The sequence below is a fragment of the Lepisosteus oculatus genome, chromosome 4 (assembly GCF_040954835.1).
Source record: "Lepisosteus oculatus isolate fLepOcu1 chromosome 4, fLepOcu1.hap2, whole genome shotgun sequence".
NCBI lineage: Eukaryota > Metazoa > Chordata > Actinopteri > Semionotiformes > Lepisosteidae > Lepisosteus > Lepisosteus oculatus.
The window spans coordinates 56,257,452-56,308,023 of NC_090699.1; the positions used below are offsets into that span (position 1 = coordinate 56,257,452).

Here is a 50,572-nt window from a genome sequence, read left to right on the forward strand (position 1 = left end):
TAGACAGGAAGAAGGAGGACCAGCAATCACTGTAGAAGAAATTATTTAGACAATAGCGCAAGACTTGATAAATGCCTGGTAGATGACATTTATTGCAGACAAGTGCAGAGTGTTACATGTTTAGTAGGTAGCAGAAATAAAATATAAATGTAAGATGGAAAACACAGATTCATGAAGCTGCTTATAAAAACATTTATACGTTAACATAATTTAGATGTTCAAATCTACAGGAGGAGAGAAAGTTGTAAAAAGGTGAATGGAAGATTAGGATGTACTGTGTAGTTTAAAAATTGAGTTTAAATAATGATATTTTATGTAATTTATGTAAAAATTGTACACTGTACTAGTAAGACCTGATTTGGAATAATTGTAATAGTTTTGGTCACCATGTTACAAAAAAGATATTGCTGCTCTGGAGCCAGTCTAGAGAAAAGCTACCTGATACATTCCCAGGTTTAAGGGGATGTCCTACACTGAAAATAATTTTAGTCTTGAACAGAGAAGACTCTCAGGGACTTGATTGAAGTATTCAAAGTTCTCAACCAAATGGGCTTGTTCAGAATCAGTGAAAAACTAACTCGGAGACTCAGAGAAACTACGGGGAACTGTTTTTAATACTGACATCTGGAGGCACTTCTTTACAGGAAGTGTGGTAGAAGCATGGAACATTCCTGCAACCCATTCAAAGTGCTGACGCAGACATCTTGGCTTCTTTCAAGAACTGGCTTGAAAAAGTATGGATCACTCAGAAACTACTAACTTTACGTTCTCACGTGAATACAACTACCGGTCTTCTTTTTTTATGAAAGGAATTCATTCATTTCTTTAATCTGTCAGTAAAAGATGCATGAGATATTCATCAGACTATAAATTAATAATACATAAAAGAACAGTTTCAGAACCCTCCGCAGGTGCAGAACACGGATAATTGTACAGCACCTGTGGATAATTGTTAATTGTCCTTAATCACAGAATATTTTATTTAAAGAAAAACTAGAGTCTGCTGGTACAAGTGGAAAGTTGATTATGTATATAACGGAATATTTAAAGGATCAGTGGTGCATAAAACTGCAACTGATCAAAATTATGTCAAAATCCTATATACAATAAGGAAGAGTACTTGCTTTTTTCTTCAAATGTCTGTGATTTATAAAAGAACATGAACAGTTCACAAGAAAATCCAAATCAAACAGTTAAGATATATTGCCCTCTAGTGCAAGAAACGTGCTGTTACATTAAATGAGTAAGCCATTCTGTGATGTGTTAAAACAGTTTCTCCTCTGTAGGAAACCAATGTCTTTTTTCATTGAAATGAGTGAGATGACAATGGTCATGGGTGTCACTTCAATAAGAAAACCATCTGCTTCCTAATAATAAGCCACAGATAGACTCCTCAGATGTAGTGAGAGAGGAAAGACGCACAGGAAAGATCCAACATCAATCCGACATCAAAGTGACAACCAAGAAACGACAACAAAAATAATCACATACTCAGAGCAGGAACTTCCACAACTAATGAGAAACATGTAAGAAAGCACAAAGATAAGAAAGTACAATTGAAATGACCTTGTCCTGGAAATTCTGTTTGTACCCCCAAACAAAAAAGTTCTAAATAAGGTCAACGTGAAATGATAAAAATACAAAAATTAAACACATTGTGGTTTTGTAATTAAAATGAATAATTATCTGATATTCTAATATATACATGCATTCAGGAAATACATATTGATATCAAGTCACTTATTTTTCTGTGGTCTTTATTGCACTGAAAGGCATAGACTCAAAGATGATGGCAAAATGTTTTATTGTCTGTTTCTCAGACTATCTCTCTTGATCTCCAAATTGACTACCTCTCAGAGTGAGTTCGCAGTGAAACACGAATTTAAGGTACAAAATTAGGTTTAAAAAATAAAATAATACATTCAGTTATTCACATTGGACGAAGCAGTACTGCAGAGACCATTTGTTGATTTTCTCTATGAGGGACTGATGCGCCTCCAAACAGAGCCAAGGGGCATTTTTCTGGGGTTGTACGTTTCACTTGCCTGGGCGAACCCGGCTCTTGGCGTGCTCTGTACCTGTCGCTCTTGCTCCTGTGGAGAAACCTCCTCCCAGAGGAATCTGCGGGGCCCCTCCTTGCCATAGGGGTCACTGAGGTCAGGGAGGGGGTTGCTGGAAAGGAGGAGGCTGGTGCGGTCCTGGCTGAGCTGGAAGGAGCGGTACATCAGGCTGACCAGACGCGACTTCTGCAGGCGCCTCCTCAAGGCTTGGTTGCCCCTCAGACCCTCGGCCGAGGGGGTCTGTACAGAACAGCACACTCCAGCACCACTCATAGCAGAAGCACTATCATCACTTGTCAAGTTCACTAATAGCAGAAGCACTATCATCACTTGTCAAGTTCACTAATAGCAGAAGCACTATCATCTCTTGTCAAGTTCACCGGCTCACAAATGTAGACTTGTGATCCCTGGTTTCGTTTATCAGCCCAGTTTCCCCTGGGGTTTGCCACAAGCGACAAGAAGGTGTCCAATAGCTTACTGTTGTAAATCCTGACACAAAGCAACAAGTAATAAATCACAAGATCTGCAATTATTACTTCTAGTTATCTTTCATAGGCTTGATTTACAGTACTGCTTTAAATGCTTTTCAATAGGTTTCCTGAAACCTGAAGTGCCTCTTCTTGACTACCATTTTGAAACAGCTGGAAAACGGTCCACTGATTACATACTTAATAACTTATTTAACAATTTTCTCCTATATGGTTTATTGTTCTGTGACTGGACTAGATATTTATAGGACAACAGCTTCACATGTTAGGGGAGTTATGAAGTTATTAGAAAGAGCTTTGTAAATAAAAGGTGTAAATTTCAGCTCATAAACTGTATGATAAACAGTTGAAACAGTTGATACTCAAACTGTATGATGAGTGAGCCTAACAGTGAAACAATGCATCAACCAGCCTGTTTCCTGTTTATCTTAACAGTGTTGGATCAGATAAGACTCCAGGTCAATGACTTTACTGCAAGGGTAAAAATAGAGATGTACTTTTCATTAGTTTTTTAGTTACCTGAAAAGACAGAGGCTCCATTTTCATCAGCTGCAGATTAGACTGCTCTCTGAGAGCTCTCCACAGTGCTTCTCCACTCACCTGATCTGAAAAAGAACATTGTGTTGCTCATGACTACAGTATACTGCAGGAAAGGCAATTGCCTTACAAAGTGCCAAATGTAATTTAAGAATAAGAATTTCAGGGCTACAATAATTAAGCTTATTTGTTTCATTTGAAACTTTTTAATTATTCTGAACATCTTCCCTTCTCAAATCTCAAAATCCGTTTAATTTTATTGTGCTTTATAGGTCAATCCCAAATCAATCAAGAAGAATCAATATTTAGTTTAATATTGACAAACGCCACAAATTGAATGGAAAAAGGACAACGTCTCTCGTTTTCTTGTGAAGTCAACTGTAGAAAGAACCAAGTAGCCCGAGCTGTTGCCCCAGTGACCAGTTGCTATGACAAATAAGTGAGCAGCTTAAATACTTTCATTTCTCTTCATGCTCGTTAATGTTTAACTGGTGATGGATACGATTCAGTAGCATAAAGTCCTCTTGTAACTTTGCAATACACTATTTAAACAGTGTACTTCTAATGTCAGTCTCAAGAAATATGGGGCTGTTGCACAATAATAAGAAGAAAATACACAACTGCTCAAAAACGACTTGTCCATAATGGAAGTACTCCAGTATCAGACAGGTAAACGAACCAGAAAGACAGATCAGAGATATTCATCCCTGACATGCACTGGGTTCTGTTCCACCTGAGTTCTTATTTACACAACTGAACCCTTAAATGGCCTCACACAAGACTGATCTGAAGCCATTACTTGTTTTCAATTTGAAAACATGTTGGAGTTTGGCTTTTAACTGAAGATCACCAACCTTTGAGTACAAAACCACTTGCAAAGTTCTAACCAAGCTTGTTAATTAAGGATTCGATTAAGTAGAAAGCTTGGCTGGAATAAAGGATGGCAGGCGTGTGGATCCCTAGGAGCAGAGTTAAAAAAAAACACACTACCTTCCATCTGCTTCAGAACTCTGAGAACCCTGGGGCTGGGCACCATCTCCAGAGGGGAGGGCCTCAGAAAGTATTCAGCCGTTGCTCGTCCAAACAGCCTGCAGAGAGGAATCGGAAAGAGCGATAGACAGTTAAACAAAACGTCTGGACTGTGAGCAACTGCGCAACACCAGGCTCTCTTGTCTGAAAAATACACCCGTTCGTGTAGGATGTAGGTTGTAATACACAATCTGACTGCATTTGGAAAATAACGTATAATTTGATTGACTGGTCAAAACAGTGATCTAAAAAATGAACTGTCAAACTCGTGTAAATCATCCCTGATTCTGTTTTGCAGCTCTTTTGTGAAACAAAAATAAATATTTGAAAAATCATAACCTACAGTATGTGCCCTCTAGGGGCTGTCCACCTTTGATTCTGCCTAGACCAGAAGATTAGCTGAAATGAACTGATGAACTGAGCCTTTATTGCATTGCTGCTGTTATTTTTTCGCATCTTCAGAAGTCATTCACTTTCACCATAGAGTTCCCTGTAACCAGATACGAGCTGTCTAGCCAGGAGTGACTTGGAAAATGTATTTAGCCTTATACCGAGGGTGTCCAGTTGTGGTCCAGGAGGGCCTGCATCTCTGTAGGCTTTTTAGGTCTATGTGAAGAAGAAACACCTGAGGAGCTGGAAGAATCTGATAAAGTTGTTAAGATAAGCCTTTGACTAGTGGGTTTAGCTTGGGAAGAGTTGGAATAAAAACCCAGAGACCCACCAGCCTTTCAACACATGGACTGAACTTCTTTGCTCTATAGTGAAGGAACTGATCTAATAATATGTGTAATAACCAAGATACTTTGAACAAACAAGGAAGATATCAACATCTTTATGCATGTGTGCATAAGGAACACAACTATGTACATAGATAACCACATAATGATCTGAGTCAATATAGCCAAAATATGCTAGTAGAAAGCTTCAGCTTCTACTTAAGCCAGGATAACTCATTTTGAGACATTTTAACAACACATCCTGAGTACAACACACATGAACAAAAGGCTTAGTAGCTCATATTCCTCAATGACACAGGATCCCACAGGATGCCTTTTAAAGCAAGCTCCGTTTTACCTGTATAAGCATCTTTCAAAGCCTTGCTCCACAGCAGGCTCAGCTGGCAGGCTGTCAGACCGCTGGCTCTGTACTTCTCGTTCACTCCCACAGATTTCACTGTCTTGGAGCCAGAGTCTGGCTGAGACTCCCTGAGGCTGGTTCTCCATGGCTCACAGCAGCTAAACTTTAAAACAATCTGGCAGAAATAACACAGGGCATGTACAGTACTTCTGTCAACAAGTGCACCCCTAAATCATATGAACTGCACTGTGCACCTTGTGGCTGAAACCAGAAAACTGCTAAATTGATGGATTGAACATCTACAGCAGCGACTTATTATTATGAGTTGTGAAATTCTGCCACTAAAATAGTAATTACATTGCACAAATGTTTTGCCTGCTCTCCAGAACTACTCTAGGCTATAATGCATGAATTTAAAAAACAAATAAAAGTGGCCCCCAGGGAATTTCTTAACAACTAAACCATAAGATTAGAAAATGCTGGACTCGGTTTTCTGTTACATTTTCTGATCATCACTAAATTTGAACCTGTGTTAGTGCTAAAGAACCCAGCATAATCCAAAAGATGTTCAGTCCAAATATACAACATAAATCTAAAAGCAGCAAGAAAATAGCTAAGAAACTTTTTCTACACTTTTATAAAATGTATATACTACTGGACTAACACAATGCTTGAAATGAAAGCTTCTTAGACTACTATGAAGATTAAACTGTGCTGGGAAAGTCTCTGAAAATGTTATTAGTGTTGCTTTTGCCATTCATCTAATAATAGACTGGTGTTAATGACACAAGCCACACAAATGAAGCAAAACCTCATAAACAGACTACACAGTGGTGTGAGGCAGCGCTACAGTTGTTTCTAATGGGCTGTTACTGTTGCAACTGTTGGAGCAGCACTACTGTTTCCTTAATGGCAGTGCTAAATTAAAATCTGCATCTGTTCTAAGACATGAGCTAAACAGTCTGTGTAACAATAACACTAAATGAAAACGGAGTGGCATTTACAGTTTCAAGGGAGTGTTCAAATGAATCCCCCAAATTAACATCTTTATTCAAATTGAAAAGACCATTTCACCACACTTTACATTATTACATCTTTTGAAGCTGAAACGATGAAGCTCTTTTAGGCATTGTACTGCTAATGACACTTCATAAATGCGTAACAATCGACTACCATTCAAATATCCATTAATGAAGCCTTTACGCTTGAAGACAACAAATCATTTTTGATAAAGTTGCTACGAATTTCTTGACAGTTTGTAACTATCTATTGTGACCAGGCTATTAACGCTGTATTACTGCTCTTTTAATATATTGCATGTTATATCAAATGTTTTAGTAACATTTTCAAACATTGTGTTACCAAAGTGAGCATTTATTTTAATCCTACCTGGCAATAATCCTTTGTAAGTAATGCAGATGAGAAGCCAGAAACATGGAACCCTTCTCATCAGTAAAGCTTATAAGACTATTTGAAATCACTTTCCTCCCACTTCAGATTCCAGACAAGCTTGACTTGTCAGCACTTAACCCTTGGTTTTCCCACAGAGGCTTCAATAAATTAGAGGGAGATTTTAAACTAGGTACTACAGTATGATCCTGTGCCATTTTCCACATGGAGTATGGATCCCCCTGTGGCTTGGCCCTGGTATGGCTCTGGTGGTGGCAGGCTGAGGAATTTACGAGAAAGGGTTGCTGGGCTAAAAAAGACAGGAATCCTCCACTGAGCAGTGAACGCTGCTGTCCGATGGAGGATATATCTTTGTAGAGAGGGAGAGCAATGGGATTGTCCAATTGCATGTTTAATGATTGACACGCTGAGTGTGGGCTCAAAGCTCATCCCTTTAATTCCAAACTGACTTGGGGAGAGTCTTTAATCATTAACTCTGCGTAGCAGGCGGAGTTCAAAACACTTAAAAAGGTAAGAACATTGCATTGACTTGCTGTGAGGTTTTAGAATGATATTTACATTTCTGGGGTTTATGAAGCGAAGGTAAAATAAACTTGCTCTCTACTTGGGTGGCCTGATTTTATTATAAAAAATCGTACTTACACATGCCATGTGTAATCATGCTGAAATATGAAAATGACTTAATTAGCAACTGTTGTACCCAAATATAAGTTTCATAATAGTGTAGGGATAAGGCCTGTTATTTCACTTAGAATTAAGTGATATGAAGTATTTCTAACAATCTCTGTGTGTCTGGACCAAACAGCCTGTTGCCTGTCACAGGAATGTATAATAATGTATATTGTTTCTTTATTAGCCTTATACAATTTCTTGTATTAGGAATTTGTCTTTTCACATACCCCAAGGATTTTCTCCAAGGAGACACAGACACACAGAAAGGGAGAGAAGTGTGGGGTCAGAGCGCAGGGGTTTGAACCAGCAACCTTCCAGTCATAGACGCATATCCTTAGCCACAGAGCCACCACTCCGCCCAATGTAGTGTAGTGAATGTAGTGATAGAGGCCTCTCTTTGTGGTCTGAGCCACACTTTGCTTGTGAGCACATGAGGGAGATGGGCTTATCTTTTAGATAGGGATCTTTCCCAAGACCCTTTAAGATCGATGTCCACTGCTGGCTCCTGGATATCTGGCAGATTGACATAGGCACATCTGGATATAGTCCTAAAAGTCTCAGTCCGTGGTCATCCAACAAGATGACCAACCAATCAGGAACCTGGAGGGTATGGGAACCCACTCCACCAGGTAACTTCTTGACCAATCACCAACCACATTTCTCTAGAGTTAAAAAGCAGTGCAGCATCTCTAACTGCGCTCCTCTCTCCACTGAGCCACCTTGGCTGACTGACAATAGAACCGCGTGCCTGCTAGACTTGTCCAAACTTTGGGAAGCACTGAGTTCGAGAGTGAGCCCATACGTAAAGACAGAATTCTGCCCGAGCTCTAGCCTGCGGGAGGACCTTGTGACCAGCTGCGCCATGTGTCTGCCTGATCACCTGTGCAGTACGTTTGGACTTTCGTTGACATTACTGAATAGAGTGTTATTCAGCAGTAATTAATTAAGAATAATTCCTTACACTTATATAGTGGACAGTCAAAGCTCTTTACAGGTAATGGGGATGCCCCTCCTTCACCAATGTGCTGCACCCACCTGGGTGGTGTGACAACAGCATCATCTCTTTCGCTCATACTTACACCCAGAACACTCATCACACATCAGCTATCAGTGGGTGTGCCAAGAGTAAGCTCATGCATTTGTTTTCACAGTATTTAGATACTTTTTTAGCCATACTCACATTTTGATTAATAATGTAAGTCTTACCCTTTACAGTGATCCTTGCTCTTGCTTTTCCTTGCTGAGCTCTAAAGTCTCAGGCTCGTAGCTTGACATTTAAAGCAGTGTGCAAGTCTCTGACTGTTCAGTTGTTAACTGACTAGGAGAGAGACAAAGAACTGATTTCATCTGTGAAAATACCTGTGCACGGAGGTATGTTGATCCAAATACTGAGAGCAGGGACAATGTCATTTTCTTCAAACAGACAAATGTCACTGGCTGAGATTTCTAACAGGTCATGATAGAGACACAGGGATTGAAGGATGTATTGCAGATCCTCGAACTTTGAATTCCATAAGTCTGAGCACTACAGCCAAAAAACGTTGGAAATCCTGCGTGTACACTCCAAACTCGGCAACATGGATTGTGCAGCGTTTTGAAACTCTGTACAATTGTTGGAAATAGTGGAAAGTTGAGGTGCCAATCTCACCAGGAAAAAGGTTTTGCAAAAAATGACATTACCAAAGACCCATAACAGTTTGATCTGCACCCTTTAGACCGAGGTTGAGTTCGTTCATTTGCATAGTGATGTCAGATAGAAACATTAGATTTACAACATGCTTTTAATTTCGTATTTCAGGTAGTTTTGTCCTTTTTTTCAGGAAAGACCTACAAAGCAAAGCAAGCCACAACTATCACATGGCTTAGCCAACAAACCTTGCTGTGAAGTGGAATGTCCTTGCACACACTGTCCATCTCTTGAAGTAGAATTTGAAACTGCCTGTGCATCAAGACAACTAAGAAAAGCTTCTTTAACTGTATATATTCCCCATTTGTCAATGGGTTCCCATATTTCTCAACACATTGTGTGATTTTGTCATTTGGTTCTATGGCTTGATTTTTCAATGGCTCTATGGTACTATGGCTCACACAGAAAGCGGTAAAGACACTGCTTTGTTTTCTGTACTTTGCTATGGTTAGATAGACTAATCTTTTTCTGCCTCATCCTTGAAGTGTTTGTCATGTTTTATCTGAAAATGACACTGGGTTCTTAATGTGTGACAGACAATGTTCTCACAATAAAAGAGCACAAACAGCACGGTCTTTATGTTGCGCATGCCACATTCCTCTCTCACAAAAGGGTAACTTGGCTCTCTCGGCACCCATCATTTTGTCCAAAATATTTGACTTTACACGTAAGTGTGAAAAATTTTATGAGCAGCATGGATTGCGAGCTTTCCTGTGAAAAGAACTGACTGGCCAAGATCAAAATAAATCAGTATATAAACCAAGTGAATTGGTTTTTTTTTTCTGCGCCAACTGGGTAGCATGTTATACAGAGTAACAGAACAGAGGAGCGTAGTTTATAGAATTTCTTAACTTAACTTCTTTGTGGTTTATAAGACTGCTATTGCACGAGCTGTTAAAAGTCTCTTTGCATGCCAATAATGGAATGTGTGCAGTAGACTGCCGACACCTGTTTTGTAGGATTTTCAAAGTTACTGACAGCTTTTCTCTACTTACCTGAGGCTATCTGAAGGCACTCTCTAAGTTGGCAGCAAGATTACTTAAGTGACATAACACCTTTCAAAATAACCGATTTCAAATGGTGCTAGAAACTCTGCAGACTCTGAACACCAAAGGAAATCAGTCATCCTGAGAAAGGTCTGAGTTCATGGGCTGCAATGAGTTTCTTCCACCCTGACCCTTAAAAACATTAGATGTACAATTTGCAATCAAAACTTTGCATTCAATATCAGAACGTGCTCTTTTCTGAACTTAAATTAGGGACTGTAAAACCACCTGCATGTACAAGAATGCTTGAATGTGTTTGCTCCTCACGTCACTCTGACATATAAGAACGTCAATATTCATGAACTACGCTTCTTCACAGCAGGGGTGTACAGGAGCAAATGAAAAAAAACAACAGATAAATCAAAAAACATTCTCAAAGCAAAAAAATGTTCAGCTCATCCCCTACACAAAAAGGCTTTTGCATAAATACAAATGCAAATTATTTTTCAATCATGCCTTATAGCACACAAAAGTACAGTACAGGTATGATCTCAAAGGGATCTCCCGTCTACCACACATTAAAAAGGCTCTGACGTTTTCATTCAACATTAGTTCTGCTCTTAGTTCAGAGTTTTGGTGGAGTCTCAGTGCAGCATGGCAACAACAGTAAGTCTATAAACTCCCACCTTTACCTCCAGGGAGTTGTGGCTGCATCTCTCTGGATGTCGAAGGCTGCCTTCTGAGAGTCTCCTGCAGGGTGTCCCCATTCTTCCGCTGCCCTTAACTTCTCCTCATTTTCTGGGAGGTCAGAAATGCCTGTCATAACAGTTTAGCCACAGGCGGTTTGCCCTGAAAAGAAATCTCCGTGCTGCAGTGTGGCACAGAATCTCTGGCAAATGAGGGAACAATGCCTTAGAGGGGCAACTAGGCAGCTCTCGAGAGGGGAAACTCTCTCCACACTTCTGGATTGTTGAAGGGTGTAAGCCTGAACTTCCTTCTTCCCAAAAGTTAAATATATTTCATTTATAACAGGACAGAAAGGAAACAGACTTGATGAGCAATTCAGCTTAAGGTTACCTTATGCTATCTTATAGTTCAGTTCCTATTTCCCGCATGTGGACTTCATTATAAAAAAACAAGGTACTCTTTTTCATCTCTACTATAATTTTTGTTTTATCATCTATTTTTTTGTTCAGACTTTGCTCTAACCTGGTTTTATCTAATGTGATGAAAAAGAATGAAAACAATGACATTTCTGCAAGTGGGCAGTATATTTAAAAATCAGGGACAAGTGTCCTACTGACTTTTAATAAATGGCATTGATGTAAAATATGTATATTAGAAAGACCATTTATGGAATAATCAGAGGGTTCTATTAAAATCCAGGCTCAGTTCAACTTCAGAGAGAAATGTATTTTCTGTGGCTCGATAATCAATTTGGATAAGTTCGGCAAACAGCCTGACTGGGCACTGCAGCTCAGATTAAGTTAGGAAAATCAGGATCTAGGGTCAAGACTGAAAATCAAAACAATAGAATCGAATGCAGAGGAAGATGTCTGCCAGCAAAACATTAAGTATTAATGAAGCCACAGAGCAGATGTGAGAAAAAGGCCAAGACTGAGATCCCCGAAAACAAAGAAAAGACGGACCACACCCTGTTCGAACAACACACATTTCCACAACTGCAAAAAAGCAGAACATGTATACCCAGATTTATCAAAATGAGGACAAACAGAGTCAGTTTCAATTTACACCCACACACATGGATTAAGGGCCGAAGGTTTGACCTGAGTGTTGTGCCTCAGTGTACAGCTGCAATGCTGTATTTTCCATCATGTTTTCCTCTGCACAGCAGTTTTCATCTCAGCTTCGGTGCCTGCAATGCAAATTACTTCACAGCACAGCTGTAGGCCAGTGCTTGAGCCCTTATTCCGGTTTACCTAGATCAAAATTATTACATTACCCTGTATTATGCACAGGTGTTGTAGCAGACTATTGAGAATATGATTTGAAATTGACGTCTTTGAAAAGCCTGCCAGCAGAGATATCCATTTATTTGAAAAACACAAATTAATTCCTGTCTCCCCAAAATATCGTACTGCACTGTCTGTTAATACTGTATAAATATTGCTGTGTATTATTTAAGGAACAGAACGAATTAAAAATTCCAGTGAAAGATATAAATAAACCTTTGTATACACTATCATTGTTTTTCATGGTCTCAGTTCCTGTACAGAAAACATACATACTTTTTTTAACCCTAGCTAACAATTTCCACATTTTACCTTCTGAAAAGGGAAACCAGTGCCTTCTTTCAGGTACTTCCTAAGAGTGTGGTCGACAAATCAGCCACCTGATAGGTGGCTCAAAATACTATAATTGTCACATGTTTTTGTGGAATCTCAGTGCTTTCTGGGAAGTGGAGTTCTTCTACAAACATAAAGAAAGCTTTAAAGATCAACAAAGCATTTATGCCCCTACAAAATCTGTGAGCAAAATCAAACATTTTTTACTTAATTTAGGCTTCACCGAGAACTTCACGGTGAAGACAGCAATGTAAAATTAATCAGAGAGAAGTGGATATTCAGAAGAAAATAGTACACCACTTTCAAAGGCTGGCCACACCAGATTTTAAATGATTTAGGCATGTTAACAGTCTTTCCACAAAACAGATGATATTGGCAGGCCTTGAGGACTATTACAGCAGCAAATAACCAGGATGGGGTACATACAGCAAATAAAATCATTAGTGATCGTTGTAGAGATTTGAATACTTAACTTCTGGAAATTCACATTAAACTTAAACACTTAAAAACTGGTCACCTAAATGGGGCCAGGTAACCATTGATTTGTGTCTCTACAGTGAGAGTCCCTCCGCAATGAAACAGCCATTTGCAACATCTACTGTATGTTGGCGTTCATGGAGAATTCCTGGTTTCCATTTTTCTCAGGCCTTGGTTTTGTGAGAAGGACACCCACAATGTGAGCTGCCCAACGATAAAGGTAAAGAACATCACAGCTGGCCATCCTTTTGTCCACCTACAGTATCTTTGACACAGGCAGTCCAGCCACTGTAACATACAGAGATAGCACTCCCATCCTGAATGTTTATTGAAATGAAAGCCAACTAGGCTGACTGTAAACATTTGTGCAGAAGGTGGGGTTCCCTTTAACTAGATAGCCACCCAACAGAAATGTTACTCTGTCATAATACAGTGCAAGCAACAAAAAATCTGACATGTTATAAGATATTGGGAAGCACTGCTATAAAACATGGGAAAAAAACAAGTTATCCATATCTAGACATTACCTGTAACATTGTTTAATTTGGATAAATTACTGAAGTAGTACAACACTTATAATGGATTGACTTGCGCTTCTCCTGCTAGTATTTATAAGAAAAGTTCTCCTCAAAGCTATGACAGAGTAATACAGTATGTCATGTTAAGTGTCAATCATTATTTGCAAAACTTTGTGGTTCTTTCTGGTAATTGTTTGATGTTTATCAGATAGCTTTCAAACGAGAGACACCTGGATGGTCCATACCAAATGAAATGGTTTTAAAATCCTTCATTGAAATAATACAATATATCCAGTGTAAAATACATCTTTATTCCTTTTGTCGTCATTCTTAGAAATCAACAAAAAACACCACCACAAAATCACAACTATCCATGATCATCTCTGAAAAACTCGTGTCTGTAAAACAAAAGCAACCTTCACAACAGGGCAAGCACAAGGCTGACGAATCACAGTCAGTCAAATGAGGTTATCAATCACTACAATTCAGTGCAATTCAGAGCAACTGCATATCTAATAATGTCTGGTTAGTGAGGGATTCTAGCACAGGACAAGACCGTCACCTTATTATATGGATCAGGCAGGCAGAAAATTTACAACATTGTTTCTGTAATAAGGGTATCTTGTCTGGTTTCTGATCACAGACAGATCCTGAACAAAGCACAGTGCTGAACTGCGTGACTCAGGTACACCCTTCCAGAATCAACACAGCTACTGTACATAGCTACATCAAAAAGAAAAAAAAAGTATAGTAACTTCTACTATAAGAGCAAAACTGCAGATGTATTGTAACAAATATTCCCGTTTTGGGACCAAGGACCTGAGAAAACAGGCATGAGGATCAAAAAGACAGGCTACGCCCTTAGGTACCGTAAATAACAAAAGGCGTTTATTTATTTTTTTATTACATGATGTTCTTTCTTTGAGAGACACAGAGACAGTGACTGAAAGACACACAGCAACTGGCAAACCCATCTTTCTCAGGCTGGTATCACTAGGCAGTTAGTTCATTTACAGCCACTCAGTCATCCACTTACCTTTAAACAGGGGGTGAAACCACAAGGCTTTGTTCTGTGTATTAGGCTCCCATTACAATGAAATCAAACAGATGGGCAGGACAACGTTATTCCAGTCCAAGTGGGTATTCTGATATCTGACAAATTTCCTTCTGCAGCTCACTCAGACCATACTCGCACTGTTTGGGAGCTGGAGAGTACAATTCTTTCACCCCTCAGCGCTCTCCTACCCCTCACACACTGGCCGTAACTCCACCTATCTGTCACCCCCTAATTGTCCAATACTTACACTAAGCATTTCTCAGACAGACCCCCCTCTACAGTCCATCCGCCTGCTTCATTAACTTCTGCTTAACAAACTGCTTTCCTGGTGGGTACAAAAACCAGCGCACATCCCTGTCACACAACACTGCCTCTTGCTAATTTTTCTTTTCTTTAGTTGAGGAGAAATACAATGTTCAATTGATAAAATATACAGTAGCTGCGAACACCAGGGGTACAAATATTTACTGGAATCACAGTACACTCATCTTCTGGACGATACAAAATTTATATTTGTTCCCTGTAGACTGTAAACTCCTCTTAGGAGCTCCTGCCCTTATGACAGGTAAGAAGGGCCAGATTCCTTAGCATAGAAGAGAATGCAAATACAATACATGAGGTCTTTCCTGACCTTTTAGTGGTCAAGAACAAATGAATCAGTTCTACTTCAGCAATAAGGTGATATGAGAAAACCTTACAGAAAATCAGGTTGGTGCTGTAAGCAGTGTCTGCGGACCAGTAGGTGGTGCTGTTCCCAAGAAAAAATCTTTTCAACTGATCTCAACCAAACTCATCTCAACCAAATAAAACAACATAAAAAGGAAATTTCTAGATTTACCCATGTTATTAAATTTACACATCTTGTTTCAGTATCTGCAACACACATCTGCTGTCTGTATTGACAGAAATTTAGTTTCTTTTTCTTTTTTTTGCAAATTCCTGTTTTGTAAAGTATTTTACATGTTTGAAAAAAATATTTACCATTACTTGCTAGTATGTAAACAGTACTGCTGTTTTTTGGAGGGCAATACGTTTCTCTTATCTCTTGATGTGAGAGTGGGGGGCCTTGCGACCAGGCAATATCTTTATAATATCTGACTGATCAGACATTACAAGAAGCAACCTTTAACCGCCTCCCCCTCCATGAATAAAAAGTGGGACATGCCACAGTACCCAACATAGAAAATGGAAAGCACCAACTGGGCTAATGGGGGAAACAATTTAACCAAACACAAGGCCTTACAACCATAGGGAGGAGTCTCTCTGCAGCAAAGCCATTTATTCGCAGACAGAACAGGAATGTGTGTGCATCTACTGTATTATTTTCAGTGCAGGTATAAAATCTGAGTATACACTTACAAATATAATAATTCCTAAAGGACAGTGAGAGAATAACCATAAAATCTACATTTCAATAAACTGAAATCCCAAAATTTCTGGTTCCTGGTTTATTTTCACCCCAAAGGTGAGTTTTAATTGAGTAGAATGGGGCATCCACACAAATATTTTATACTGTAGGAATATATGTATGCAGGATTTACTACATTGATGGGGAGCAAATCAGAGATAATATCTACTCAAAAACAGTATCTTCTGAGAAACAAGCATTGTGAGATTGATAAGGAGATCCTCACAAGGCAAAACACTTCGTTCACAAACCAAATGGCATCTTCTTTAAAAATCCCAAAGTGACAAAAGTATTTAATTGAACTACATCAGTGGGGGGTCCTAAGAAGTGTATCATGTTACCGTGTGAGACAGAACATTTACTGTATACCAACTGACTCACCATGGCTAATGACCAAGCACATTGACTTATCTTTTTAGATATTTTTGCTCCGTTCTCTATTCTCTGCATCTTGCTCCATTTTTAGAAAAGAAAAGTAAAGTAAAAAGTTAAAGCAATGGGTAGTGCCCCATGTTTTCAAAACACTGAAGCTTTTATGAAAAAAAAATGTATTTTAAAACATCGATCTGACAACCAGTAGTGTATATTGGCTTCCTCTTCTTCAAATGTTCTCCATTAAGCTTTACATTCCTGCTTTGGGCACAGCCCACATTTTCTGTCACAAGGTACATATTGTACAGCGATTCTTCAGGGTCAAAAATGGCACTACAGCATACATACAAATTGTCTACAGAGTCTGCATCTGCATTTCTCAGTCTTAAAAAGTGGATTTCAAAGAGTCACTGGTTTTCAAGATTGCAGTCTTGAAGTGGAAGGATTTGAGTGTCATGACTTAGCAGCTGTGCTGCCAAGCAGAGAGCGTTGCTGATAGAAGCCAATTGTGAGTCTGTGTGGGAATGCATTTTCCCCAGGCTGCTCTGAAATCTACTCTTCAGGCCTGTTTGATGCCGACCAGCAAGTGGATCCACCAGTTGGCCTGCACAGTCCAGCCCAGCTGCTCGCAGATATTGATCTGCTGGAGGAAGTGGTCTCGTGCTGACTCCTCGTTCCTGCCCACCTGCAGAGCTTCTGTCAGGTAGCGGATGTCTTCTGAGCAGCAGAGCTCAGGAATGCCCGTAACAGTCATGAGAGAGAAGAGAGTGACCAGCAGACTGGAGTGCGAACGAAGCTCCAGGTATGCCCGGATACACGTGTCCTGCAGGAGAAACAGTCAAGCCAAGAACAGAACAAAATGAGATGGTTACAAAACCAGAGGAGACCACTTGGCCCATCTCCTTCATATGGTTGCTAGTGATTCTTGAGTCCTCAAGCTACATTGAATAGTTTCTTAAAATGATTCCAGGTTTCAACAATGCTTTTAAGAAGCTTCCCAAGATTCTTTGTGTAAAGCTCTGTCTCCAGTTTTCAGTCTTGAATAGTATATTTAATTTCCTTTTTTTTTTCTTAGCTCTTAATTTTGAGTTCCCTGTCTCTGGATGTCACTGGATGAAGTTCTCTGGATTGACTAGGTTATTGCATTTATTGCATTTTGGGATATTTCACAGTTGTACCAAGTCCCAATGGAATAAGCTACATTGTGCATGCCTGACAACAAACCTTTTTGCAATTGTGAAGCATTTTTCTTCCTTTTTACCACATTTTACGTTAGAAGTGCTGTTGTATTTAATTTGATACTCCTGTCTCATATACTAGATTCCCAGTTCTTTATGTAACTTGAAACTAATAAGCCATGATTAAAAACTAGGTGATGTACAATACACATGTAATCAAAAGGACACCATTGGACTAGATGGTGTTGCCAACTCTAGGTGAAAAAAGCCCATTTCGGGGTTAATCAATGACATTTCATTTACGTCTTGACCCAGATTTTAACTGTGAGACACACAGTTTTAGAGTATTATCATACACTATATGAAGATGAAACCAGCAGCCTGACTGGCTCCTCACCCTGAATCGCATGAAGTAGAGGCTGGACTTCTTGTTGACTCTGCCCATGACATACAGGAAGTCTGGCGTAAGGACGAAGGGCACTCTCTCCCTGTTCACGCCCAGGAATCGTTTGGTATTCCCCAGGATGTGCCCAAAATCAATGTGAAACAGGTTCCCTTGCAAAGGAAAAAAGGTGCAGTCATCAGTGTCAATCACTGTCCTCTTAGTTATAGCTATAATTTTCAAGATGCATTTTTTTTAATAATAAAAGGAATGAAATGTCCTTCATCCACCATTCACTGATCAGGTACCCAGGAAATAACCTTACTTCAGGATCCTACCATTTCAACAAGCTTTTAATTTTCATTAGATCTAATTCAAGCCCAATCGGTGCTCATTCAGTGCTCAATCCATGTTATAGACTCCAACAAGCATTTCAGGTATGATAAACATTGGTAAAGGCAGGCAGAAAATGTGGATTAGGAAAAAGGTGAATTAAGGTAGATTGTAACGTAAAACAATGATCAAGAGAAATGTAAAGTGACAACACTAATTAAAACTTTAAGAATAAAGCTTCTAACATGCATTATGATAAGTTTATTGTATATTTTCATATATGATTGGTGTTACAATTCATATTAAAAAATGCTTTAATACTGTTCACTCTTTGCATTAATGCAAACATCATTTCAATAGTGACTGACATTACACAAGTAAGGAATGTTCTTACTCTCACAACAATCTTTGTTTCCCTCTTCAACAGGTCAGCTGAAATCAGTGTCTGGCTTGAGCATTATTTTCTGCAAAAATCTGGTTCTATTTCCACAAGAGAACCACAAGATGGCTCTGTTCTCTTCTATCAATTTATTAACCCCTGAGGTGTGTTATATCTGTCTTTTGAAAATAATTTGGCAACCAACTCTTTTTGTTCATAGAACAATGAACATGCAGTTTTTAATTTTTTTTTCAGTTCTCAAAAGCTGAACAAATCAGACCCCTTTTTGATTTTTTCAAGCTTTTTACAACTTTAGGGCACTGAAAAAAATCTTCACAAGTGAGAGACGATAGAAGCTGAAGAGTTAAAAATAACCATTTATTTGTGGTGCACATGAGGCTTATTACGGAGAAAAGAGATGTCTTCAAAGCAATTAAGTCAATTGTTTTTTCAAGAGATGGATTGGAATTTTAAAAATATGCTTGGATTAGATTCACTAGTTATGCTTGGTTAGGAAATCTCCAGTCCTTACCGTGCAACATCTTTCTGAGTATAAGTTCAATACAACACCAATATCACACAAAGGAAAGACCACCAAAAGCCTTGACAAAGCATGTCTTTAATGGCATCAGCATTTATCATTTCATTACACGTGCTCACTGGCCATCTTCTGCAAGCCAGCTACTCAGAGAGGAAATGTATTTGTCACGATTGTAATCCCTCCCCTTTAGGGGCGCTCCGGCTCTTTCACATTTTAGTTGATTTTGTGCACCTGCTCCCTGTTCCAGCCTTCCTACAAAAGCCAGATGCTCACTCTGTTCCGGGCTCTGCATTGGAACACAGACGTCCAGAGGCCCGTCTACCACAGAGTCGCCCTACGTTCACGGCTCGAGGGCATAGGCCTCCTATCAGCGTCCCGAACCAGCCGAGTCCAGGACTTGGAGCGCCTGGTCCCGTTACCCCTTTAATCCCCCTGACCCTTCACCTAATCCCGCTCCAGTTTTTATCATTTTTTCATGTCTGTCTTGGATTGGATCACCCGACTCTGGACTTTAGCCTGCACTACATTTCCCTTCGGACTCCCCTTGGACTGTTTGCCTGGACCATGCCCCCCCCCCGAGCACCTGCACACCTTCGATACGCCCCCCTGTTTGTCTACCAGCCCAGCCCAGTTCCTCGTCTTCTCCCCTTCCAGATTCTGCTGTCTGCGTAGGGTCCTGAAAGACGCTTCGTAACCGTATTTAACCAAGAGATCCAAATAATTTGGCCAGTGTATTTTCTCTATTTCCTTCCAGTATGCTTGAGGTCAGGATGTATCTTTTGGTGGCATGTGAATGAAAAAGAAAACTCTGGGTTTCTTTTTCCATTTGGAGAAAACTTCGAGATGGTCTTGAATCACCAAACAAGTAATGTGTTGATAGCTATTTTCATTAGTTTTTTTTGTAAATCTGATTAAGTACAGCTACCTCTTTGTATTGAACCTATCATACTGTAGCAATTGATTAAAGTCTAATGCCTTTTTAACTATCAGGAGGTCTTTCAATTGCACATTTCTAGATACTGTAGTCATCTTTTGTCCTTTCAACAGACATTGATAAAAGCAAAAGCATTTGGAATTATTTTACAATAGCTAGCCCTCCTAATCTCTTTCTCAGTTTGCCTTTAAGATTTAGAGTATGTCCTGGAGCTACTGGACTTCAAAACATTAGAGAACCTAGTGCTATTACCTATTAATGAGATAGTATGGAAGCACACATGAAACAAATATTTCATGTGGTATCTCGTAATTATGAGATTGGAAATTGTCTCATAAAGATACGAATGATAATGATGAGTTTATGGACAACCTGTATTACATTGTGCAATAACAGCACCTGAGCTACCAGCAGCTCAGCTGGAACTTTAGGTTTAGTGTTCATGACAATGTCCAGCGCTACAGAATGTGCATGGACTTACTTTCGACTGGGGTTTAGTCATAATGAAACGTTGTAATTTGTATATAATGTGAACACAATCATTATAACCATGAGGGCGCTCACACCCTTAAACAAGACATTTAAAAGTATCGTTTAAACCTATCCTTATACGACGGATTCCACTGCTTAAAACAGAAAGTCAACTAATGACAATATAGGCAATGTGAGACAATTGTGCTATCACGTGATTATCACAAACTAATGGATAATCTACTATCTTGTAATTACAAAATAGTTTACTATCTCATAATAATGAGATAACACTCAAAGTATTTTTTCCCATTGAAGTAAGAGACAAGATATAAAAAGGGTTAACTTAAGTCAGTTCTGCCTGAAAATTAGACTTCTAAGCAACAGGGGTTTATGGCAGGAAAGGGGGTTAACTGATAAGGATCCCAGATGCGAGCAAGGAACCCCCTGGGGGCATAATCTTAAACTGACCATTTGGCCAGGGTCTCTTAACTGGCCAAATACCATGACCCCCCTCTTTACCATAACACCGAATGACGTCCGAAGCAGCAAGGAAGGACTATATAACCTAAAAGTTTGTACCGGCACATCGAACAATACTTCGGTTTTGTTGTTTCTTGCAGGAAACAAGACTTCGGCTTAATTGTTCCTTGCATGCAATAAACTCATCTGTTTTACTTCATCTCGGGATCCAGAACCTTATTCTTTCTGTTACAACACCATCATGGCAGCAATGTTCTTTCTTATAATAGTAGTGCTATCATTATTTAAAAAAAATTGTCAGCAAACAAATAAGCTTTTAAAGATCTTCAAAACTGTTTCTCACATTTCATTTGCATTACTAACTGAAAAGTGTTTCTCAGATGAGATGCTGATTTTGTTTCTGCCTAGAAGATTATTTGCAATGCTGTCTGCCAGCAAAAAAAATAATCTGAATGGACATTCAAATAAATAGAATGAAATGAAAGTTTATCAGTGTTGCTCAATAATCATCACAATGAGGAAACAGAACATTAACTTTATTTCTATAAACAACACTTAAATTGAATGTTTTGTGATTTCAATGTTGGGAAAAGCAGCAACTCCTATGTTTTACTGTAGTATAACTGTGCAGTAAGGTGTACAGTCATGCTTAGGACTAGTTTAGTTCTTTAAATGATCTCAGCTAAATAATGGAATTTCACAGTGTTTGTTGTGTAAATATCAGTCTTCTGCAAAATCATTGGTATCCTTCCCTGCACAAGGTCACACTAATGTGTTTTTGTGTCCTCCATTCTCTACCTGGTATCACATACATATTGGCCCAATGGCAAACTTGCTCATTCTAATATGGTAGGAACTTCCAGTAATAATCTAAACAGCAAGAAAATGAGAGTCATGCTTAAATACATTAATCAGGTAAAAAATCAAATCAAATAACAGATTTATAAAACAATATGAACTTTATCATGTATAATTGCAAATTATTTTATCCCAATGAAAATGCCACAGCCTGCCCGTACCTTGTTCTGTAATCATGATGTTGTCGTTATGGCGATCACCAATTCCCAGTACATAGGTAGCCACACAGTACCCAGCGCAGGAAGTGACAAACCTCTCCATGGCTTGATAGAGCTGGAGCACGAATGGCAAAAAGAGATGAGAAACGTGGATGAGAAAAACAGCATCTCAAGCTGTACAATGTCGGTGATTTATTAATAAAACAATACTGGGCCTTTTTACAAACGTATGGCTTTTACCAAGAAAATCCACGTTGTTGCACTAATATGATTGGCTTTCACACTTCAGCATGGCTGCTTTAATTATCTAATGCACTCTTCCATTAACACACAAACTCCTCCATAAATTATGATTTATGCTCTGATAGTCTCCTTTTTGTCCATGAGAAGGATATTCACACAAAGATCATCCATTTTAGTGAGAAATATGAAACTATACCACAGAGATGACTGCCTTCACTGCACAATATTGACACTAACACATGTACAGTGAGACACTCCTGCTTGTGTCAGGAAGTCTGAAGAAACTGTTGGAGTTTATTTTATTTAAATCTTTTAAATACAGACTCTGAATAATCTTAGTAGCCTCATTGCTCATGCTGTGTGCTAAGGGTAAACAGATTTAGGTTTTGCTGCTCTCATTATTCCTGGAATAAACCTATCTATTTCTCAAGACCGTCAGCATCATTTTAATAATAAAAAGTGAAGAAAGTATTCCTCTTGAGATTTGGCAAAGATATTGCACATCATTCAAAATCTTTCTGCACTGCCATTCCACAGTTTATGTCCAACTTTTTCAAAGTAGCTTCTCCATTCATTATCTCTGCATGCTGAGAATGATCAATCCACTATGACACCTAAACTGTTTTTCCCTACTGCTGCTACCAAACATTTCATAATTAGTAGAGAAAAACACATTTTAATCTACAGCAACACATTTAAGAAGAAAAGAAAACTTTTTTATGTTGAAATTATACATGAGACTACATACAGAAGGTACTGTATGGAATTCTGTGTAGGATTACTAATTAGCTCTTTGTCCAGTCACAACACAATATTTTTAAGCCACGAATAGCTGTTTCACTATTATTAAGTCTCTTCTGTATGACTTGGTTGATTTTGACTTCCGATATACAGTACAGTATATACACTTTAGAATAAACAGCTTTCCAGGTTTACTTAGGAGTTGCAATCGCAATGAATTAGAGTGTGAACATTAAGTACTTATAAACATAGATATACTGTATGCAGGTTGATACTAGAGATTAGTAATAGAATAGAAGAAGTGTTACAAATAAAAGGAGGTTACTTAGCCCATTGTGGTCATGTGCAAGGGAATTTAAGAATACCATCGATAGTTTTTTCAAAGGATCCCACCAAATCAGCTTCAACATGATTTGGGACCTGAGGCTCACACAATACTCTGCATAAAGTGGCTCTAAATCCTCCAGATTGACTTGATAAATGCCTTTCAGGACTTTAAGTATCTGGATCATCTCTACACATAATCTCCTCTGTCCCAGGCAAAAAATTTCAGTTTTCTTAGTCTTAGTTCGACAAGGATGACATTCCCTTCAGAAAAGGAATTGGAATGGCTGTTCTTCCTCTCGCTGCCTCTAGGGCAACAATATCTTTGTTGTGTGTGCGTATATACAATGTTCCAGCTGCATTGTACAGTTTTTAAATTACTTCCTTGGTTTTAAATTCCACACTCCAAGATATTCAAACATTTGTCTCTTCCCCTTATTGTCTAATTAAAAAAAGTGAGTCAACATGAACTCTACATAACGATGTACTGTACAACCTCACAAAACATTGAATTAAACGAACTATATGCTAAGTTTTAAGCAATATCTCCCTTCAGTCTACCAGTCTACACTTGCTCTCCTCCAACCCCGATTGACTGATATTACTTTCACACTGGATCATACCTAATAAAACTGTTTTTATTTTAACCTCCCTTTCCCCTCATGTAAATAACTGACATCATCCTGCTTCTACAGGTTCTATTTCATGATTATAACATTTAAAAAGTCTGAAAAACTGTGGAGTTAAAATACAACAGCTCTGCGTAAATTGTATTTGTGCCATATTGTACCCTTTTCATGTTCCACCCTAAGAATTGCATTTATTTTACAGTTAGGAAAGAAATTGACTATACTTATGCTAACAACAGCAGAAAAATAACCATTTACAGTACAGAGAATGGACACATACATTGACTAATTAAGCTCAGAGTACTTCTGAACTATTGGACAGTGATCAGTTGAGCTAGTCTCTAGGGCTGATTGGGTGTTTTTATCCTTTCTTTCCTACTTCATCTTTAGTGATAGCTTGTTGAATTAATGCATGAGGAAGAAAAGACCATTGGGAGGACCACAAAGCAGACTGGATTTATGTAGGATGAGAATGTATACTACTCTTTAGTCCATGATTTCTGTTGAATATGATGAAAAGAGCATTATTATCTTAATTCACCAAGCTGTAGGGCCTTCAATATAACCATCTGTCTCAGTCAACATTCACAACGCCTTTCTGACTCAATGCCAACTGTTTGCTCCTTGGGTGTTGGGTGTTCTGATACACACACATGACAGAATTTGATATACAGTATATACTGTACACTGTATAAATATACATGCTGGAAATATTATATTTCTAACAAAGAAGTGGCAAACGGGAGACCCGTGTCTGTTTTTTGGCCTTCATAAATACATAAAGTAACAAGCTTACAGTTTCCTCTCGTTCACACTTTCCTTTGAGCCACTCCAACAGGGCATCGTTTTTGAAGGCGCCAGTCGTGCCACCTTTATTCCTCTGAATCGTTGCGATCGTGGTGGCGTCTCTCACTATCTCAATCATGCCTGCCCAGAAAACAGAACAGCAGCAGAAATGTGAACCGCTGCAAAAACCGTGGTTTTCACATCTGTTACAGATTTCCTGTACGTTTGCTGTGTACAGTAAATTCGATACCAGTCGTGAGGAATGATGCTTAGATCTGCCAACAGAGTCATGTTTGGCCCTCCTGTCAATCCATACCTGCTGAAAAGGGGGTAACTGGCGTAGGCAGTAAATAAAAATTAAAGTCAAGTAAAGAGATGCCCTAGAAAGGTTTGAGAGAAGAGGAATTCAATATCAGAATCACCTCCTTCCATCTGAGTGCTTTCAGTTTGTGATGATCATTTGATTCTTTGTCTTTATAGTCCCATAACGTGTCCTAGGTAGTGTATGCTGGGAAAATGCCCCCTGTGTGAAATATCCTCAGCCCACCCTCCAAGGATCCCCAGCCAAAATGTTGTGTCTCTTTGCTTTTTTCTTTCAACATGGAATAAACCTTTACCTGTTCCTACACATGCCAACGCAGCTACCTACTCAAACGTCTGTAGTTTTCATTTTATGATCTACTAATTTGGCTTTTTTATTGTTTTTATTTCTCAGAATATGACCCTATTTCACCCTATTCCTTGATGGGTATTACATGTGCACTTTTCAAATCAGTAGGCATAGCCCTTGCTCTAAGAGTTAATGGAAATATCCTAGTTATCCATGAATACAACTTATTGGGACCAGGTTCTCCCAACCCTTTTGTAACTTCAGTCTGTGTTAAGCTGAGATCAATTGAAAAAAAAATAGGATTGTCTGTGGCATGTTATTAACTCCTTCCTTTGTGAGCACCTGAGTAAAATAATGTTTTTTAGAACATTTGCCATAATTATTGTATATCTGGGACACCTACTGTATTCTTTTCCAAAGCTCATGCTTGTCTAACACAAATAAATTCGAATCCAGCTTTCTCCTACAAGTCAGGAAAGCTGTCTGAAGCACTTATACTGCAAGGTGTGAAGGATACAAAGTCCTCTTCCATTTGCAGACTGTGCTTGAGCTCTTAAATGTCATTGGAGTCTATGGGTTGGATGTCCAGGAGACGTTCGTCTGCGAAACCCACTACCATTGAAATAACACCAGGCACAAGATCTGGTAGATGAATGCAAGATCTGTAGAATTTCAGAAATAATGCTATAATGTTGTCTTTTATGGGGTACCAGGGAGAGAGACTGAATACCTTGGGGACCTTTCAAACATGTTACATCAAGCAACACTGGAAGATAGCTGGAAGGCAAGTGCTTAACCAGAGAGCACCACAATGAATTTTAATATGCAGCTACAGAAGCAGAGAAAGCACACCTAAAAAAAAAAACATTGATTACCTATATTGTATCCGGTGGATATGCATCCATATGGGACCAGATTCAGATCCAGGGATTTCTCTTGCCAGATCGAGTCCATAATTAGCAGGGTCTGTAAAATGCAACAGAGTTACCACAAAACTGACATAACGGAAAGCTTCTGAAAACTTGTAAAAAAAATAATGTTTCAACTGAAAAAAGACTGAAATGCATTCATTTCCATTAAATAACAGGCATTCTATCCAGACACCAGTCATTATGACCAAACTTATTTGCTTTCAAATTTAGTTAAGCATAACCTGAATTCTAACAGTGCAATACATTTCCTCGTCAGTATGCTGAAGTTTGAGAGTGGTTAAAACATCAGAAATATAATATATCCAATGTGCTGTGACACTTTCTATTTAAGAGGGCCATTCTCTGCATAAGCTATATGTGTACTGTGTGTACATTAATACTGCAAATTGCTTTTAATAGGTTATATTTGCCAGTGAACTTTGTCAATGTAATTATTTTTAAATTAACATAGCAACAAAAATGTTCTGGCACCCTCAAAGGACAGAGAGTGTTTATTCAAGATCAACAGCAGCAAATAAATTGGACAAAATAAGCAATCTGTGCATTAAGTAGAAATCAGAGATGAAAGTGCTCTTGTATTAAACCTTGCTAGAAAAGCAAAATGATCAGTTTGAGTTCACAGGATTAATGCTAGTCATATGTAGACCTGTTGGCTTGGCAACATTGTATTCTGCCCCCTCTCTCATGATTTTACCCATTAAAATGATTGCCCATGAGCCCTGCAGGCTCTCCCACCTGAATGACAAGCATGTCCTGTCGCAGATCGTCGCCATGCTTGAAGATGATGCCGACAGTGTGGTTGGGTGACTCCTCTGATGTCCAGCAAGTGAACTCCAGCCACAGGGGCTTCTTCTTGGAGGCCATTACCTTACATTTCTCCAGCTGTATCTCCAACAAAATACAATGAGATGCTGTCTTGAGCAGGGTCAAACAATCAGCCTAAACTTTGGCTCAAAAACAAAACAATTTCTTCTAGAGTAATGAGAGGAGTGGATAGAAGTACACCAAAAAAATGGACAGCCTTTTAAGCTGTATGAGTTCATCTGCAGGGGTTCTATTACATTTTATATGGCCATCCTAAGATATTTTTGGCAAAACATTCCTTGCTAGTGTTTTTAACACATAATGAAAGAAATCCCAAGGCTTAAAGTAGCCCAAGGACATTACAAATTGTTTTTGAATTGGACACTCTATCCAGTTCAATTGCGAAAAACTAGCTGACTTAGGTAGAAGCAAAAAAGCAAGTACTGGAAACACATCCAATTTACTCTACATATAACTCCAGCACAGTTGCAACACAGGCTAAATGAAAGATGATGGGCAAAATACCTTAAAATCTACTGCTGGACTATTGTGCAGAGATGATAAATTGTTTGGTGGGATGTAACCAAACTAATCTTTAGTGGAAGTCTTTTTTAGTCTTCTCTATTAGTTTCACCACAAAAGCTTTCAACTATTCAAGCATGTTTCACTTTCAGAAGACCTCCTCCCACACACCAATCTTCAAGCCACTCATCATTTAACATGTCAGAGGCACTATAGTCCTGAGCTGAATGTTCAGCACTAACCAGGTTTTCCTTATATTTCTCCAGCTGTATCTCATTGGAGGAGTCCCACCCTTCACCAGCAGCACCCTACCTTCCCAGTTCCGTTCTAGACTCAGCTGTCTGTGCAACACAATTTGGGAAAATCCTGGGAATAGTTGGCTTACAACATACTGTAGTCCTGGCTGTAACACCTGGATCGTAGCATGTATACCTGCTCAGGGCTGAGTGTCTTTACTAGCTGTCTCTTGAAAACTTAGTAAAGACCCCAGAAGAAATCTTCATAACCATCATTTACGTACTGTGATGTGGACTAATAGGAACAATAAAATCTAAACAAAACAACATACCACAATCTGTCCTGCTATAATGCGAGGGTCATAAGGGACCTGGAAGTTTTGGGGTAGAACATGGCTTCTCAGCATGTCTTGCAATATTAATGCAGCTGATGAGAAATGCAAAAATCAAGAGAGAAACATTAAACATTTCCAAGCGGAACAACATTGAAAGAAAAACATATTCGGTAAATCCTTAGCATTGACCTACCGTTGGGGGGGAGGTCACTCTTTTCTGAAAAGACCTTCTTGATATCGGTTGCCACTTTGTGAAGGCAGTCCACCATCTGCGCCTGCTTGAGGAACCCATCCAGCATGGCCTGGCCGCACCCCATCAGGTAGGCCTCGAGAATCACGGCAAATCGGTCACGGAAATAGAGGGAACCGGTCACTTCACTGCGCATGTACCAGAAAAAGTAGTGTCCAACTCTCTTGCTCTTTTAAAAGACAGACGGGATGCTTTTAGTGCAAGTCCTAGTGTATATCCACAAGGAGTCCAGTCTTACCCATACTAACATAAATACACAGGAAGCTAAAATATCTATTTCCATTTGTTCCAAACATATTTAGGGCAATTTGGTAAAGCTGTCCTTAAGAAAAGTTCTCCAACTCCTATACATGAATGATTCAATAAAACTAAAATAAAAAAAATAGTTACTCTAATTAATTCTATGTTCCATGCATCTGTTTTATATATTCTTAGTTATAGATATAAGTTAACAGACATGCCAATGTTTCTGAGTAGTATAGGTCCCTTTGGCTTCCAGGGTTTTAGAACCTGCACTTCTGCAATCCAGATTGTGGGCGTTTAATAGCCTGTCACACAATTCCTTCTCATTTAAAAACAAAAACAAGCAGTTTTGAAGCATTCCAAAAATGGTGGCATTGCAATGCAATACTAGTGGAAAGTTATTGAGAAGATACAGGTATTCATAGTAAAGAATACATAAATTAATTACCAATTTGAAAACCATAAAATATTAAGTGAAATCCCTGTAATGTAACAGTGTGTTAATAAGGTTTCTATATCAGTTAAAATCAATTATCAAGTTTTTTTCCAGGAAAAATTTTGAACTAGATCAGTTACATAGTTCGACCTTGAGCCGATTAATCATTTGTGCTTTTTTATTATTAACATTCAGTGGCAGTATTGGGGTAGTTTTGGTTTAGAGGGAAAATGTCACCTCATCACGTTATGAATTTTAGACATAAGAGACTGAACAATTTTCAAAATAACAGAAGTTGGCTACAGAGGCTGCATTTTAACAATAAATCAAAAACTGGTGGCCAGTTCATTCGTGCAGAAATACATGTCACCCTACTACACTTGTATTGCCTCTAGAACAATGACTTATGTGCTTGAAGTAAGACTGTTGTTTCATAAGAACAATTTGTGACACGGGCTACATTTCACCAAGCAGGCACCAAAATACAGATTAATTTGTAAGAAATTCAATAGCACTGTGCATGGTAAAAGGTAGAGGAGTTTTTAAGCACATCAAGAGTGTACAGTATAAGTGTCTCAAATGCAGGTATCAAGCATTGGCCATTGCAAAACAATGTGACTGAATAGTACTTACAATTGTAAGTAGATTACTATAGACCACCCCATAACCAGATCCCTTCCTCCCAAATTCTGAAAAAGTCCCAGACCATGACAGTAGAAGGCAGGTGAAATATTGTCGATCAGAAATAGAGCCCCAGAGCGGCACAAAAGTAGACAAAGAGACCAACTTTAGCAGCAGCCACGGCAGCTGGTGACAGACCACAAAAGAAAGGTAGCAAAAATTGCAAACCAACAAGAGTGGAAGCCACATTGCCCACAAGAGATGAACAGAGACATTTAGAAGTCAAAAACAGCCATGAAAAGACCAAATGTCGCCATAGATATGTAAAAGCTGAAATGAAGAAAAAAAAACACTTCTGTGAAAAACAACAGCACAGTCCATCTCAGCGGCCCCTCTCAATGGCTCCAGAAATCAAATAAAGAAAATTACAAAAAAGGAACAAAATAAAGTGGGGGAGAACCTGGAAGTGAAGTACAACCAAATTTGCCCAACATCTGACAGGGCCAAGTGAAAGGCAAAGTGGACTCTTCTCACTCAGTTCACTTTCATAGCTATTTTGAACAAAATAACAGTGTGGCATGTTACAGTGGAAAATGGATTTCCCATGATAGGCTGATTGACTGCATGCTGAAAAGAGAAGAAAAGAAACAACGTTTCGGCTGTGTAGAACACTCGAAGAAGGCTCCACATCCGAAACATTGTGTTTCTTTTCTTCTCTTTTCAACATGGAATAAACCTTTACTTGTTCCTCTGAAGCCTATGAATACCTATGTAGCCTATGATCCAGCTACCTACTGATTGACTGCATGGTGAGCACAGAAATCTGTGTTGTCGTGCTGGTCAAGCAGTCAGTCAGCATCCCTGGGAATGATCATTTCATGACCTTATAATTAGGTCCTGGCTGTAGCTGGGATGCCACACTATCTTATATACTGTACTAGGCACTGCAGACAAGAATATGCTTGTACTGTATTTGTGTCTCCCTAACACAAACGCAGATTAAAAACAAACACACACCAGATCACATGATTACTCTGAGTAACATACACACGCAAGACCGAACTTACTCTTAATGCTCTTTGGATGAGGAACCTGGCCAGAAAGCTGTCATGGTATGGTTCCACCTTCAATGTCTGAAAAGGGGAAAGACAGTGTTATGACTTCTACATCTCTGGGAGACAGCAGGAGTGGCAGCTGCTGTCTTTTTCATTTCCATTTCTTTGGAGGAAAATTTTTTAATGAAACCATATTACACAAATTATCACACACATAACTTGATTCAATTTAGCCCACTTAATTAAAAATGGAAAAACAGTCCTGCAACCTCTGAAATTGTCATTTATCAACTAAGGACAAAGGCGTAGATTAAAGCATTATTAATTTATCAATCCCGTTGCTTCTGTTGAAAAGCTGTGGTAAAGATAAAAAAAAATTCTAAGAACCTTCAAGCAGCTTATTCGTTGAAAAGAACTAGAAAAATGTAATATCTCAAAAATATTAAAACACTTTGTAAAACCTTCATCTAAGGTGCATTTTGTCACTTTTTTTGCTGAATCAATTGAAATAGAACAGGAATGCAACTTGATGAAAAATATAGATGAGCAATATGGCACATATTGTTCTTTATGAGCTCCTGATTCGATGGAACAGTCTGAGACAAGTTTGACATACAGTACATACAGTATAAATTTGCCTACCAAAGCTACAGATCTTTTGCCATCAAGCTGAAATAATACCTTCTATTCTGGTCCTCACTTCCAGGTTTTATTGCCCCTTGTTTTGCTTAATAGACCTCTTCATTGAACTACTTTATTTTTTTAATTCTTAATTTAATGAAATATGACAATTTAGTCCCATTAAGTTCCCGTTAATAATGATGACCTGGAGAATACCAATCTATACAGCAGGGCATTTGCTGGAGCAATTTGGGTGACGTTTCGTGCTCAAATTTACCACAGCAGCATCCCACCCCAGTTTCAAGCCCATGATCTTTCTTCACAGAACCCTAAATCATTACTCTGCATCGCTACCCGGTGTGATGTTCTGCACTTCTTCATTTGATCTGTGCTTCACAAAATTTGCCATTTGGAAGTCGCTTATGAATCACTTAAGGTAAAATTAGAACTTTGTACAGTCGCAGGGTTGAAAACAATTCATAAGTAATATTCATGAAGTATTTGTTGGATCTGGGGTTCAATTCAATAATGAAGAACTCAGCTGGAACAAAAACCAAGAGACACTGGGCTCTTGGGATGCCCTGCTCTTGATTAAATAAAACCACAGAAATTATATGCAAAACAACATGTCCTTTTGTTTTCTCAAGAACCCATAGACCTCTAATCACAAATTCTTCTTGAAAACAAAAGGGTTCTTCACACATGTCTTCTGACTGTGGGAGAACATACAAACTGCATGCAGATAGCACCCCAGGTCCAGAACTGGACCCAGGGCCCGAGCACTGTGAGGCAGCAATGCTAACAACTGTGTCACTGTGCCGCTCCTCAGGACAACGTTATGATAGTCTTAATTGTTTAAGTGCTTACCACATGGTGTAAAACCTCCAGTTATAATGGGATTATAATTAATACTGGCCAGCAGCCATATCACCCTGCAGCTCACTTCTGGCAGCCCACTGCAGCTAAGCAGGTGTGAGCCTGGTCAGTACCCGGATGAGGTCGAGAGAGTGGGACTGCCCCCAGTGCAACAGCTTTCCCACTTCAAAACGCTCTCCTGCACAGGTTTCTTCATGCAGCTCATCTTCCAAAACAGATGAGCTGCACAAAGTATAGCTGTCATCGACGGACAACCATCACCATCATAATTACTACCATAAGGATTATTATAATATACTATTAGGAAGTCTTGTTTGAATCAAAATACAAATAGCTATGTACTTTGTTACTTTACTTCAGAATTAGATACGTTATAATTATATCTTAGCTTTGGTTACATAGTACATACTGTAAGTACAAATGCACAAAAACACTTTAGAGCATCCTACAGTATGCTGAATGTACCAGAAAATTAACAAAACAAATATTCAGGGATTATAAAAATCAGATGAGTGTCATTAAAAACCTTTTAATGATATGCATCTAAAAATACTGCAAGACATTTTTTATAAAAAGAAAATATGAATAACCAATAAAATAAAACCCACTGAATTATTTCCATAGTCACATTCTCCTAATGCATGTTTATGCTTTTGTTAATATTGCTCTATTCTGTTCAAGGCAAAATTCTATCATACTCTTTTGACACCAGAGATAAGAAGCTCCTAAAGGTATTTGTGATTTCTGCAGTGAAGTTTTTCTGATTGAGGGCTGAAGCTGTAGTGAAGAGCTCAACATCTCTGCCAGACATTCGTATTCGGCACTGTCAGAGTGTTACCAGCAGAAAGGAAATAATGTAATGTCTGTCAGGCTGAAAAAAATGGCTTCTATAATAGATGAATATAAAAATTGCAATAATCTTTCAAAAGTTTATGATGAAACCAATAAAGAACAGGTTTGTTGCCATGGGATATTCAAGAATTGAAAACTTTATGTTGTGCATGTTAATCACAAAGCAAACGTGCTGAAATCAAACCACAGAAATTATATGCAATACAAGATTAACTTTTTTCTTAAAAAACTTTTTCCTACAAGTTGTGGAGAAAACTCCACCGGCACTGAAATTTAACAATAAATAAATAGTTCTGTACATTCGGACAGCCCTTGAATATTAATGTATGATTTACAAGAGAAACAATGAGGGGGATGTGAAACGCAGACAGATACCAGAACCAAGCATTCCTGGGAGTCAAAACATTATCCAGAAAAGGTCAGAGATCAGATATGAGGAGACAGAAAATTACCAGACATGGACCTCATTGCCTTATTTACTGTACCTCAAGAAATATAGCTTTAGGAAAAACAAGTAAACAAGTAGAGTACTGTATGTAAGCTATCTAATTTTAAAAAGTTTATGTTCGGAGGTAGTTTACTGAATAGTTATCACTCCAAGGGAAGCTTGGGCAAGGGGTGTGTGAGATGCCTCTACAGCAGCTGCAGTGCATAAAGTTGAAGAGTTTCCAAATTCCTGTGTCTTGAGAGTTATCTTCCCCACTACACCCTTTTCATCCCTAAGGGTGAAAGCACCCACCACAGAAATGCAGCCAGCCCCCACCCCCCAAGTGACATGTGGTAACTATTACACACAAGCAGCTCCACTACAGGTTGTGGAGAGACGAAACTGCTTTACTAACTGAATTAAGAAGGAACTTTAAGTAGGCTGTATTGTGCAAGCCAAGAGTGAAATTCATACAAGACATTAAGGATCTCATCCCTACTGAAGGAACTTATGACTGTTACGATTTAACAATTAGGTCCTCAGAAACTATTTTACTGTTTTGTACACTCCCGGATCAAGGTCAAGGTTTCTTCAAGGTCTCTTAAGTGGAGGTGTAACTCTACGTGTGATTTAGCAACATGAAAGGGAATAGGGTCTTAGCTGATAAGGGTCTTGGTTAACTGCCCCTAGCTGCCAACTTTTTGACCTTACATGATTAAAAAACAGCTACTGACCAATCATAAATGCATGTTTTTGTATGAAAATTTTGTTCATCTTCAAGAGCCTCATCAAAACATCAAAGCCTATTGCTGTTCTTAGGAAAGTGAGTGAGAGATGAGGTTAACCTGTTAACTTTGTCTGTCCTCCTTTATTTATGACAGTAAAGAAATATCCAGCTTGGTTTACTGTAAAGTGGTTTACTGAGAATAGGGTCTAACACTACATCTCATGAAGTGCCTTGAGATCTTTCAAGACACAGAAGTCAAGACCTCAGCTTAACATCTCAAACAAATGATGGCACATCCTACAAGACAGCACAGTACACAGTTAATGGGCTTTTAATATTTTCAAGAACCCTTGATTTATGTCTTCCAACATAGCTGTAGAATGCACTGATCCTTACATGATCATGAAACCTATAGCATTAGATGCAGACCTGTTTGGTTTACAAAACATATGTGAACCGCCAATATGTAGTGTTGTATTATCTAATCGATCATACTAATCAGTCCAGTCCAATTGTCAAGACCTCCTCATCAGTGAAATAATATACTCCTCTAAAATTCGTACGGATAAAAGGATCCCAATTTCATACTACAAAATACAGATCTATCAAGAATAAATGTCATCTTAAAATGTCTAAAGGGTTCAATATTAGGCCACCAGAACAGAATTCTTCTCTTTCTGCACAAGGAAGGATTAAGCATTGTGTGAAAAGAACAGAAGCATTTTCCTCAGCAGTGAATATCCATACATATAAAAGCTTGGGTTCTTTACACGCTGTCTTTGAGCCTTTACAATAATGAAGTCAGCCAAGTCAGGATTGGCTGTTGTAAAATAAGTCAAATACAAAGGAAAAGCATTAACCTGTACGAGCTGGAGCAGGTATCTCAGGAGCTCATTGTTTGTCAGTCTCTCCAGCTTCTTAATTGCCATTCGCCTGACCTCCTCATCAGCGTATTTAATGCTGAGCAGTTCCAGAGCAACGGAGATATCCAGATCATGTGGGTCCCAATTGTTCAGAAGCCAGTGGATGTCCCGTACTGTGTCAGGATCACACCAGTTAATGGTACTCAGGAACTGCAGCAGATGGGACCCATACTGAGAACTTTCCTCCCTAAACCGCTGGAGAATGCCTTTGTGTGACACAGCTGAAGGTTTTGAAGAAACATCATCTTTTGTCAGAGAGGATGATACTGATGACGAGGAAGAAGGAGGTGAGTCCCGACTATGTGGTAGGACAACAGGGAAACTGTATTTGTCTAATATGATGGTGATAGCCATGGAGTTAACCAGGTCTGGATTGGTTGTGGAAGAAAGCTTGTCAGCTTCAAAGGTAAACATTTCCTCTTCTTGTTCAGGAAATGGCCACATGTGGAGAGTGTGTTGCCCTTGTCTGAGGAGACACCTGTGGTCAATTAGCAAGAGGTTCACAAAGTACAAAGCCTTTTCCTTGCCCTTTGGATAGTCTGACAACTTTCCTCCCGCTGGGGGTGACTTATTTTCCTTCGTCGAATTGCCATCGATATAAATTCCATTGATGCTGAACCCCAGTTTTGAACCTCGTGGCAGGTTTTTAAGTAGCATATCAAACTCCAACCACACATTCCAAAGAACTTCATCCTCAAAAGCCTTGGGCACAGACCGGACTGATGACACCACGTTCTTCCCATGAAGGATGAAAGCTTCGACGTAAACGTACTGAGGAGCTTTACTGGGAAACTGAGGGATGTCAAATCCAAGCAACTTTACTCTGAAATTCCTATTGCAATCCCAGAGGGAGATCATCAGGATGTCATCAACTTCTTTGTTGGCCAGAGTGAGATCCCTGTGACTATTGAAAAGCCCAGTGACGCTGTCCACTAATGGCCAGTCCTCTATTCTAACCTCATCCTCTTGGAATGAAAGCACTGGGAGCACAGACAGATGAATTCCCTCTTTGGTTTTAAGGCACTGCCGAACCCAGAGAAAATCAGCCAGTGCCCACTCTCCGGTTAAGAATTCTTCTCTCCCGCAAACCTTAAGCGTCAAGTCAGAGGCTGCATATTCCATAGCCGAACCTCTGTCAGACATCTTCTGCATAAACATTTCAATCAGAGCAGAAGGCCGTTCCTTAAGGTCTGCCTTCACACTCAAGCTCACTCCATTGTAATGGAAAGTAATGGGTATCCTACTGTTAAGCATGGTCTGCTGGTCTTTTGGGAGAGGAACTGAAGCAGTCCAAGGCTCAGTGACATATTCCCTGGGGTTACGGTTACAGAGTTCTATCTTGCGAGGAGATGCAAATTTCCTTCGGGCAAAACTCAACTCATCCAAGCGATCAACAACAGTCTTGTTGAGGTCATGTCCGATCAAGTAGGCAAGGTTACTATGGAAGGTTTTGCCTTGCTCTTTACCTTCAGAAGTGGGTTTCACAAAAATTTTACCCATTTTTATACCTTGTTGGTGCCAGTATCTGACCGCCTCTAAGGTCCTCAGGATCTGATAGTCGTCGTAAATTTCACACCAGTCTGGTCCTCTTGTGTAAAGGAGTTGGTAGCACTCAGGGTCGAGGACATGGCAGATGTCTGGGTGATGCCCTTTCTCCTGTGCCTGTACGCAAATGTGAAGTCGGAGTTGGCGCACATTCTCTTGAGCTGGCAGTTGCACGATGAGAACCTCATTGGAGACATTAATTCCTCTCTTTGTTGGCAAAACACAGGCAAAAGTCAGGATGTTATCTGGGACAGAGGCTTGTGGGGAGACTGCCTCAAAAGCAGAACCATTTTCATCTGCAAGATCCAGTGTTCGCTGCATTTCAACGTCTGGATGAAAGGTTAGCCCTGGAAACCGTTCCTGGAAGAGTGAAAGACCACAAACTTTATCTGAGTTCCTTATATACTTTGTTTTCTGCCTCTCTGAATTGTTTAGAGCTAAAGGGAGTCGTGAAGAGAAACAAATATTTTTACAACCATTTTTTAGAGAATTTAAAAACGATTTAAGTTCCGTGATAAGAAATGAAAATACCATATGTAAATATCTTAAACAAACATAAACAGACAGGGTCTGTTTTGAATTTTTTTTTTAGTTGTATCGGGGAAAAGTATGGTTTCAAACATTTTCCAAATTTAAGATCCTTTTGTGTCCGTTTGAAGTAGACTCATGAACAGCTACATGAAAGATATTGTATGCAATGTCCTGTGTGCATGGAGCTTGATTTGTACATGCATAGATAATTAAAAATGATATGAACTATTTCCCACATGAACAGCTTCTAAGAGCCTATTAGAATAATTCAATAAAGGAGAAGCTATTTCTGCACTGTATTATAGAATGTTCCCTGTTCTTTGTGAATTAGACCTTATTGACCAGATTTTCTCAATGTACTACATAACAAATACACAATTTCAGATGATTGAAATACAAAACCAATTACATTAAGTTGCATTTTATGGAAGCATTTCTTCTGTTATTCCAGTTTTTAGGTATTGAAGCCCCAAACTCTGAAGGTAACTCGATAAATGCTTGAAAGTGTAGTTGATAGTGAAAGGATTTTGTAAAAGTGTCCTATTGTAATTTACTAAAAATAATATATACATACAGTATAGGATCATCAACATTAAGCAATTCATAGTTATCTAAAAGTGCTTATCTATATTTGGACTTCAGTCATCAGGACTGAACACATTAACCATATTGTAATAAAGCTCGATACAGTATTTTAGTTCAAAAAATATTTTTGTAACACAACCACACTTAATATTGCACAGTATCTTCCATTGAATAATTTAATTCACATAGTATAAGATCCATAATTGATAGATATTATTATACTGTAATTCTTCTATAATCATTAAAGAATGATTAAAAAAATTAAACAAATCTTAATTCTGAATTATTCCAAATAAATGCCTTGTTACATTGCAAAAATAATACATTTGTAAATTTATAGAAATTAGACTATGAAATTTGTGGTTATTCTTTTGTGTGATCCTAATTTTTCGGGCAACAGGCTTACCTTGCAAAATGTAGTTTCCTAATGCCTTTTCTGTGGCCCAACTGAGTGGAAGTACAGTACCAGTCAGCTGATCCATTCTTGTTTGCCACTCACACCGAGTTTTTTTTAACTTCCTCAATCCCTAGTAAATTATTACCTGAAAGACTAGTTCAACAGAAGAAAAATAACTCCCTACTTCCTTTATTTTATATTGCGTAAAGGTTAATGTCAATGCCATTGTACAATATACTATGTGAGGGCTTGAGAGCTACACAGAATATAGCTTCAAATACAAAAGCTGCAATGATCCTTTTTTGTAGCACAGTTTTATAAGGTCATAGAATACAAGATTTTTAGGACTTCACACTTTTGTTGATTCAGGGCCATTCAGAAATAGCATCCAATACACAGGTACTGTGTATTTGCAGACATATGTATTTAGACAGAGAAAAAACCACAAAGGAAGTAATCTCTAAACTTGTAACTGTAATTGCAACTAACCTATCCCATGATTAAGAGAAGTAGAGATGCAGCTTTAAAAGAAAAGAATAAAAAAGAAACATCCTGTATTAAACTAAATGTTAATTATTAACAACTATGTTTAAAAGTTAATTTAATTAATTGATTTAGTTAATTAATTTAATTTAACTGTTGTTGTACAATACATAATCAATGAAAATACTGTGAAACTGTGAAATCTAAAAAGTTAAGAAAATATCTCAAATCATCAGCAATACAATTTAACAACGAAGAAAGTGGCAGAAAAATAGTTAAGTAATTTTGGTACAACCAAAGAGTGTTGCATTGTCAGTTATCAACAAACACATGATAGAATCTACTTCAACTAATTCCAAGTGTGGGAGACCAGTCAAGGCCACATAACGTGAAAGAACTGTTTTAGCAGCTCAGCAAAATCCTCAGATTACAGCAGAACATTGCACACAATAACAGAAAGAATATTGACTAGAAATTCAAGGGAATAATTCAAAGAGAACTTAATGAGTTGACTATCAATAGGTGAAAATGAAGACGTAAAACCTGTAATGTCCTTTTTCCATGCCCCCAAAAACTACTCCACCATTTTGTGCTGAGTTACAGACCCTGATTCTCCTCTGATCTAAATGGAGGCTTACTTGTCCATCAAGAGGAGCAGGGGGTGGAGCTTAAGATATCTAACATGGCTGTCATAATGTAGTAGTTATTAGTTGTTTTGTAAAATCTGGTTTGTGAGCTGATTCAGCTGGATTTATCTCAGTCTTATTCCTACTAAAACCATTAGTGAGGAATTCTCTAGAAAACAAGAAAATACTTTTGCTATTTTTTGTTAATATTTTGTCCACTTCGTTTGTAAATATTGTATAATTTGTGAGATGGCTACTGTTTCTACCTTTCTTCTGTCACTAGTAACTGTTGAATCGCAGGAGGATCAGTGAGTAATGCAGAATACAGTATCTAGAAACTGTGTAGTCACATTGCCCAGAGTTGCAGAGCTTATTAGGTGATTGTATTCCAGCAGGATCTACTGTAGCAGGAACCATAAGCGTTCTGCACAGTCTACAAAAAGTTTTGGGAAAAAGGGTAAGATTGCAGTTGGCCAGGCCATCTCAGTCCCCACAGTACAGTTGAATCATACCAATATGTTGTGGTTTGCTTTAAAAGCTGCTTTTGAAAAGAGGAAACCAAACTTAAATGCCGATCTCAATGAGGAACGGGAAAAGTCATCTCACAAAGGATGCTAGTAACTGCCTTCAAAATGCAAAAATGAATGGCAAACTAAAGGAAGCAAAAGGTGAGCATAATGTCCTCAATGTACAATAAAAAAAAAATTCATGTCATTTTTTCAATTCACACATGTTATGTATGTAATACTTTCTATCCAACCCAATCTCTGATTTTCTATCTAACCGTAGAACAAGTAAGTGATTGCTTTTCAGTTGTTCTTTCTCAAGTTTTTAACAATTCAAAATAGTTTGTGTCAAATACTGCTAATGTTCCCATTTCCTGTCATTTGTGACTCGGGAAGATTTTTAATAATGAGAATAGTGAGACAGCAAATTAAACATTCTGAAGAGAACATATACTTCTTTGTAAAGAATTGAAAGAAAATGTGTCCTTTAGGTTATTTTCATCCATGAAAAATGAAGCAAAATAAGTGGATTAGGTACCAAATACTGCAAATATTATACCTGAAAAGAAGCTGAGTAGAAAAAAGTGTATTCGTGTATATGTCCTCTCATTTATATGATCAAGCTGTGAACAAAGCGATGACTCAGCTAATAATGAAGGATCCAGTGATTTTTTTTTAATTCAAAGATAACTGAGAAACCAAATCATTCTAAAACAGAAAATCAACAAATGAATTTATTTACACTTCTAAAGAGGCTTTTAATTTCGATGTCTTCAACACAATTTGTTTTCTTTCCACATATATAATAAACACACTGGCTTTGACTTACTGTATAACTATTTTTGGTTCACTGGTGGGATTTTTGTGCTGCTGCAGAAAAAAAAATGATTCACTTGTAAAACAGATGTAAACAAACCCATCAGAAAAATGGAACAACATACCTATATGGAGTACAGTGTTGTGTTTAGTTAGCTTTTGTTGGTATTCTTCCAAGAAGAATAGATTTGCCTTTCCATCGTTAGAATACGGTGTGCACACAGAAGAAATAAAAAAAAAACAATAACAAAAAAATCACGTTGAAACTATTTTCACCATGCAGTTTTTTTCTATTTTTTTCCCAAGGTATTCCATCATGGATGGATTATTTCTCTGACCCTTATTTCAGCTATATGCACACCTACATTCACAGATTGCTTTCCCCAGAGCTTTCAAGTAAAAGGAACATGCGGGGATCCAGATGGCAAAATTCAATGCACAGGCAAGGATCTGAGTCTGAGGAGAGAAGCTGGCAGACACACAGACAACATGAGCCAATGTGGGATATATTGTGCAAAAAAAATGAGAAGGGACCCTCTTGGCTTTAACCCCTAAAAGCATCAGCCCAGATTGCAAAGAAAACCTACAGCCTAGAGGCCATTGGATTAACTCCTGAATGTAACTAACCATCTGTCCCATGTTCTTGGGCAAAACCAAAAGCTTACCAAAAAAGGTAGCCTTCAGTTCTTCAAAGTGTTGGTTCTTCTTGGTTTCATTCTAGCACATTCAGTATTGTAACCTTTACTGAAGGTCCTCTACATCTGATAATGTAAAAGACTAAGTTGATCCTAGAAGCTCTTTTGGCCAGAAGAGGAGCTTTGAAATGCGTCCATTGTTGACCTGCCCATTCCCACTTGGTGTGACAGCTGAGATTGTCCGACGACAACACAGCTCCGCTGCTGGGGTTGTTGATTCCTGCTGCTGAGATAAGTAAGGAGCTGGGCAGCCCAGATCTAAGAGGACAACAACTGGTTTTACATTGCAATAAAAGAACAATTCTGATCCTTTTGAGACGAGGGCATAGGCTTCAACACGGCGTCCTGACCTACTGAGTCCAGGGCTCGGAGCGCCTTGTCTCTTCAAGCTTTAATTATCCGGGTTCCTACTGTAGTTCCTTTTCCAGTTCGTCTTGGATGGATCTTCCGGCACCTGGACCTTGGACTGCGCCCTGATTTTCCCTATTGGACTTCCTTTGGACTTGTTTGCCTGCGCTCCCCCCATGCACCAGATCACTGTCGTCACCACCCCCAGTGTTTCTGCCTGACCTGATCCTGCTGAGTCTTCCCTGATGTCCCCCTCCAGTCACTTCCAGATTATACCATCTCGAATAGGGTCTTTAAACAATGTATTTCATGGGAGTTGGAACCGGCTCCCATGACAACAAGTGCAAGAAATTCTTTATGCTATTATGACCATTTTTTACTTACTGTTAAAATGCAGTCAAATATTTTAATTATGACTAAGATTATTTAAGAAATAAAAATTCAATAATGGTACTTCCAATGCAAATTGTGGTCTTTGTTCTGATCAGATGCCTTACCAGATCTTTCTTCTGGAGTTTTGCGCAGGACTTTTCTATTACTAGGTAATGAGAAACGGTATCTTTGACAGATCAGAAAGACTCATCCCAAGGTTTCTCCATCGACAAAGTCCCTGTTTCCATTTTTTCAGCCTATAGTGCTGAATCCTGTAGTGGAAACGAGACAAATTCACTAGACCCCTGTTGAAGATGTCTCCCAACAAGAAGAGTCTGAAGCTACATGTCTAGGTCAACACAGAACCAGAAGAAGACGTTGTTGACTGACATGACAACTAAATTGGCTGACAGTTGTTGAAACAGTGTTTTGGCTCACACAGAAGGATCCGTAGCTGAAATGTTGCATTTCTTTTTCCTACTTTTCAGAGTGGAATTAACCTTTTGGTCCTTATTCTGTTGCGATGCAAAAATGCAAGAGCTCTGTGATCTCCGGAGGCTGGTGGAGATTTGCAAAGAGGTGGTGTTTGGAGACCACAGAAGATGACCAAGGAAGGACTGCTGTGGTGAAGAGAAAGGGCAGTGAACAGATCAGAGTTGATGGCAAGCGCAGTTATCAAGACAGGAACGGACTGGGAGACTGCACTGCCCTGAGGGAAATTGGCTGAAGAGTTGGAGCCACTGGTGTGGTGCTGAGCAGTGTGCTGATATACTCAGGCGAGTCAGGTTCGGGACGGATTTGAAAGTCTTCAGCCAGAGTAAGGCATAAAGAAACTTCTGGAAATGCAGATCATTACTGAGACTTCACTGCTGTAATCCCAAAAGCTCCTCAATGACAGAGCACTGTACCAGTGGCATAACAGGGTTTATATAATGATGATTGATTAGTGAAGCAACCATTAATTGGATGAGGGGGGCTCAGATAATCGGACCAAGTGAGTTCTAATTTCTCCAGCTGGTATACGGTCCCTTGTGGGAAGGCGCCCAGTTTCCAAGGAAACTGAGGGCCGCGAGTTCCTGCGTGCTTAGGCATGATATATATTCAATATAAAACATTAAGATGGCTTCTGACAGCTCACCAATGCATCTCAATTCAGGATTTTTAACTTACATCTTTCATCGATGAATTATTGAAATCGATCAAAGACACATGAAATGCACATTGACGTTTGCATGAAAAGGAAATCATTTTACACTTTGTCGACACTGATCACTCAGTAGGCTGATTATTTTATTTAGCTGAAGGCAAACAGCAAATTTACAAAAATACAATTACAATCAATATATGGATATTCAATAAATGCATATTTAGTCATTAAATTACAAAACAAATGTCTACATAAGTGTTATGGAGAATATGATCAGGTTTTTTTAAAGAGTCCTTCATATGCTTCTAAATGAGTGAGAAGCCAATACAACAAGCCAGATTGCCATGGCAGGGCATCCTCCCCAATCTTCCATTCCATTATGTGTTTAAATGTGTATAATATCAGTTGCGGATTAACGGAAGCACAGATACATACATTAAATACATTCTTTTTAGATCACTGGCCTTAGGGGAAAACCGCCACTGTTAACACTTCGAAGGGCTCTGTTGACTAGCTTTTCTTCCAGCTCTCCACAGTAGCCAGCTGAAAAACACACCCTTTGTCCCTTGTGTAGGTTCTGATCACCTGACAGCAACAGCGTAAAGCTAAATTGTGTTTCTTGCCAAAGCATTTTTTGAGCTTGTGCTCTACACAATGTCTTTAGAAACAGTATGAAACTTGTACAGACTGATTTGACCTAAAAAATTGGATATAGGTACCCAAGCACATTTGTGGCATTTAGAAAAATATTTTCTCTCAGCCTCCCCCAAATTCTGACAAAACGTATTAATGACTATCAAAAAAATGTTCCTTCAGATGATTTTGTGGTCTAAAATGCTTCCAGAGTATTATACTGGAAAGCACCACTACAGAGTGTTGACTATGTAACACATCCAGCTTACAGAGATCTCATTAAAAAAGCACACAGCCTATAATTACTGTACTGCATGCTGAACATGACATTTCAGGAATACATGTCTCACAGAGGACAGCAATGGTAGGATCATGTTTTATGTCAAAACCACATGGAGGTCTGTACTCTTTAATAATGTAGGATGAATACATAGTGAATTGTGAAGTGGGGAAACATATTATGACATCATGTTTTTAGAAACTATTTGAATATTCTCTTATGACTTTTTTTACCAGGTATTTCAATAAGCTTAGTCACATTCATTTTGTTATCATGTTTAAGTACAATCCTTCCTCAGGAAACTCTTTTGCTTTTCACGTTCCATCTTTGTTTACATCCTTTTGTGTTACCAGCTGAAAAAGAGCAGAGAATCCTGATTTAGAAACCAGACCCTAAGCTGTCAACTTCTCAAAATATAAAACAAATATTTTCAAGAGCTCATTGTGACATATTTTCTCACAGTTGAAAGCAGTGCAGCCTTAAACTGTATAGCATAGTATTACTAAGATGAGAAATGAAAGGAAAAGGACAAAACAGCAAAATAATTTCAATACCAGAAGGAAAAAAGACAAAAGCAGTGAGAAGCAGTCACAAGGGACCAACTTAAAGAGGTGTGGTGAGGTGAGGACTGTCTCTCAGGACCGAGCACATGAAAGACTGTCTCTCAAAATGAATAGTCATGCAATTCATTCCAGGATAACAAACTGTGATAGATTAGACTGCAAATGTGCTGAATAAGGCCCATTCCAGCCAAAGCTGAAACTGAAGGAGACACCACAGTTAAATACTTGGTGGGCTTGTGTTTTGATTGTGAGATTTTAACACATCCCAGTTTGGGATCATCCTAAACAGAGCCCACACTCTTTTGACAAATACAGACATGTTTCTATGTATATACTCCAGTGACAAAGTACAATTACTATTATTCTAACTCATTTAATGAGTAATCCACATTACAGCGCACTAACAGACCTCATTGAATGCATCAGAATATCATAGACTAAGAAAAGCCACACTGATACATCTTTTTATAGAGCCCAACAAATTTAGAGTTTTCAAGTGTGTTAATGTTACTCCAGACATGTTGTTCAAGCCAAATGAAATGGCCCCCTGCTCTTCTGGGTTTCCATCAGATAATTTTTCTCAAGGAAACCCTTTGTCCATTTGGCATTATACAAACAAAAGGGTAAAGGCAGAGTATGAAATGTTGATTACACAATTATCTAAGGTCTCATACATCTTTTGATGGAAACCCAGGAACATATGGATTCCATGCACAGACAACATATATTGAGGGAATTACACCTGGAAGTTCATGGTTTGTCAGCAGAAGCCTTGTGTGATTAAAACCGTTTAACACAGTTGATATAGCACAGTGTTTAGACTACTGTAAAAAAGCTCTGATCATGAAGCATTTCATACAGGCTCAGTCTAAGTGATGAGACATCCAATGTAATTTTGTTTGCTGTGGAGTATCAATGGAAGCGTTGTTAGAGAAACTGTGTTGCAAATTAAAATAGGATTCAGTATTTTGCAAGTGATCCATCTGCTCTAATTAATGCTAGGTCCCTCTGAGCATAATATACATGTGCCACCTTATGAATAGCTGTATTTTCAAGGCTTGTTTCTCTTCTGCAGCAGCAGCAAATGGTGTTACACATTTATTTTTCCAATAAAGGTATATTGTTCAGCTGTATGAAATTGCCTGAAGGGGAGAGAGCTCATAGAGAGCTTCTCTCCTCTCATGGGACTTACTGAGCTGCATTTACAAAGCAAATGAAAAGCACACAATGTGCTGTCCAAACTGTCCTTCAAAGGTTTTAAGAGACCCTAGTTACATACAAGCCAATGTCACCATGGTCAACACAACATCTCTTGACAGTCCAAAATGATATGCTTTAAAAACACCTTTTCACTGGGGACTAAATGAGAACAAACATCTCTAGTGAACTGAAGAAGGGGCCTGGAAGCCCCTAGTCACATAAAATGGTAGAAGATTGCCTATATGAATTTTGATTAAAAAGAAAAAAAATATGTAAAAATAAAACTTTGGTTTTCTGAATAGCAACTCCAAAAAGAGGTTGGCAAAAGATTTAGAGAATTGGACACCAGGCCAGCCAAAACCCCATAAATACTTCATGACAGTTAATTATACTGCACATTATTATTGAAAACTTTTGGAAGACAGGGGTGCTGACCTCAATGGGAGATGTGGATCAGAATGTTCATTCTGCTTATCCTAAAATATCAGAACTGGCAGGAGAAGAACTCAAATCTCTGTCACAGGCAAGTGTTGCATTACAGGACGTGTCTACAAGCTAATTCTTAATTATTATAGTGATTGCCTCTACCTACTGTTGATTAATTAAGCAATTAAAGATCACTCCCAATATTTATGTATTGGGAATATCAAGGTCTTGGCACAGCATGGACTGGAAATGTCAAAGTTGTCAATCCCTTGTCTAGACTACAGTAGTTTATAACGGGGTACCATCTCACAGTATGCAAATATTTTGCAGTTTTAGGTGAACTGGTTTGTTTTAAAAAGGAAACATCTGCACTTACCTATTACAGAAGATCTGCAGTCTAAACATTTACCCATAATTCACTGTACTTGTGTAAACAATTATTTTTAAGAAAATATAAAATAAATATATACTGTATACAGTATACGTTTGAAAGCATGGGCAGCACAGTTGCACAATGGTTAGCATTGCTACTGTATGTCAAAGCTCTGGTGCCCTGGGTTCTGTTCTGGACCTGTGCTACTATCTGTTAGGAATTTGTATGGTCTCCCTGTGTTTATGTGGGTTTCTTCCATATTCTTTGGTTAATTCCCAGTCCACAGACACACTGCTAGGTTAACTGCCATGTGCTCCAGCTCCCCCACAATTTTGATCAGCATAAAGTGCTTAGAAAATGATGTTCTGTATATTTGATATATTTATACTGTATATATATATATCTGTGGGATTATTTATGCATCAGGCCCATGGATATTCCTTGTCAGTAGGGACCCAAAGATGTGCTTATTTAAATATTTCTGATTACAATTCTTAAAGCCTTCTTTTGCCAAATAACACATTATTTGAATATGGTTTTGTGTACTGTAGCTGGCATAAAACCTTTGTTATATTAATATAGTTATTATTGTAATTACCCTAACCTAACCGCTATTACTTAGGATTTTACACTTGCTATGACCTCTCATTTGACGTGTTATTACTGTGTTATTATGACCAGCCACATGTACCTGTCATGTCTTTTGGAATAATGCTTATAAATATGAATGTGATGATTATGAAGCACCCAGAAGTGAAGAAAACTGGGGAAACTGGAAGATTGTCTGGCTATTGGAGCTGTGCAGCAGCTGTGCTAACAACCACAGCACCCTAGTGTCTTTTGTACATAATTGTTCATCTCAATGACTAAGGAGAGATCCTATATATTTATACCAATCCATTTCAATAAGAAGGCTTTAAAAACCCCAATTATTCCAATTGGATGTCATAGCTGAATTGTGTTACATGGCTGTCATTAACAACATACACCCTAAGCAAATGTAATGTTTCTATTGTTTGCTTTGTAGGTGAAGCCTAAAGATCTTGGTTGCCTAAAATCAATTTCATTAAAATGATTGAAATAATGCGGATCAAAAATGTAAAGCAGACAATTTAATTTTTCGAACCCTAATTTTTTCAATCTTGAGGTCACAACCCTTATTATTACACTTGGTTACACTTATTGTACCCAAGCACTGCAGTATGAGTAGGTATCGAATTCATTTTCTTCAGCTTTCAGGGTCTCCATGGGAACTGCAAATACATTGACCCATTCACCACTGTTTCAGACTAGCTGTGAACACGAAATCTATTCAACTGCTTCACAGTCGAATCACTTTTGGTTTTCTAATGAAAATGGAGATAATTCAAACAGCCTTTTATTTTGAAAGGTTCATTAACGCCTGTTTTTTTTTTCAAATGAAGGGATTGAAAAGAAACTGCAATAAATAATAAAAACATCTAACAAGCTTAGAATTTCTTGAAGTATTAATTTGTACTTAACATCACTGCGCACTGGTTTTCTGTAAAATAACAGTCTTGTAGGACTGATGAAGACAAGCCTTTGGTTTATGAAAGGACTTTGACAGCAGTACAAATAACATGCATACTTAAATGAGGTGTAAAATCTGGTAAGCTCAAACTGAAAATCACAAATGTTAGATTTATCTCATCTTGTTAAACCAACTGAATTATCTGCAATGCTTAGCTGAAAGTGAAAAGGTCATAGTGGCTTAACACCAGACTTCTTTTTACACTATAGGTCATTCAAATACTTTCTAATTTTATAATTATTGATATAAGCATTCATAGCCATTTCTATATGTGGCATATGTGCCACAATTCTGCAGGGAATTTCTTAATGATTCATTGGTACAGCAGAAAATGAAAGCTTTCTGAAACCATCTAAACCAAATTAAGCAGTAGTTCAAAAAAGAGCTAAAAAAAAAATTAACACGCATCTGAAGAACTGACTCCATCAATGATATTGGGTCACAAAAACATCGAAATATTTTTTTTCTAAACCTTGGGAAAATTTCAATGTTTCCCTGAATCTCAGTTTTTCTCCAAAACGAAACTTCAGTTGCTGTAAACATCTGCCTTACTGCAGCATTACTTCATAAGGTTTTCTTAATTTTGCATTTGTTTTTGTTTATCCAGCTGCTGCAGCCTTGATCAGTTTCCCTAGCAACACATGCATTGCAGCAAGATTTGAATAAAATTAATCCAGTAATGTGAAAAAAAATCAAGAAAGCTCTACAGCACTGCCAAGCTTTGTGATGTTCAAGGAACACTTTAATTGTACCCCACCTGTACAGGGCAAAAAGACAAACTGCTCTTTCATCACAAACTTCCCTCATCTGAACACCACAAACTGTACAGTAACTGCTTTAGTTTATTCACATGAGGCAGCTCTTATGTAAACAGACCATTCCCCATGACCTAGAGCCATTCATGAACAATAAACCACTAGTCAGGAAAGAAGCCACTGAATTATGTTCAAACATGGCAGATACACCAGTTGTGTGGTATCTAATTTACTCCAAAGAGCTAGCAGATAGGATAGTAAATACAGAGAGTACCTTATGACTACCAGAAATCGGAAACAAATAGGAACTTTCCAACAATAAAACATAACAATTTTATTTATATAGTAAGAAAATGTCTCAAATAAACAAATGCAAGAGTATATTTATATGAATAAATCTGTCATAATACATAAAATGGACGATCAATCACTCAAGGATTATATGAGAGTAATAGCACAAGGTTAAAATATGTAAGGCTTAGTGTAGTCAACCTCATAATGATTAGTCTCACAAAAAAACAGCAATTCATAAAAGATTGAAAGACAGATAAATAATTAGTTATTTTCCTGCATCAATCCTTATAAGACATATACTTGTTTGGAACAGTAGTATAATTCTCAAGAATTAAAATATGAGCATTGAATGTATACTTATCAGAATTGAGAACACTGGGCCAGATGCAGTCCTGACAAGGTTTGTAAAACAGCTGGATCTGTGCTGGAGCTTGTCCAATCTTCATCCATTGGCTCAATGCCAGAGGGTGTTCTTTTGGCACAGGAAGAGGGACAGGCTTTGTGCTCACTAGTGCGCTGAATTTGGCTTCCACCGGAGTGTACACACAGAATCAGGAGCCAGTCACAAGTGACACTTGTCCACTGGCTCCTGTAAATCCACTCTCTTATATTTTGAAGCTGCCACAGTGGGTATTCATTCATTGATTAGTGTCAACAAATTTTGGTGATCAGACAAAATTACAGTTGGGGCTTGTCCCAAAACTTCACCTGACGCAGAGGAAGTCGTGGACAGAATTTTGTTTTAGGTGCCGTCTCTGAGTGCAGAAGATCATTTCAGTTAAGAATGAAATAGTTCAGGTGGGATGCAGCACGCGTAGGCTACAAAGGAACAGGTAACACCCGAAGAAGGCTCCACAGCCGAAACGTTTTGTTTTCTTTCTTCTCCTTTCAGCATGGAATACACCTATTACTTGTTCCTTCAGTTAAAAAAGTTAACGTTGCAGTTCAGTCAGCAGAGGTCACAGTGACGTCAATAGTTCACAGACACAATTGCAGGTTTTGAATAGCATTGCAAAAACAGCTGTGCAGAGACTCAGAATCTTCTAATCATCATAGGTGGTAATTGGTCATGAAGTCATCTAGTATATCAGGCATTCCCTTTATGGCATTTTTCTCATGAATAGATCACTCCATCTCTGACAATGGACTTATGACAGGTAACCACCAGCTAAAGATCTGAGTCCAGATTTCTCTGCCTTTGGAACAGACCAAGAGGTGTTGATATGGGCACTCCATTGCTGGAGGTTTTGGGATTGCTTTAATTGATGGTGGCCCGAATTGTGTTAGAGAAGGAGTGTAAGGTACCACTCTTAAAGGTGATGATATAGGGCATATCAGACAAAACTGTGGAGGAGCTATCATGGGAGCACGAACAGGAGAAGCTACATGGAGTTTTAACATTGCCTGCTGCGTATGCGTTATGGCTTCCGTCAAGTTTAGGACCATACTTG

The 50,572-nt window shown here is 38.5% G+C and overlaps 2 protein-coding genes and 1 long non-coding RNA gene across 5 annotated transcripts; 1 reads left to right on the top strand and 2 right to left on the bottom strand.

Moving 5' to 3' along the window:
• Positions 1–1,646: 1,646 nt before the first annotated feature.
• LOC107077423 (uncharacterized) lies at positions 1,647–10,003 on the bottom strand. Of its 3 annotated transcripts, none has more exons than XM_069189392.1 (5): positions 8,480–10,003; positions 5,189–5,366; positions 4,076–4,173; positions 3,068–3,153; positions 1,647–2,300 (listed from the first exon to the last, which is right to left on the bottom strand). In XM_069189392.1, the coding sequence occupies exons 2-5, from the start codon at positions 5,335–5,337 to the stop codon at positions 1,977–1,979; spliced, it is 657 nt and encodes a 218-aa protein (XP_069045493.1). In that variant the 5' UTR covers positions 5,338–5,366; positions 8,480–10,003; the 3' UTR covers positions 1,647–1,976. The 3 variants fall into 3 exon arrangements, with proteins under 3 accessions (XP_069045493.1, XP_015203456.2, XP_015203457.2); XM_015347970.2 differs by lacking the exon at positions 8,480–10,003 and adding an exon at positions 6,581–7,743; XM_015347971.2 differs by lacking the exon at positions 8,480–10,003 and having other exon boundaries at positions 5,189–6,573.
• A 3,542-nt stretch (positions 10,004–13,545) lies between these two features.
• On the bottom strand, positions 13,546–38,124 carry LOC102699081 (phosphatidylinositol 4,5-bisphosphate 3-kinase catalytic subunit gamma isoform). The gene is made up of 11 exons (XM_015347968.2): positions 38,062–38,124; positions 34,932–36,899; positions 30,581–30,646; positions 28,157–28,382; positions 27,961–28,055; positions 26,802–26,954; positions 26,010–26,100; positions 24,535–24,665; positions 21,805–21,916; positions 17,660–17,817; positions 13,546–16,907 (listed from the first exon to the last, which is right to left on the bottom strand). Exons 2-11 carry the CDS (start codon positions 36,858–36,860, stop codon positions 16,644–16,646), a joined length of 3,225 nt encoding a protein of 1,074 aa, XP_015203454.2. The 5' UTR covers positions 36,861–36,899; positions 38,062–38,124; the 3' UTR covers positions 13,546–16,643.
• On the top strand, positions 16,808–20,984 carry LOC107077424 (uncharacterized). The gene is made up of 2 exons (XR_011189483.1): positions 16,808–16,886; positions 18,405–20,984. It is a non-coding gene; the product is annotated as an uncharacterized lncRNA (long non-coding RNA).
• Positions 38,125–50,572: the final 12,448 nt, after the last annotated feature.

Coding starts and splice junctions, on each gene's coding strand:
- LOC102699081 (XM_015347968.2), bottom strand. CDS start 36,860: ATGCAGCGAACACTGGATCTTGCAGATGAAAATGGTTCTGCTTTTGAG. Junction 24,666..26,009: donor ATCCACCGGATACAATATAG/GTAATCAATGTT, acceptor TTTTCTGGGCAG/GCATGATTGAGATAGTGAGA. Junction 17,818..21,804: donor CATCATGATTACAGAACAAG/GTACGGGCAGGC, acceptor TTCCTTTGCAAG/GGAACCTGTTTCACATTGAT.
- LOC107077423 (XM_069189392.1), bottom strand. CDS start 5,337: ATGGAGAACCAGCCTCAGGGAGTCTCAGCCAGACTCTGGCTCCAAGAC. Junction 4,174..5,188: donor TTTGAAAGATGCTTATACAG/GTAAAACGGAGC, acceptor TCCTCTCTGCAG/GCTGTTTGGACGAGCAACGG. Junction 3,154..4,075: donor AGTTCTGAAGCAGATGGAAG/GTAGTGTGTTTT, acceptor GTTCTTTTTCAG/ATCAGGTGAGTGGAGAAGCA.